General features: G+C 39.8%; 1 protein-coding gene across 1 annotated transcript; it reads left to right on the top strand.

Moving 5' to 3' along the window:
• The first annotated feature begins 36,532 nt into the window (after window positions 1-36,532).
• Window positions 36,533-69,050, top strand: brinp3b (bone morphogenetic protein/retinoic acid inducible neural-specific 3b). The gene is made up of 7 exons (XM_060873369.1): window positions 36,533-36,898; window positions 42,972-43,150; window positions 48,080-48,264; window positions 58,929-59,034; window positions 59,375-59,611; window positions 60,620-60,842; window positions 67,937-69,050. Exons 1-7 carry the CDS (start codon window positions 36,708-36,710, stop codon window positions 69,048-69,050), a joined length of 2,235 nt encoding a protein of 744 aa, XP_060729352.1. The 5' UTR covers window positions 36,533-36,707.
• Window positions 69,051-72,089: the final 3,039 nt, after the last annotated feature.

Raw genomic sequence — 72,089 nt, 5'->3', positions numbered from 1 at the left:
ACCATGGCGCCGAGGTGGTCTAATAACCGTGAAGCTGACCTTTCTGATCCCAATCTCCCACCTGACCTTTTCCTCACACTCGCATTCCTACAGCACAGCTCCCTCGGCGATAACATTGTCATGCATTTGTCCCATGGATCTGTTTCTCTGTCGCACACACGGTTCTCGCCGTTGCCGGTTCTCAGCATGGCGCTTTCCTCCCTGCTGACTCATTACTGTAATACAGTTCTTGCTCGGTGCGCTCGAGCAATCCCCTTTACCCTTATTCCCAATACTCATCATTTCTCTCAGAAGTTTCTTGCCCTGTTTTGACCTCTGCTCTTTCGGCTCCAAGTCACCAACACCAGAAAATACAGTGCATTTCTCTACATATTCATTTTATTCGATATAACTAACTTGTCCATGCTGATTTGGCCGATGTATACAGAAATGCACCTGAGATATACGTACTTGACCTTGAGGTGCAAAAGTTTATATCCCCTCCAAATTCAAATTCAATACAAAGAAATTATGAAGGAACTCTTCAACCCTGAGGTATTACTCTGTGCCCACCTACAGGAAACAACACGGTGTAAATCAAATGCCATGGCCTTCACGGTCACCAGACCCCAATGCAATTGGGCACCAGTGGGAACGTGTTCGACAGTGCTTTCCCCACAATCATTAAAAAAAAACCAAGGGAATCTTTTTTATCGAACAGTGTTCATGATTTCAGTTCAGCTCAAAAGAGGGGTAGAATTGATACTCAGCTGCATCAAAGCTGTTTTGGCGCACAATGGCTCGGAATTCTTTATAGCAACTCTGCGGACTGAAATGGTCAAGGCACGACTTAGATTTCAGTCCATTTTCTGTTGATATTTGACTTACATTTTGGATTCTTTTCCTGTTCCAGGAACACTCACATTCAAAAACAATAGGGATCCAGACTCCTGTCCTGGTTCGTCTTGGTATAGAAGTCATTATTACTTGGGTAAACCGAACAAGTTCTTTAAATTGCTGAATCGGCAGTTTCCTCCTTCGAGTTTATAAGTATTTCAAGCTGTATATCTTATATTCTGCCTATGAATAGTTTAATACTAAATGATGCTGAGAAAAGCAGGAGAGCGCATTAGCATATATCGATAAAATCCCGCTAGTTGAGGCTGCAGACCACTTCAACCTACAAAAGTATTTCAGTTTGATATCAAAGTGCTGTTTTGTGTGTTTTTCTATTATTCTCATTATGCTACTGATGAAATGTTAAAATGATTGATGAAATGATTGTCCACAGCCAGCATCCTTTCTGTGAATTAGCAACTTACGGATTTATTTATTTGTATCTATTATTGCCTGTGAGTGAGCCAGAGGTGAGATAGGGTGGGGGGGTTCGGGGGTGGGGGGTGGGGGTGGGGGGACAGAATCGAACATTTAGAACTGTTGGGTACCAACCTTACCTGCTCCACCAAAGTTCCACCAAATCTAGTTAGGGTCATAGAGGTTAAAACTTGAATGGTCCAATAAATTTGTATTTTCGTTGATAATTTTCTTTGTTTGCCAAGTCGAAGACCTGCTTTGTTAATTGACGGTTCTGTCTTCTTGGAAGAACCTTTTTAATGTTGATTCACTTGAAATTGGGTTTAGTATGACAATGAGTTCAAAGATAACAAATGAGGGACATTGTCCCATGCCTCAGTCACACTTGTTCCATTCTAAACAGTAAATTAAAAGGTATCAGTACGTTGTACCTTCACTAAGTTCATTTTTATTGTAAAATAATTCAGATCGGGGGGCACGATGGCTTAGTGGTTAGCACGTTCGCCTCACACCTCCAGGGTTGGGGGTTCGATTCCCGCCTCCACCTTGTGTGTGTGGAGTTTGCATGTTCTCCCGGTGCCTCGGGGTTTCCTCCGGGTACTCCGGTTTCCTCCCCCGGTCCAAAGACATGCATGGTAGGTTGATTGGCATCTCTGGAAAATTGTCCGTAGTGTGTGAGTGAATGAGAGTGTGTGTGTGTGCCCTGCGATGGGTTGGCACTCTCTCCAGGGTGTATCCTGCCTTGATGCCCGATGACGCCTGAGATAGGCACAGGCTCCCCGTGACCAGAGATCGTTCGGATAAGCGGTAGAAAATGAGTGAGTGAGAGAAATTCAGATCGCAGCTTGCCTCCGACCTCTGAAACAAGTCATATTTGATCTGAATATTCCCCAGCTAGCATTTGGTTGTGGCAGAATCGGGGACAGGTGAGTGACAGCTGAGGCTAAAGGCTCACCTCCCCATACACACTGAGCAGCTGCTGTGGCATTGTATACCCAGAAATCCTCTCCCTGAAGCCAGCCAAGAGGACTCACTCTAACACCTTCTCTTTTAGCCGTATTCCCACTTGATAGCTTTCTCTTGTTGTGACATCTCTCCAGGTGGCACAAGTCATAGCCACATGACCACAAAAACCCACGTAATCCCTGTTTGTCGACCTTTCTTCAGACTACAGTGCAGTAGCAAGGGTACTTGGACAGATTGGAGCTTAAGAGGATGGTGCCTATAGCAAGCGACCAGTGGCTGTCAAAGCCTTAGCTCACAGTGCCAGATGGAGTGCTAAAAGTCATGCACTTACTTATTTTGAATGAACAATGGATTCAAATCAATTTGGCACATTAAGTAAAATAGGTGGAGAGGAATATTTTCCCTGTGCTGTGTGCACTTGGCTCTTGAGATTCCACAGAGCACTATGAGAGAAAGTTCTCCATGGATTTGAAGAAAGTGATGGACCTAGTGGTTTTTAGTTTTGGAACCACCGTTAAACTTCATCTCTTTAGATCCATATAGTTTACATTTGTTTTGGATCTGTAATTATGTGTAACGGGCTCACATAAACACAAACATTTTTTAAAACGAACGTTGTGCAATAAGCATAAGGGAAAATTTAAAGAAGCGCTTTTCATAGAGGTAAAAATAGGCTGCAGTTTTGCTTGCATGGATTGTCAAAACTACTGTAGGACTCACATGTCTTAGATAAACAGAACTAACACGATTTGTAAGTCACTTTGGATTAAGGTGTCTGCCAGATGAATAATTCATAGCCATTCTTGAGGATTCATAGAAATAAAAGATATCTGGCATGCATTTTGATCCTAACAGCTGCTCATATAACACAAAAGCATGCTCTAGCCCTATAAGATCATTAATATGGAGCAGCATGGGGAGAGCGAGAAAAGTATCGGACAGTTGCTTGTAGTTTTTTTCATTTATTATTTTGGAGAGCCCATCTGGTGAGTAGGAGTGTTGAACAGACTCGACCTTGGTGTGCTGAGGGTTCACACAAACATATGCTGTGGTCTCGTTTCGTTTCAGTCGGTGTATAGTTTGTAGAGTTCACCCATGCATTTAATACTTTCTGTGATGTAAATTTGAAGCAAACAGCAGGGTAAGTCATAAAAATGTTCACTACTGTGATATTTGATTACAGTATATTTTGAATTATGGGAATGTAAATCATGGTTTTAATGTTTTTATTTTTTTGCTGTCCTGTTAGTACAGTAGTTTGTTCCCCGATAGTTATTTTTTGATTACAGATTCTTTAAAAACATACTGGGTTTACATATTGTGCCCTATCTGTACTCATCACTCAATAGATTGCATGGCGTCCATTAATTATTTGAGAAAGCAACATTCATTCATCTTCCACCGCTTATCCGAACTACCTCAGGTCACGGGGAGCCTGACACTGGCTGACTATCATGACTATCATGGCTATCATGGCTGACACTGCGCTCTGAACCCCACCTCTTCTGTTGGAATATGCGAGAAAAGAATTTAACTGTGCTGTAATATATACGTGACAAAATAAAGGCTTTTCTTCAATTAAAGGTGATTGAGAACTCAGTCAGAGGTATGCAGAAGAGGGCAGAATGTGTTTTTGTCTAAGGTAGACTTCACACACACCGGGCACATTTCCAGGTGTTCCTTCCTGTTCCAGGTGTTCAACCCCCAGAGCACTGGTCTGGTTCCGTACTCACTCTTCTGTCATGACCGAACTGCCGCGGGTCACGGGAACCTGTGCCTATCTCAGGCGTCATTGGGCATTAAGGCAGGATACACCCTGGACAGAGTGCCAACCCATCGCAGGGCACACACACACACTCTCATTCACTCACACACTACGGACAATTTTCCAGAGATGCCAATCAACCTACCATGCATGTCTTTGGACCGGGGGAGGAAACCAGAGTACCCAGAGGAAATATAATATAATATTCAATATAACAAAATATTCTGCAATGTGTTTGAGAGAAATCAGTGGCATAAAAACAAAATGTAAAAAAAAACATGAAAAAATATTTAAAAAATATTGATTATTTAAAAAAAAACAAAGCAAAATGGAATACACACAAACACACACACAAAAAAGACAGAAAATATAAAATGAAAAAAAATAAATAAACATACTTAAAATCTCAGGTTTTGGCCCAGATTCTGCATATCGTGACTTCCGTGATACCACCACTGGGTCAGCGCATTACCAGACCAAGAAAGCTGTAAGACATTTCCAAATCTATTTTTATTTATTGATTGATTTGCTTGCTTATTTACTTATTCAAGCAGTTTGCTAGATGCAAATGTTTATCTGTGTGTCTATTTAAATTAGGAAGAACACAGCCGACATCTCAGAATATTGATGTCTTATAATATTCAGTGGTAATAGGAAAAGAAAATAAGTGAGGAATAAAAGCTGAACTCAAATGTACTTAATCAAGCAAAGCACGTGAAACGGACAACTGAGAATTGTGTGTTTGAATCTTCCAGGAGTTTGAATAACTTTTTAAATTTTAAAGCCTCATTTAAAGGTGGGGTCTCCGTTGTTTGAAATTTGAAATCACCAAAACAAACACGCCCCTAACCCAAATGGGTCCCACCCCTGTATCGATAGCTCCGCCCACACATACATACGTAGCCCAGGCAACTAATGGAAAGAAATGTGTCTTTATCATAGCTGAAGGGAAGAACAATACGATTGCAGATAAACAAACAAGCAAAAATGACACACAAGCATAATCATGTACTGTAAAGGACAAAGGCATATATTAGTTCTGTGTAACAAAGCAAAACCAACGTTACTCACCTATCGAGAAGGAAAAAAGCGCCTCGGCGTCTTAAGTATAGTTGGTCACATATTCACAGATTGGAGTTTCCCGAGTCAATAACTCCTGAGCTAAACACTGTTACTACACAAAACACGGTTGTAGCTGCGTCTCTACATTACTACGATAGAAAAGAGGTGTTATTTGTGTAGTAACAGCGTTTAGCTCAGGAGTTATTGACTCAGGAAACTCCAATCTGTGAATATGTGACCAACTTCCTGCTCCTTCAGTTCTCTCCAGCGCTGGAAAGCTGATCCTATATTAACACGTCCTACTTTTTACCTTATCGTAAGCCTTTCTTCTCTTTCTTTCTTTGTTTTTATCCTCCATGTCAATGTTAAAACCGCTTTCTGCTAATGTCACACATGCGCACTGAACACTCTCTCCGCCCATATTGACAAGACACGCCCCTTTCTGCTCATTGGCTACACGTTTGTTTTGTTTTTGTTTAGTTTTTCGTTCCGACTCATTTTCTGAAGCATTTCCCAAACATCAGAGACCCCACCTTTAAATGGCTTCTTCATACCTTTTTTTATTTGGACCAGTGGTGGAGCTGTTGTGCAAGAACTAATCCACTAGATTACATTCATTGATAGCTAATATATACTACAAGCTAGGTTAGTACATTTTGTTCTAAAAAAAAAAAAAAAAAAAAAAAAATCTCATAGTTTATCTACTGCTTTAGGCAGACTTCATCATTTCTCCATGAATAAAACTTTCTTTTTTTTTTTTCTTCACTTTGCTCTGGACTTCCCATGTTGTTTTTGCAAGAACTTGTCAAAACCTATCAAAGTAAAAACGTCGCTGACGTTTCGGATGTGCCACTCGAGATAAAGAAGCTTCAAAAGCATGCAAATTCAAAAATCCCTTTTCGAAAACGCCACCGCTTCAAATCTCAGAGATTTTATGCAGGAAGCTTGGGCAGATGCGTGTCGCACTATTCCCCCCCCAAAAAAAAGTGACACTCGAAAAGCCCCCCACTTCACACTGCGAATCCTGTCCTCCATGACAGATGGCAGTTTTTATAGGATCATAAAAAGCAGCCTGTGCAAGCGGATTTTTATTGAGGAGTAACCGTCTTTTATTCGAGAGAGCTGTGATTTTCTGAATCGAGGCAGTTACTTCTGTTTTTTTTTTCCCTTGGTGCATATGCCATGCTTTCCCAAGCCACAATTTGGCTTTTCCTCTAAGAGGACAGTTCAGAGCACCGTTTAATCGATAGATTACACAAAAACCATCTTAAGACTGAAAACAGGGTCCAGTTTTTTTTCTTCAGTAAAATGCTGAATGTTTGCTTCATGGTAGAAGACAATCAGACTTACTGTAAAATGTGGTCATCTTCATAATTAAAAAAAAATATATATATTGCATTGTTGACTATTTTAATGTAGAAAATCTGACCATTAAAAGCCTCCCTGCACCACATGATACAGTACCAATTGTGTATTTTTTTTGACTTTGCCATTTTCCATCATCATGCGTTCTATTAAACTTCCATTAGAAGTCTAAAATAAGGTTGCAGAGACGCAGGATTGTACTCAGGCTACTGTAAACGTTGTTTTCCCGAAGGATGTGTCGCCTTTGATATGACCGATCGAATCCACAGCTAACACTGAGCCCGTGACAGATGAAGTGTGCGAAGGCTGAATGAAGGGCACAAGGGCCTAGTTGGAATGCAAGTATGACTGATGGACGCGTCAATCACCGAGACGCCCTTTTTCATTGGACGTCGTGGGGAAAAAAATTATTTGAAGAAGTAGGTCGAGGGCGGAAGCTGTGTAGTGTTTCTTATTCAATTTGTAAATCGAGAGGAATAAAATTTTTATTTAGGCTGTGTTTCGATCTGCTCCCAAGCCAGACACCATATTAAGGGACAGAGATGGGGGACTCGAGTCATATGACTTGACTCGATTCAGACTTAAGTTGCAAATTTGAGACTTGAGACTTGCTTGACAAATATTAAAAAAAGACTCGACTTGACTTTGACTTGACATTCATGACTTGAGACTTGACTCGGACTTGAGTTAAATGACTCAGAGATGAAGGACTCGACTTGACTCGAGTCAGACTTAAGTTGCCAATTTGAGACTCGAGACTTGCTTGACTTTGACTTGACATTCATGACTTGAGACTTGACTCGGACTTGAGTTAAATGACTCAGAGAGGGGGGACTCGACTTGACTCGAGTCAGACTTAAGTTGCAAATTTGAGACTTGAGACTTGCTTGACTTTGACTTGACATTCATGACTTGAGACTTGACTCGGACTTGAGTTAAATGACTCAGAGATGGGGGACTCGACTTGACTCGAGTCAGACTTAAGTCGCAAATTTGAGACTTGAGACTTGCTTGACAAGTATTAAAAAAAGCCTCGACTTGACTTTGACTTGACATTCATGACTTGAGACTTACTTGTGACTTGCACATGTGTGACTTACTCCCACCTCTGTTAAGGGATGTCTCGGCCAAATGGAAGGTTTACTCTATTAAAAAAAAATCCCACAATTACATCATATTTCTGAAGAAGAAAAAAAATGGTTGGCGAAATGAACAACAAGCGTTCGTGCCTAGTGGAACGTCCTAGAGTTTATAGTACACCATTTGGGAGAATCCACCACAGCTAATGAAGCTAATGAACCGCCTCGTTTCTCTGGAAGCTTTTTATTAGACCGCACACAGTATATAGTGGTACATCCGAATCTAAAGGACATCTTGCTGATCTACGTTATTTATCGATATTCCTTCATTCATGTTAAAGAATCTCAACTGCTGAAAAACAAGCAAAGGATAAAAAGCATCATCTTAGCATTCAGATCTTTTTTCCGAATCTTCAAGCTCGACTCGTTTCCCGCATTTGCACTTTAGACGTGCTAGCGAGCAACGGGTATCGTGTCAGCACTCTGCCAAGCCACATCTCATTTTAATTTGTGTTGTGAATGAGGAAATAACTCAGCATTATGATTAGGATTAGGCCAGTGAGAGCAGTGTTACTGTATACATGAGCAGATGGCAGTAAAGTGTGTACAGGTTTTGACATGACTGATGCTTGTTCTTGCTTGTTTTGTTTTTTTCTTTTCCAATGTGGCAAAGGCAAGAGGTCTGTGAAAGAATTGTGACTGAAAAACAGCAATGAAATGATTTTCAACTTCAAGCCCATTGCTGGCTTTTTAATGTTTTATGGAGAGAGAGGGAAAAAAGAGCTTCTTTTATTGGTCGCTGAACAGCACTATTCCTCAGGCTAAATGAAATTGATTTGTGATTCTATTAAAAAATAAATGATTCTCACGCCATAGTAAAGAACGCATACGCTTATTAGTAGTAGGAATTTTTATTTGGGAATGAAATTGTAAAAGCTACTTTTCTCTGTGTTTGTGGGGGAAAATTGAATCTTAATTATTTAATCTTATGTAGTCACAATTTTGCCTAGACAATTGTCATTTTGTTTCGTGCATCAAAATTATACTGGTGCCATTAATTTTGTTCAATGGTTTTTGCGAATTTTTTTTTATTGTAAATTTTTAGTCTTTTAGTTTAAAGTCTAAAAAAATTTGCGACCTTTACACGCTAATTGACTGTCGATTGTTCGCATGAAGGGTACAAATATTTCTAAAATTAACATGAATAAAATATCTTTACTTGAATAATCATTTTATTGTCTTATCTTACCTAAAAAATTATTTCATGCATTTTACTCCGACTTCATTTAAAAATGGATGGAGAAACTGCTAGCTTGCTCTCTCACTCACTCATTTTCTACTGCTTATCCGAACTACCTCGGGTCACGGGGAGCCTGTGCCTATCTCAGGCATCATCGGGCATCAAGGTAGGATACACCCTGGACGGATTGCCAACCCATCGCAGGGCACACACACACTCTCATTCACTCACGCAATCACACACTACGGACAATTTTCCAGAGATGCCAATCAACCTACCATCCATGTCTTTGGACCGGGGGGGGAAACTGGAGTACCCGGAGGAAACCCCCGAGGCACGGGGAGAACATGCAAACTCCACACACACAAGGTGGAGGTGGGAATCGAACCCCCAACCCTGGAGGTGTGAGGCAAACATGCTAACCACTAAGCCACCGTGCCCCCTGCTAGCTTGCTAGCTTGTGAAATAAATAAATAAGTAAATAAATAAAGTGTGCAATAGTAGGAAGTGCTGGATCAAGTGCTATTTTGTATGCTGCTGAATATTGAGGATTGACAGAGATTCATGTATTAATTCTCTTATATTTGACCGCAAAGAAAACCTTTTGTTTTGCAGTCCATATTTTCTATCCCTGTTTTATTTCCTGGATTAAAGGCAAGTGCTGATAAAGTTACTGAGAAACCCATATATTCTTTCTTAAGAAATATTTGGCAACCCAAGGAAATGAACTTAAGCAGAAGCATTACAACAGCCCAGATGTGATTAAAGGCAAACTTGATTGAAGTGTAGCCTCTTGTACCCTCAAAGAAGTTGGCAGATTATGCCAAGTGTAGATATGTGAGCACGCCATTATGCGGAAATATCTTGCACACTACAGCACTATGCCTCCGAGATGAAGCCTTGTCATGTTTCCGGCACTTTCTGACAGGCAGAGCGAGGTAGGAGCTATCCTCTGTGGAATATGTGGCAGGAGAGTGCTCCAGCCTGATCCACAAATCTGATCTTTTTCCAGCTTCTGCAAACGGTTTATTATCAGAGGAAATACAAACGCAGATCTCAAATCAGCCTTAAGAGAACATTCTCGACTCAAAGGAGTCGAGTTCATTACGAGATGCGATGTTGCATAATAGGATGCTAAATATGGAGTCATGGTAGATCAAGTTAGTAATGAGAACACACATAAGGGTAGAAGATGTAGGGGGTGGGGGTGGGGGAGGATAACAGCTCTTGGGCAATTTTTTGCTGTATGATGAGATTATTTAGGCTGGCGATAAAATGGAATCAGATTCATTTGAGCGAAAATGACTCGTATTCGAAATGTCTAGCTCTGATCAAATTCCAGCTGTGAAATTCACCAGGGTTTAATGTCAAGAACATTCGCAACATGAAAGAAAGAATGAAACACTTGTGCTCTTTTAGAAGAAGAATCAACGTTTAATCAACAGGCCAAGTATTTATTTATTTTTTTATTTTGTCATTTTAAAATTTATGATTTTTTTCCCCACAACTCCACATTGTACTTTTTTTAATCTGTTTAATCTGCTTAATGCTGCAACTTATGTAATATAAGTGATATCTGTTCATTAAAATAAATAAATAAATAAATAAAAATAAAGCTATGCTCAAAGCTTTTTTTCCCCCACATATAAGCTCAGGCTTTAGCTTTTTAATTTCAAGGACGGATAATAATAGGACCCGAATGTGACAAAGAAACAATTAAGTCTAATATTATGTGAAAATGCAAGTTAAGAGGCTTTTACCTTTAAAATGGTCAAATTTGTTTTAAAATATATATATATTCCCATAACAGATATTTATACTGAAGTCTCATTATCTTGTGGATTGTTTTTTTTTTTTTTTTGACAGCAAATAAGAAATTATGAGTCTATGAAGAGGTTTAATACAAATCAGACTGTCAGCTTTAAAACGTTCGGCTTGACAGCTCCATTAGAATAATAAACTTAAAGAGGATACTAAAATGCAGTCTCTTATTATTTATTTATCTTTATTTTTTTTAAATGCAGATTTGGCTCTGATAGATTGGGATCTGATTGCATAAAATATTAAGAGAACGCTGCACGATGGTGCGAGAGAATCTGGCGTAGGATCATACGGTATTGTGATTCCCGTGTGAGAGCAGCTCATTCACACATTCTAGCTCAAGATCGAAGCCAAGGTTCTTAACTCGCATTTGGTGTACTGTCATAAACAGCTGATAATGAAGTATTTAACAGAGTTGGTGGTGTGTGATGTGTGTGTGCTGCTGTTTTAAATCAGGTTACATTTTTGGCAATAAACGATCCACAAATAGTTCAGAAAGACCTGAGCTTAGTTTCTTAGACGACCACCAGGAGATGGCTTGACTTTTATGAAGCACATTTTAATCACATACTATCTGGTTGGGAGTGTGTTGCATACTCACTCACAGCGATACAATCCAGTTGTGGCTCAAGTGGTTAAGTCTCTGGGTTGTTGTTTGAAGGACTGGACTTCAAGCTCAAGCACTGCCAAGCTGCCACTGTTAGGCTCTTGAGCAAGGCCCTTAACCCTCACAGCTCCAGGGGCACTGTATCATGGCTGACACTGTGCTCTGATCCCAACCTCTTCTGTTGGGATATGCGAGAAAAGAATTTAACTGTGCTGTAATATATATGTGACAAAATAAAGGCTTTTCTTCAATTAAAGGTGATTGAGAACTCAGTCAGAGGTATGCAGAAGAGGGCAGAATGTGTTTTTGTCTAAGGTAGACTTCACACACACCGGGCACATTTCCAGGTGTTCCTTCCTGTTCCAGGTGTTCAACCCCCAGAGCACTGGTCTGGTTCCGTATTCACTCTTCTGTCATGACCGAACTACCTTGGGTCACGGGGAGCCTGTGCCTATCTCAGGCGTCATCGGGCATCGAGGCAGGATACACCCTGGACGGAGTGCCAACCCATCGCAGGGCACACACACACTCTCATTCACTCACACACTCACAAACTACGGACAATTTTCCAGAGATGCCAATCAACCTACCATGCATGTCTTTGAACCGGGGGAGGAAACCGGAGTACCCAGAGGAAACCCCCGAGGCACGGGGAAAAAATGCAAACTAAACACACACAAGGCGGAGGCGGGTAGTGCAATAACTGTATTTAAAAAAAATACTTGGCCAATTCTTGATCTTGGGACTTTCTATGATTTATACACATTTACTCATTGATCTCAAATCCTACCAGCCTCAGTTTTTACCTTGTCATGATGGTCTACCAGTCTTCCAAAAGTATTATTCAAGTCTGACCTTCCAAATTGGGCACATAGGGTCTAATCTGTAAGGTATTTCAACGGTATGAAGGGGAATAATACCGCATAGAGCTAGTCACTCATCGATTTTGATATCAAGGGTTATCCAGAGGGAAGTCATGATGGTGCAAAATCAGGTTCTGCTTTGCTCCCTAAAGGTTTATTTGGTACACCCAAGTTCAGAAGAGTTCATAAAGGTAGAACTAGTAGCCATTCAAAGGACCATTCAGAAGCCACTCAGCCATTCAGATAGGAAGTGTAGAAAGGAAAATGTGTATATAAATTACGCCATGGAAACAAGCTCCTACTGAAAAATTCACTAGGCTATAATTAAAATCCCCTAAACTGACCTGCCTACTACAAGTGTGTTGCAAATAAGTCAAAGAGGAGAAAGTTGACCAAGGAAGTGTTGACCAAGTGGTTTCTGTTTTTACCAAAAGTTTTCATGGAGGAATTAACCTGGAGGTTTGTGATCCACCAGGTGAAGCCTAGAGTGAGAGAAACAGATGATTCTTTTCAAGTAGCTCAGCAGGACGTGATACGTGCAATTTCATTTAGCCCAGAGCAGTCCCTGAATTGCCCAAATGAAAGGAAAATACTTTCAAAAGGAAAAAACTTACCTCAGCATGTACTGTAAGACAGAAAGTGGAAAGCTATGTCGTATTGATCATTTGAAATGTTCCATCAGCAGGCACTTGTAAAACTCTATGCGGCGTAGTGGCTTGATAGCTTTGTCTGTGTGAACAAAACAAAAAAAAAAAACCTTAAAAAAAGTACAAGTAAGCAAATTCTTAATTGCCTTCATTTAAAAGGAAATTCATTTCATGCAAGGCCAACTACAGTTAATCATACGTGTATTCAAAAGCCAGTTTGTAATAATTCAACAATGAATAACAGATCCTCCATCTTTTACAGTTCCGCAAGTTACAATTTGTATTCAAACCCCTAGATTTGTATTTAAGCCCCAAAAGCTACCCAAGAGACAGCTTTTCAGGAAGGACTGAACAGCAGCTTGAGTTTCCCAGGCCAAGCCATTTATCCAGCAGCTTCAGTTTGTCAGGCCATGATTGTTTCTGCATCTAATAACAGTCTGGGCTTAGAGATAAAGCTCTGCCAAATCACCCATAGTGCTGAGATAATAGGCCATGGTTGCTCGATGCTAAGGTTCTGTGTGGATGCCAGGAGGTTGCAAGGTGAAATCCCTGACTGCCAGAAAGCCAGTGTTCAGCTTTGATCTCAATGGCTCAGCTCTACCTCACTTGCTATGTTTGACCGATGAAAAAGGTAATTATATTTGAAATAATGGCTACATGCAGTGAATTAGGAAGTGTTCCTAATTTGCTAGTCATGTACACTTGCCAAGAAGGAGAGTTAAAGAGGCAAAATGGTTTTTATCAACGTTTCCGGCTTCAGAGTTAGAAACGATCTATACCGTAATTGTTGAGTTAGCTCAAAAAGTTATGTCAATATTTACACAGGAACTGTCTGTTTGTACTTGTTACATACACGCTTTAATAGATTGTCCAGGTTTCCCGTTCAGATTATGCATTTCATGGTTAGCAGATTTTCTCGAGTAGAAGTGTGAAAACATGGCTTTTCAAAAGCATTGAATCCATCACATTTAAACACAAGCTTTTGAACCAAAAGGGAAAAATATCTGGGATAGAAAATGCAGACTTAGGATACAATTTGCTGAGAGAGAGAGAGAGAGAGAGAGAGAGAGAGAGAGAGAGAGAAACTACTATTTATAGGTAGCGATAACGATAAATGGATTTTTGGAATAAAACACTTGGGAAACTTCTGCTGTAGGAAACTAATCACATTCAGGGTTATTACAGTAAGAGTGACTCCAATTTGCAGTCGTAGTCATGTTTTCCCACAACAGCATGTTCCCAAGCAAATGCTTGATTCCTTATTCCTTGAAAAGCTAAAGAATAGCTGTTTCTTTTTTTAAACATTCATTACTCTTGAATATCCAAAGCAACTACGGTACCATGGTTGGTAGTGAAAACTTTCATTTCCTGGCACTAAGATAATCTTTAATAAATAGAATTCTTTTGCCAAATTTAAGATTTCATAAAACAAGGAAATGACACGAGACATTGGCAAATATCATATCATATTATCACTCTATTACACTAGAAAAAAACTAACAAAAAAGATTAGCAGTTAGATTATAATAAAGCTTCTTTTTATTGACTTGGCAATGATAAAAATAAGTCAAAGAATAAGCGTAGAGGAATGATTTTTAATCTTAAAATAGATTAAAACAACAACCTCGCTTGCAGACTGTCATCTCGACCTTGCCTATTAATGCTGAAGGCTTCAAAGGGGTACCTGCTTGGATGACGGCTTGGTAATTATTCGGCACGGCCTTTAAAATGATTTTATTCATCTTTTGGAGAGGATGACAAGGAAGACAGTGCGGATGTCGACACGCCGACTTCTCATTAGCTTAAGTGAAGAACTTTGTACATCGAGGCTTTTAAGATGATCACAGCTCCACCTGAGCGACAGAGTCGGACTTGGAGTGAATATTTCACTCGAATGAATCACATCTTAATGGAGTTATTAGTTTTAGAGCAATAAAGCATGAACCATAGTAACCACCCGAACCCCCATCACCCCCTCAGCCCCCACCTAAAATATGTCTATTGCTTGTAAGATATGATTAGAAAAATAATGTTTAATGGACAAAACCATTTTTTCCATTTTTAAAGAAAAGCAGCACAGTACAAAAAAAAATGCTAGTAATAAATAATATTTTTCATTAATATTTGATTAATGAAGAAATGATAAAGTACCTGAGCACTTTCACAGCTTCACTTTAGACGCTCTGGGAAGCTAATGACATGTTAATGATTTCTGGTTTGTAACTCTCTCAGTGGGGCCTTACTGCAAGAGACGGAAAGTAGATACGCATCCCAGGATAAATTGTTCTCAGAACAGCATGTGTATATGGGACGACTAATTCCAGTGGCTGCAGCTCAATAAGACCTTCCTGGTAAGAGAAGATCAGGTAGCTTCAGAATCAATTGGATGGAAACCAGAGACTCTCGTGATTTAAAAATAATAAGCTGGATTTCCTGCTTTAAGTTGCAAACAATTTAGAGAAGGGATTCTTTAATGGTGTGTGTGTTTTATTTTTTTTTTCAGATCAAGTAATAAGCAATACCGGGACGGATAACAAAATAAGCGCTTATAATAAGTTAAGCAAACAAATGAATGCTTACCCTCAGCCTTACCCAACAAGCTACAAAGCATCTGATGGCTTTTGTTTTACTTTTGTAGCTACAAGCTTCGGAATCTGCAAGACGTCTCATATCTGTGTATATACTTTTAATTGTGCCAGGTTTAAATGGATAAGACAACCATAACAAAACAAGCTTTTTGTCAAAAGATGTTGTCAAGGTTCAAAATATTTGACAGGTTCCTTTTTGAAAAAATGTTAGTTGCAAGTAAACAAAATTATGCAAGCTAGTTTCATTAACGAAAAAAATGGCAAAAAATCTAGACCAGCATGGCTAACCTTAAGTGACTTAATGGTCTTGCATGCTAATCTTTTGAGGTTTGTTTCATCCAAAACAACTTGGTCAACCTCCATCGTGTACATTTTGGTGTAAATCAGTTCAGGAAACTGTACCACTTGTTCATGTCGAGTTGTAGGTGGAAGCAGTTATCTGCCTTGTAGCAGGTGTTTGCTCACTGGTTGCATCATTCACCAAAAAAAAAAAATAAAATTATACAGTGAAATGAATACACTTTACCATATGACAACATGCCTGCAGCTTTCTTTAAAAGTGCCTTAATCTTTATTGAAGTTTGGTTTGTTTTGTTGGATTGATGAATTTAAAACAGCTAATAGTTTTAAAGCTTATAGCTAATAGCATAGCCTAATAGTCTTGGTATAGCCTAACATTACATAAGCTATATCATATATATATATATATATATATATATATATATATATATATATATATATATATATATATATATATATATATATAATTTTTCATGTCTGCTGTAAATTTCAACAATTATTTAGAATTTAAACTTGATTTTTAGTCATATCCAATAATAAAAATCATCTTGACATCAAACTCAGAAGCTCTGGTAGTTTTTTTAGTAATTTCTATTTTACTTAATTTCATGAAAATAATTAAATAAATGAGTCCTCTGTAAAGCAATCAGTGAATTATTTGAAACGGCATAGTATAGAAAGCTAAAGCAAATTAAGCAAACATATGTCTTGCTAACAGTGGCTAGGCTACGGAAAATATCAGCGTATGTTTTATATAGTAGGTCTAGCATTATTGCAGTAATATAACTATTTTATATGTCCAGGTTATGACATATCATAGTACCAGTGTATTGCACCCTCTAAGGTATATGTTCAATATTTCAGGACTTAATTTCTATGTAGGCAGTTTTTTACTTTTGTCCGGTACTGACGGTACTCACTCCTGAGAGCTCTGGCGGCGATTAAGCTAACCTCTTCATAGCACTTTGAGCAGCGTATCATTAAAAATGCATTAGTCAAGAGAACAGTACTGGACCTTCCATCAAATGAGACCTTGGGGATGCCCAAGATACATCATGGACTATTACAAAAAGGATAAATAAATAAAAGCATTGGCCTTTCAGAGGGACAGTACTTGGGACAGAGCATGTGGAAATAATGCTTCTTGTCTGATTGTGGAGAAGAATGCTATTATGAAATGCTGTTAGTGTTACTAACAGGACATTATCCTGTCACATCAATATCTAAGTCATTAAGCACATTATAACAATGCAGAGCTACAGATATAAAATTGTAGATGTATGATTGGAATACAGATGTATGTCGTATAATGTAGGTGTATGATTGGAATACAGCCTTGTATTGGTGTAGTGTGCTGACCAATCAGAAACAAGAACCCCACAGGGCTGTGGTATAAATAAGAACAGAATATTTCTTATTACTTTCAGCTCATTAGTCTGATGAAAACTGCCACATTGGAATTCTGGGGGTTTCTGGAAAGACCCCAAAGGCAAAAGTTCTCAAAAGAAGCAAGAGAAGGACTCGTCCCGTACGTGCCCGAGTGTGTGAAACATCTGTGACTTTGAACCTCGGGTGATGTTTGGCATACGGCGCAGAGACAGCTGCTCTCAGTCATAAGAGATAGTGAGCGTGACCAAATTCGATCTTGGTGTAATATACAGTACAGCAGAGTCCACTAGTAAGTGTTTTCACTCAGTTAAGGTTTCACTTAGTTTTTCATTTAAAGAAGACCTTCATTAAAACCCCCCAAAAATTTGAATATTTCAGAACATACTTTGCGCATCATTCAAGTCACTTTAACCAGAGTAAAAAGTTTTGAAACATACTTGATCATTGTTGTCATCATGCTAACAGATAGATGATGCTGCATCAATTAGAATATTAGTTGTTATGGTTATATATGGTTATGGTTAATTCGGACAAAATTTTATTGGTTTAAAAAAAAACTGAGTCAGCAGATGGGATTGTTGACAGGTTCTGTAGGAGTAGGCAGATTCATCAGAACCCCTTTAGGAGCAAACCGGATGGGTGAGAAATGGTTTGAAGTGGTCAGAAATAGGCCTTCAGAAGTGGACATGGATTTTCAGACTTTCTTTTGGGAGTGGATGGGTTTAGTCAGAATCCCTTTGGGGATTGTACAGTCAGTTGGAGTGGTTAGAATTAATCAGAATTCCACTGGAAGAGGACAGGCAACAGTACTTTAGGAGTAGACAATATTTGTAAGGATTCCTCAGGAAGAAAACAGCAGTCTTTCAGGAGCAGATTGCTTAGAATTACTTTGGCTGCAGACAGGATTGGTCTAAATTGTTTTATGAGCAGGTGGGATTGTTCAAAGGTTCTTCAGGAATAGGTAGGATTTGTCAGGATACCTTCAACATGGATATTGTTGTTAGGAATTGTTAGGAAAAGTAAGTAGGACTGGTCTTAACACCTTTGGTCAGGATTGGTCAAAAAAATCCTGTGAGAATAGGCAGGATTAGTGAGAATTCCTTTAAAAGTGCATAGGATTGGTCAGAATTCTTTTGTTTTAGGGGATTGGCCAGGATTTCCATAAGACCAAACAAGATTTCTTAGAACTCCTTTAGAATTCAGCAGGACTGATCAGAATTCCTTTAGAGGAGGTCAGAATTGGTCAGAATTCCATATGAAGAGGACAGAACTGTTCAGAATTCCTTTGAAGTGGTCAGAATTCCTTTAGCAGAGGTCAGAATTGGTCAGAATTCCTTTGAAGTGGTCAGAATTCCTTTAGCAGAGGTCAGAATTGGTCAGAATGCCTTTGAAGTGGTCAGAATTCCTTTAGCAGAGGTCAGAATTCCTTTGAAGTGGTCAGAATTCCTTTAGCAGAGGTCAGAATTCCTTTGAAGTGGTCAGAATTCCTTTAGCAGAGGTCAGAATTGGTCAGAATTCCTTTGAAGTGGTCAGAATTCCTTTAGCAGAGGTCAGAATTCCTTTGAAGTGGTCAGAATTCCTTTAGCAGAGGTCAGAATTGGTCAGAATTCCTTTGAAGTGGTCAGAATTCCTTTAGCAGAGGTCAGAATTGGTCAGAATGCCTTTGAAGTGGTCAGAATTCCTTTAGCAGAGGTCAGAATTCCTTTGAAGTGGTCAGAATTCCTTTAGCAGAGGTCAGAATTCCTTTGAAGTGGTCAGAATTCCTTTAGCAGAGTTCAGAATTCCTTTGAAGTGGTCAGAATTCCTTTAGCAGAGGTCAGAATTGGACAGAATTTCTTTGAAGTGGTTGATTGGTCATAATTCCTTTGAAGTCTTCAGAATTGGTCAGAATTTCTTTAGAAGTGGGCAGAATGGGTCAGAATTTCTTTAGAAGTGGTCAGATTTAGAAGCTAGCAGGATTAACCTTAGTTCTTTTGAGAGCAGGTGGTTCAGCAATCCTAAAGATCCTTAAAGATATTTTATTTATCTCTTATTACAGATGAAATGACAAGCAAAGCAAAACAAAGACGCGGATAAAGCTGCCATCATTGTATTTTTACATTACATTTACAGCATTTAGCAGACACTCTTATCCAGAGTGACTTACATTTTTCTTATTTCAGTTTATACAGTACACCTGAGCAATTGAGGGTTAAGGGCCTTGCTCAGGGGCCCTGCAGGGGCAACTTGGTGGACCTGGGATTCGAACCAATGACCTTCCGATCAGTAGTCGAACGCCTTAACCACTGAGCTACCACATCCCACTTCATGGTACATGGCTACTCGCTAACGGTACACAAACGGCTCGGATGACTGCCAAAGCACAAAGTTCAACTCACAACTTGTATATTAATGCATTCTTCTCTTAGACAGGAACCAATTCATAATTGTTGGTGTAAACTAGACAAAAAAAAACCCATGTACAAGCAAGCAACATTTCTTTTTGGGATGGATTGTTAAAAAGCTCTGCAGGAACAGGTTGAACTCCTTTGAGCGAGAATTCCTTCGGGAACAAGGTGGATTACTTCAAATTCCTTCAGAGGTGGACGGGATTCTTCAGCTTTACTTTGGGAACAGGTGGGTCTCCTATATATATATAGTTGAGATAAGCAGTGGAAAATGAATGAATGAATGAATGAAATGTAAAAATAGACTCGAGCTACAACAAAGTCTACACAAACACTGATGTAGTGAGAACAATGAAAACAGCCACAACGTAATTTTCGCTCAATGGGTCCCTCTGAAATCACATCTGCCCTAGAGAGTTTTTTTTTCATGTAATTACTATAAAAATTTGTTTGCCTGCAGAACTCAATGTTTCCTCATGTGACACGTTATCTGTAAATCATTCTGTGTAATTCTAGGCGGGACCCAACGCAAATCTCGTGGGAGCGGGCAGTTTCATCTTTGCCCCGGGCGGGAGTGGGCGGTCAGAAAATGTATATATATATATGTATATGTATATATATATATATATATATATATATATATATATATATATATATATATATATATATATATATATTGTAGCGCACTTAGAGGGATTGGGACACAAAGGAACAAGCATAGAGACGGGATTAAGGCAAGCAAGGTCGTGATTTTATTATTCCTCCCAGGTTGGTGCAATCTTAATGCAGCAAAAGGTAAATGAGAAAGAATATAATAATCAGTTCCTTCCTTTGCGGTGCTTGGGAAGAGATCCCGGCTCCAATTCCAGACAGCAGAAGGGGGGGGCGCTGTGACCAGGGGAAACAGTCCTTCTCCAGGAGTATACCATGGGCTGGATCGGCGATCTGAAGCTCTGGATCCGCGGGAGGTCCTTGAAAAGAATGCCAAAGGGATAACGTCTATTCGTTCCATTAGGCACGCCCCCCTTACCTCCCTGTAGCCGCTGAGCCTGGCTCTCCCGTGTGTTGCCCAGCCAGAGGGTGAGTGCTACAGCGGCGCTCCCGATTGGCTCTCAGCTTCTCGGCGGGAATTCTGCCGCCCCGCCTTGCACGCTGAATCCTTTTTAGCGCTTTCTCAGCGGTGCTGTCCACGGTGCTGAATCGCCGCCTTTTTAGCGCTTTTTGGGGGCGAGGAGCGGTATCTTGGCTGTGTGGGACGGCGGTGCATGCTCCGTCGTCGCAATATATATATATATATATATATATATATATATATATATATATATATGTATACGTTTAACCGAAAGAAATCATCATTTAATATGAGTTCCCAATGTTCAAATAAATGGAATAACCCCACTAAAACCTCTATTATTTATCTAGTTTTAAGATGGGTATAAAATGTTAAAGATAGTCTTCCTCTTGAACAGGAGCCCACAGTGGACCGTCTATGACCTGAAAATCAATCAGTGGGTCAATTATCCGATGCAGACTGCCCTCATTTAGTTAATAGACATCGAAGATGAGTTCTCAAGATACACCGTGTCCAACCTCATTTGTCTGATTAGTCAGATACAGTTGAGGCCAAAATTATTAGCCCCCCAGGAATTTTGGAACATTTTCCTAAAGATCTTTCCAATGTTTGCAGCATTGATAAAACTTGATATAATCAAACATTCGCCAGTGCTATTTAGTAGCTTTTGGTACATTTTGGAATATAAAATACATTTTTAGGCTTGCTTTATAATCAAATATAGTGAAAATGGGGTGGTCAAAAATATTAGCCCCTTGTGAATATTTGCTTTCAAAACACACCCAATTAATCAATCAGCTTTCAAAACACACCTAATTAATCAATCAGCTTTCAAACCACACCTGTGCAGTCAATTGGCTTCCTAACAACACCTGGGCATTCAATCAGCATTAAAGGACTCCAAGGAACAGGGCACTTGAACACATTATTGGGAGAGACTACTTTTACTCACCATGCCAAAGACAAAGGAAATCAGTCTTGAGCTCAGAAAGAAGATAGTGGAGGCTCATGATAAGGGGGAAGGCTATACTGCCATTTCCAAGCTTTTCACAGTGTCTAGAACCGCCGTACGTTGCATCATTGCCAAGTACAAGGAGACAAATTCTGTAAGAAACAAACCTGGGCGTGGTCGTAAGCGCAAGATTTCAAGAACCCTGGAGAGGAAAATAGTCAGAGATATCAGCAAGATGCCCCAGACATCTGCCAAGATGATTGTTGCTGACCTGGCCTCTTCTGGAGTTGATGTTTCAAGGAACACAGTTGTGAGGGCTCTTCATCGTGGTGGGCTTCAGGGCCATCGTCCCAGAAGAACCCCTTTACTCAAACAGCGGTACATCACAGCTAGACTGAGGTTTGCCCGTGAACATTTGAAAGGTAAAGATGAGTTTTGGGAGTCTGTGCTTTGGTCTGATGAGACTAAACTGGAACTGTTTGGGCACATGGATGTTGCTTATGTTTGGCGAAGAAAGGGTGAGGCCTTCAACCCTAAGAACACAGTTCCCACAGTTAAACATGGTGGTGGGAGCATCATGCTGTGGGGCTGTTTTGCAGCTTCAGGCACAGGGAGCCTTGTTCGGGTGCATGGCATCATGAAAAAAGAAAATTATGTTGACATTTTGAGGGATAATATGCAGAAATCTGCTCGTAGTCTAGCCTTAGGTCGTCGCTGGGTCTTCCAACAAGACAATGACCCAAAGCATACATCGAAATTGGTCCAACAGTTCCTGAAGGATACCAAAACAAAGGTCCTGGAGTGGCCCGCACAGAGCCCAGACCTCAATCCTATTGAGAATCTGTGGCGAGTGCTCAAAGTGAATGTCCATGCTCGGAAACCACGTAATTTGGACCAGCTGGAGCAATTTGCAATGGAAGAATGGGCTAAAATCCCTCAGGAAACCTGTGCCAACCTAGTAAAGAACTACTCTAAGAGGTTGTTGTCAGTTGTGGCTCAGAAAGGGTTCACTATTGACTATTAATGACCGGGGGCTAATAATTTTGGACGTTTCATTTTTGCCCTTTCTTGTTTCAACTCACTATTTCAATTAAATATCCTAATCAAACTTAGTGGAGATTTTGTCTTTGTTATTTTGGAAACAAACACACTATAAAACACTTGTTGTTAATGGTCATTTCCATGGAGAAATCAAGAGTTTTGTCTAATTTCATAAGGGGGCTAATAATTTTGGCCTCAACTGTAGGATTAGTGTGAGTGCAGACTGTCAAAAAACACCCACCAATGTATCCAATTTTTCACTTAAGACTGGCTATATATATATATATATATATATATATATATATATATATATATATATATATATATATATATATATATAGCATCAATCAATTAATCAATCAAACAGTATTCACTTTTCTAGAATGCCAAAGGCAAAATCCAAAAGCTATAGTATTCTGTCTAAAATAAATAAATAAATAACCTAATTTATTTATACATAATTTAGATAATTACACAGAATAGATTAAAAACTTCTCTATTATGTTATTTATTTTTTAATTCTATATTTTCTTTAATATTTATGTAAAACCAAACATAGCTGGGTTTTTTTTTGCCCTTCACCCCTTGCAGAATCATGACATTTTCAGAGCGCGGAACACAGCTGCATCTCTAATCCTTTATTATTACTTGCCGCTATCCATGTCGTAAAAGCAGATGGTACAACATATGGTACAAACAACGTACCACAAACATGTCCATAATAAGCAAAGTACAAGATCCTTATCTTAAATTTCCCCAGATTTCTGCTTTGGTTTTTCATTCAACGACTCAGTATAAAAGTACACTAACTCTCAACGTTGTCTTTTTTTTCACTAACTAATCACCGTACTACGACTTTAAACAGTATGACGCAAAGCCAGTGTTTGACAACAAGATGAAACCCATCCTTAGTTCCCATTAGTACCAATAAGCTTCATATATTTCGGAATGTTCTGAAAGTACAATCCAATCCTCCTGAATCAGTTTACAGTGTAATATTGCACATACTACCAGCTACCAGTTTAGCATAACGCAAACCACATGCCTAAATCTTAGCATAACGCAAATCACATGCCAATCACCTGAAATAAGCGCGATGCCGCTTGAAAATGGCCGAATTCAAATGTTTCCCATGTGTGTTAGCTACTGTATATGCTAAAACAATAGAATCAAGACAATAAATAAGTATGACTGAAGAGATCTAGCAAATGTTGAAATTACAGATGAAATGACAAGCAAAGCAAAGCAAAGACGCGGATAAAGCTGACATCATGGTATACGGCTACTCGCTAACGGTACGGATGACTGCCAAAGAACAAAGTTCAACTCACAACTTGTATATTAATGCATTCTTCTCTTAGACAGGAACCAATTCATAATTATTGGTGTAAACTAGACAAAAAAAAAAAACCATGTACATATTACATACAGAGTGAAGCTGGCATCATCCATTGGATGTAGCAGATCATTTTTATAGGTCAAAGATAATTATTACCAACTGAGGAAAATTATACGAGAGGCTTTTTTTTTTTTTGCCTAGAATTACACAGAATGATTTACAGATAACGTGTCACATGAGGAAACATTGAGTTCTGCAGGCAAACAAATTTTTACAGTAATTACATGAAAAAAACTCTCTGGGGCAGATGTGATTTCAGAGGGACCCATTGAGCGAAAATTGCGTTGTGGCTGTTTTCATTGTTCTCACTACATCGGTGTTTGTGTAGACTTTGTTGTAGCTCGAGTCTATTTTTACATTTCATTCATTCATTCATTCATTTTCTACCGCTTATCTCAGACGTCATCGGGCATCAAGGCAGGATACACCCTGGACAGAGTGCCAACCCATCGCAGGGTACACACACACTCTCATTCATTCATGCAATCACACACTACGGTCAATTTTCCAGAGATGCCAATCAACCTACCATGCATGTCTTTGGACCGGGGGAGGAAACCGGAGTACCCGGAGGAAACCCCCGAGGCACGGGGAGAACATGCAAATAGAGGGCTGCATTGGGATTGGGCTCCCGCGGAACCCAACGCAAATCTCGCAGGAGCGGGCAGTTTCATCTTTGCCCCGGGTGCGGGAGTGGGCGGTCAGAAAATTTACCGGGAAATCCACGGGACCCGGTGGGATTTGGCGCGTAGCCTAATAATAAGAATGGAGTCAACACATGACGCTGAGAAGAAGATTAAAGCGGCTGTCTACTTGACAAAAGCAAAGCAAGACAAGTCAGACATCTGGACACAATTCTCAATTGTCACTGAAAAAAATGGGAAAGAGTTAAACTTCGTAAGTTGCAACAAATGTGCAAAAGTCTTCATTTACAACGGACATAAATCTGGCATGTCTGGCCTGAGGCGTTCAAACCTGCACAGTTCTCAGTGGTCAAAGCAAGCTCTCATTCTTCAATAAAGCACTTCCTGCTCACGTTAAGCAAGATACTATGGAAAAATGTGGCACACTTTGCTGTAAAGATATTAGATCGTATGACATTGTTGCCGGGAATGGCTTTGTTGACATAGTTCAGCACTTTGTTAATGTAGCCGCTAAATTTGGTACATTTGATGTGAGATATGCGCTGTCACATCCAACCACTGTGTCTCGACATATTGAGGAAAAAGCACAGTTGTTAACAGTTAATCATTTGGTGCGTGTCTGTGTATCATGCAGTACGTTTAAAAAATGAGGTGCCGCTAGTTGTGGTTTTGTTAAAACGGTTAATGTTTTATAATAAAAAACAAATGTTTTTGTCAGGTGTGTTGCTTTGGTTTAGTATTAATTTATCTTATTTAAATGCAACCATGTTTAATTCTGTTATTCTGGACATTAGCCTGAACTAATAATTAGTCTGATCATTTGTATACAATCAAAATTTTCACAAGCTCTCAAGAAAAAATCCGCGGGAGCGGGCGGGAGTGGACACAAACATTGCGGGTGCGGGCGGGAATGGAACACGCAGCTTGCGGGCGCGGGCGGTCCTGGTCAGAAATTCAGCGGGAGCGGGCGGGTGCGGGTTTATAAAAACAGTCTCGCGCAGGGCTCTACATGCAAACTCCACACACACAAGGCGGAGGCAGGACTCGAACCCCCAACCCTGGAGGTGTGAGGTGATCGTGCTAACCACTAAGCCACCGTGCCCCCCTATTTTTATATTTTTAGAATGTATATGCAAAAAAAGCGCAGCTTTCGTTAATGTGATTTTTTTTATTTATTTATGCCATTGTTGCCCAAATTTCTGCAGAGATTTCTTTCAGCTTGAGATCCTTTTTTTGCTCCAGCATTCTCTTTAAAAAAAACGTGTTCTAGTTCTATTGACTTTAAATCGTTCAGTTTTTTTTTTTATTTTTATTTTTTTTTTTGAGTCATTTCAGCAGTGTACTTTGGATCGTTATCGTTCTGAACTGTTCATCGTTTGCGAAGCTTCTGGAGATTGGGAATCATCTTGTCAGTCAGCATTTTGGTATATTCACAGGCAATTCATGGTGGTTCGAAGGTTTTACAGTATAAACCTCAACTCCACAACACCCCTTGCACTCGTGCAGCACGGTTTCGTCACGCTCCCACCACCATGCTTCATTGTCATGACTATGCTTTCACTGTGGTACTCCTGGCCATGTTCACACCAAACACTCTGGACCCCCTCTGTGCCTAAGAAATTTGTTTTAGTCTGAATGAAGAATGTGCTCAGAATATTCATCAGGGTTCTTTTCATGTTATATACCAAGGTTTAATCTTAGAGTTTTTGAAAGCTGGAGAGAAAAAAAGGTGTTTTTTTTCCTTACAAACTTCTCATATAAGTTAACAAATTGTCTTGTCCATTACACTCTTTGAGCTGTCACAGAAACTCTAATTTCCATTAATGACCCTTCAGAAAAACAGCAGTCTGAAGGTCTTGGGTGTCTGTTTTTTAGAGCTACACCATGCATCCCTTTTTTGGCGGAAGGCCACCAAGGCCCTGATTAGCATCACTATGGCTTGTTCTATACCTCCTAAAAGTCTCTTGATCAGATTTTTTAATTCTTCTGGCAATGTGGAGCCATGATGCAGACCTGCAGATAGATACATCCCATTGGTCCAAAATAGAAAGCTATTTCAAATAACCATGTTCATGCAATTTGGCTAATTGCGATCAAAGTATCAGCTCATTTGCAGCACGGAGGCTCCATTAAATACAATAAGAATAAAATACTGTTGAATATAATCACTGATATGGTGAAGGTCAGATATGGTGATACTGGGATCTAATTCTTTTGACGAATGTTCCAGAAAATCCTTTCATTCATTCATTCATCTTCTACCGCTTATCCGAACTACCTCGGGTCACGGGGAGCCTGTGCCTATCTCAGGCGTCATCGGGCATCAAGGCAGGACACACCCTGGACGGAGTGCCAACCCATCGCAGGGCACACACACACTCTCATTCACTCAAACAATCTACGGACAATTTTCCAGAGATGCTAATCAACCTACCATTCATGTCTTTGGACCGGGGGAGGAAACCGGAGTACCCGGAGGAAACCCCCGAGGCACGGGGAGAACATGCAAACTCCACACACACAAGGTGGAGGCGGGAATCGAACCCCCAACCCTGGAGGTGTGAGGCGAACGTGCTAACCACTAAGCCCAGAAAATCCTTTAGTATGAGATAATATTTCTAAACAACAACAAAGTTTATTGTTTTATCACAAAATAAAACAGACAACAATAAATGTGCTTATTAATACATTTTAAAGTGCTTTTAACCGCTACTGCTTGTGGTTAACTGTAGCTTATTGGTGTGCATACTGTAAGAAGCTCGCATAGCTACAGGGCAAAATTAACACCAAAGCCAACTCCGATCTAGAGACCTGTAGGGAAAAGAAATCCCTCTCAGCGTTAGAAGCATGCATCACAAGCACTTAGTGTCATTTAACCCAGCATGTCATAAAATAGTGGATAAAAGATTCATAACATGATTATTAATGGTGCTTGCAAAGCAACATTATTACTATTGCTTATATGACTTTTATAAGCGATCTGAGTACCGGTACCTCCGGTACCGGGTCTCAAAGTGGCCTTATTTTCCCATAGACTCCCATTATAAATTTTGGAGGTTTATAACTCTCCAAGCTTTTGAACTATCTACACCAAACTCGGCCAGCTCCTTTAGGGTGATACTCTGAACAAAGGTTTAAATTGGTGTACCGACTGGCCTTCCGTTTGTGCCGCAGCCCCGGCCCCAAAATATGCAAAATCAAAAAACTTTTTACAACATTGTCATGTGACATATCAAAACACTCAACAATGAGGAGAACTTCCTCGCGTGTATTTTGCTGACGTCACATGATGTCACGCGATGTCACGCGAAAATAAAAAATTAGCACAACATGGACATGTGACATATCAAAACACTCAGAACAATGAGAAAAACTTCCTCGAGAGTATTCAGATGACGTCACATACCTTGTCTCGACTAGCCTCCGGGATTTGCATCTTGCAAGCACCATTCACATTTTCTTCAGGAAATGTACGTTCTAGTTATTATTATTATTATTATTATTATTATTATTATTATTATTATTATTATATAATAAAGTCATGAAGGTGAGATAATTGATCTTTTTATAGCTAAAATGATGGAGGGTTTATTATGGATTTTTCTGGAAGTTTAAAGTATTATGGAAGTTTTCCTGCACTGAATTTTGAGTATTATGACTGATTTTGAGCATTAATTCTGAAGGAGAAGTGAGTTGCACACAATGCAAAACATTTCAACATTTTTTGACAACATTCTCACCTATCACTGAGGGTTTTTTCCAAAGTTGGGAACTTGGCCTGGTCATTTACAGTCATGGGGCCAACATATATCTTCTGGGTGAAGTTTTTTTTTTTTTACTGTAAATCAGTAGCCTGCTTTAAAGTATTCATACTGTGTACCATTGCCTAAGGCTGTAAGACTCACATACGGTCTCAAGATGTTTCTTTTGTTTTGTGTTGCCATTTTCTTTGGACGTCATGGTTTTGTGTTGTGTTGCCATTTTCTTTTCTCAGTCATGGGCACTGGTCTTGTTTTCATTTGCGCTTTATTTTCCTATGCACAAACTTTTGCTAGTGATTCCTTGGCCTAGAAAGCAGTTTAATGATTGACGCAATGCATGAATGAAGCGAAGTTTTATTAAAAACTAAAACAATTCAGTGGTTTTCTGTATTTAACTACAGCCTTGCACCCCTGGGGTTGGGGGTACGATTCTCGCCTCTGCCCTGTGTGAGGAGTTTATATGGCCTGTGTTTTGATGGTTTCCTCCAGGTTCTCCTGTTTCCTCCCTGAGTCCAAAGACACGGAGGCTGATGCCCCTTTTCCACCGAGGCAGTTTGAGTGCTGGTTCGGAGCCTAAATTTAGAACCAGTTCTTTCTTTTTCGACAGCCAAAGCACCGGCTCTGATCCAGGAAAAGTGGTTCTTACAGTAAGTAGCACCAAAACGTTGCTGGTCTAGATTTAAGAACCGCTTGTGTCAGGGGCTGTGGGTGGGGCTACTGTTAGCGCATTTGATAATGTACCTTAAGTATACTAATGTTTAATACACTTTTACTTTACCGCGAAATGTAGGTTCGCAATGCCATGAGCATTAACAGTAAAGCAACATCCGCCATTGTTGATGTTGTGTTTGTGTTTGTGTTTGTCGCTGCTGCACTAACGTTGCTGTGTAACGTGACACGTATACAGTGACGTCAGACTCGGCTGTGTGATGCTCTCTAGCCAATGGAAAGGCAAACCGGTTCTTAGAAGGTTCGCCAGTGGAACCAACTTTGAACTAGCACCAGTGCTAGCTTTGAACTAGCACTCAGTTCTTTTTGGTGGAAAAGGGGTATGACTGTCCTGTCCATAGTTTGTGGAAAAATGTATTGGGTTATTGAGTTGATGATTAGATGGCAACTCATCCAGGGTGTCCCCTGATTGTACCCCAAGTCCCAGGTTCCCCAGAACTCTGTAGGATAAGCACTATAGAAAATGTATGTATGGATGGAAAATGACTAAAATCATTCTTATGAAGGATGGAGGTTGGTTGTTCAACCTTGTGGTCAACCTAAATCTGGTTGTTCAACCTGGTTGTGTGGTTAGCGGTAGTTACCATATTAAGCACCAAATGATCAATCCCAGGGCCACCAGGCTGCCACTCCTGGGCTCCCAAGCAAAGGAGATAAATGTAAGTAGCTTTGGATAAAGGCATCTGCTAAATACCGTAAATGTAATCAGCTTAATTTTTTTTATCCGAAACCCTTAAGTTGTTTTCTGGAATTGAAAATAAGGTTTTTATCTGAATCAAAATATCTTTGCAAAATCTTTTCTTTTCACTTTATTCTTTTTTATCTGTTCACAGACTCTTGATTACTAATCACGCACACGTGTTCCCAATCACACAAATCCCTGTAAATAACCGTCACCCGCTAGGTCTTCTACCGTTTCAGAGGTGTTTAGAGCTTATTTGTATAATTACCACTAGTTCTGTCTCATTTCTGAATAATATTCTAATCACTCTATCATACAGTAGTAAGTAAAGTTACAGACACACTGCAAGCAGGGTGAGATACTGTAGAAACTCCTCTTTTTTTTTTGCTTTTTTTTTTTTTTTTTGCTTTCCTTTCATTCTAAAGGTTAGGAGTGTGTGCTGTGTTACATAAGGAACAGCGAAGCCATTTGTTTATTAAAGCACAACATCATTTTTATCCATTTAGACCTAGATTTCGTGCAGAACATCCACTTCTATCGCAGCGTTTTAGATTTTCTCTCACATTTAGTAAGACGGTACATTTTTCTGCCTTTCCTGTGGGGAAAAAAAAAAACAAAAAAACTGAAAAGCTGATACTGGAGACTCCATAAATCTCCTTGCAGGGAACTTTGCCACGTCAACTATAATTTATTTTACTTTTCGTTAAAATTTAATCAGTCATACTGTTTTGCCACAAATCCATATTTTCTATATATTTTTCTCTTCTTGTTCATTCTATTCCATTTTTTTATTCTACCTTTTTTTTATGACCGACAGCTGCTAAAGCATTTCACTAAGGATTTGAATTATGTTTAAATAACACTTTTATTTTTAAAAATTGCTTATTTTTAGACTTGGATTACATCCATCATCCGAGTCCCGATGGATTCGATGTTACAATAAAAATAATAGCTTAATAAGAGATTTGAACTACAGCCAAGACAATTGCTGATAGAGAACATTGTTTTTTACGCTACATGTCCAATCGTATTCAAGGATTCCGTTATTTTTTGATCGGAAACGGGAGAAAGGATATATTTGTTCCGTGCGCATGCAACACCGCAGTGCATCTATCCATTTAAAGGCATTAAGACGAGAAATGAAAGAGTGCACTGTCACAGTAATGCATTTATTGATAACGGGTTCTTTAGAAACGATTCCAGGCTGGATTGCTTCTCCAAAAATGTTCTCTATAAAAGGAGAGAAAAAAAACGAACGGACGAAAAAAAAAAAAGGAAAACGAAAATGGACCTTTCTTTTGTGTACCACAGGAGAACATTATGGGTCGGTCCTTTCCTGTTTGAACGTAATGTTCAACCTTGAAAGAATACTACCCAGGAAGCACCCACTTACCTTTAGCTCACCATACTTCACTTCCTTTTCGTTTTTTTTTTTTTCTACGTACTTTTCTTTCTTTCTCTTCTATTTGTGTTTATTTTTCTCTTTGGTTCAGATTACACTAAAACAAAACAAAAACTCTACTGTTTAGTACTAACTGTGATTAGCGTGCGTGATCGTCTTAAGAGCCAACTTAGCATTATGCTAGCTGCAAATGTTAATGTTAAATCTTACATCGTTTTTTTTTTTTGTTTTTTTTTCAAGAACATTTAAACATTGTTTTGATCAAATACCGGAGTGATTGTAGAAATCTCCCAAGAATAAATAATTAAATGCTCAGACTATTGCTAGAGCCTTGCAACATGCTAATGTCGTTTTTATTTCAGGCAAACTGTAGCTTGTTAGATATTATTTTTACTGTTATTATCATTGTTATTATTATTATTATTATAAATTGTTGCCTTTGCATCAGAAATGATGCCTACAGGCTTTTCTGCTACTCTGATTTGTGCTCACACACACACACACACACACACACACACACTCGCTTGTGTTACACGCTCTGTTGCCCTGAAGCAAACCTCGATTCTCTCGCTTTTTGTCAGGTGAAATCTACATGAGTGATCCCTCTGCTGATTTTCAGGAGCTGCTTTAGCACACTGAGAGCCAGCGTAAGAGAAAGGAGAGGCAAATAAGAGACTAACGCGAGGAACAGAGCGTGAAAAAAGACGAGCGGGAACAAGTGAAACGAGCAAGAGTGTGAGAGAGGAAGTGCAGAGGTATAGGCGTTTCAATTACTGTGTACACACACACACACACATACACACACATACACACACCTCCCCGGACTATAACAAGCTTCAGCCTTAGGGGACTGATTTACCGTCTCTCTCTCTCTCATGCTTCCTGAATCCTGTCTCGCTCTACCGTCTCACCTCTCTTTCTTCTTCTGCCTTTCTTTAATCCGTGTCTTTCGGCATCTGTATTTTTTTTTCCTATCTCTCTTTCTCATTCCCCTTGTCTTCATTTCTTTCTTACACACGAAAGCCTCCCAAGCAGGGCTATCTGAAAACTCCTCTTAGGATGATAGATGATATTTAAGACGGTACCTCTGTGTGTGTGTGTGTGTTTTTTTCTTTTTCTTCTTTCATTCCCCTCTTCATTCTGCAACTTACTACATTTTTCATTTTTTACTTTTCATCCCTTCGGCTATGTTCTCTTCTCTCACTTGCCTTAAAAAAGAAAGAAAGAAATAAAAAGGAGGCACCATGAAGTGTACTTCATTTGTCCCGTAAAGCTTCTATGTGAAACCCTATGAGGCAGTTTTTTTTTTCCTTTCAGAAACCGTTCCAAAAAAGTAATACAACTTTAAACCCTTCTAGAATTGTTAAACCAGACAAATAAACCTTAAAGTAAGTCTTTTTATTTTTTGTCCCTTCTCACTGTAACTGCTGTATCTTTTTTCCCTTCTCTTTACAAATAAAATGCAGCATCTTACAATAACACTATAGTAAATGTGAAGACCAAGAGCATTCTTTACGTGAGTTGTAGGGCCTTTTAACACCCGGTCACTTTGTGTGTTTTCACTGATCCGATATCTATCTGATTTGTTAAAACTGTTCCATTTACATTAGGCCACATAAATGCGTCTCGGCGAATCGGATATCGAGCCGATCTTTCTACTCCCGCCCAAAATGCTAATATATTTGACCTCATTTCCGGGGTAATTGAAATGCAACACGCTTTGGTGTATGCGGTTTTCAGAACGCGATCAAAAAGAAGACGAAAAAATTGTTACGACGGTTATGTTACAAAAAAACAGCGTTTACATTTATTTGTTTCTGGTGCAATGCACGACTCGCGAGTCACCTGCGAGTGACGTACTTCCATTTGGGAGGAGTATAGCGCTGACGTATGTAGCTTGAACAACCACATTCATTCACACCTGTCCAGTTTCATCTGAAACGCGTCCCAGACCACCTCCTGAAGTGGTTTGTACCATCGGATTTATATCCGTCTCCAAAACGTTTTGGAGGGCATTTAGACCTGGTCTTTTTACCATCGGATAGATATCAGATCACAGAAAACACATGAAGTGACCAGGTGTAAATATCCCCCATAGTTGAGCTACAGCTGAGACATATTCTGCTTAGGCTCCAACACAATATTTTCTCCAACTTCCTACTTTTTCTGTATTTCATTTAGTTTTCTTTTCATCCTTTAGTATATGTAGGTTTCTCCCTTTTTTCTACAGTATAACAAAAAAAAAATTCATTCAAGCTGTGAAACACGGTGGTCGAAGCATGATGGTGTTTGGAAGCATGGCATCGTCGGGTGAACTTCTCGTGTGAGTTTTTCTCGATATATTTCGCTTATAAAGGAAGCATTTACTTTCCCTTTAGCTCACCATATTTCACTTCCTTTTTGTCTTTTTGTCTACGTACTTTTCTGTGTCACTATTTGTGTTTATTTTTCACTTTGGTTCAGATTACACTAAAACAAAACAAACAAAATAAAAACTCTACTGTTTAGTACTTACTGTGAAGCATGGTGATGGTAGCATGATCGTCTTAAGAGCCAACTCATTAATCATTATGCTAGCTGCAGATGTTAATGTTAAATCAACAAAAAAAATTTCATTCAACTGTGAAACACGGAGGTGGAAGCATGATGGTGTTTGGAAGCGTCCAGGGTGTATCTTGCCTTGATGCCCGATGACACCTGAGATAGGCACAGGGTCTCCGTGACCCGAGGTAGTAAGCGGTAGAAAATGAATGAACTTATAGACTTTGAACAGTAAAAAAGTATTTGCCCTTCACCAGGTTTCCACTATTACTGCATGATTTCAGAGACAAAAAGATAATTTTGAATACGAATTACATTTTTTAATTACTTCTCACATTATTTAAGACACAAATTTATTAAACTCGCAGCATTACCAATATCGCTCAGCAGTCGACCCTCAAATTAACCAAATCTGATCGAGAATTAGATTCGGCTGGGTGAACACAGCCAGACCTGTCTGCAGCTAGAACTCACTCGTTTGAAACGTTGCTCTCAGTGTGAACCAAGTGCTGTGAAGCCTCTACAAGCTTATTATGGCACAATCAAAGGAGATTTTAAAAGAGGTAAGGAAAAAAGGCACCACAAAGTCATTATAGAGGCATTTGAACTCCAGTGAACCAGCGTATAAGCCATTATTACTGAACGACGAAGACCTGGAAAAATGAATTCAAGTGAATTTTCTCACGTGTAACATTTCTTAAAGGGCACACTGACAAGTCCCCCCAAAAAAGTGAGAAGATAGGCAAGAAGTACATTTTAAACAGTGTAGACCTTTCTAGATCAGTGATGATAATACTACACAATAAGAAAAAAAAAAACAGAAAATGTCAAATTCATAGGAAAGATGGGATTTGCCTAACAAAAATAATAACTTTTATTAGATAACGTTTGCTGAATTTTGGGCAGCTGAGTTCCTATTATTCATTCATTTTCTACCACTTATCCGAACTACCTCGGGTCACGGGGATCTCAGGTGTCATCGGGCATCAAGGCAGGATACCCCTGGACGGAGTGCCAACCCATCACAGGGCACACACACACTCTCATTCACTCACGCAATCACACACTACGGACAATTTTCCAGAGATGCCAATCAACCTACCATGCATGTCTTTGGACCAGGGGAGGAAACCGGAGTACCCGGAGGAAACCCCCGAGGCACGGGGAGAACATGCAAACTCCACACAGACAAGGTGGAGGCGGGAATCGAACCCCCAACCCTGGAGGTGTGAGGCGAACATGCTAACCAGTAAGCCACCGTGCCCCCCTAGTTCCTGTTATGTCTGGTATAAAGTAAATAAACCATCTTCAGATGTGAAGCATGGTGGTGGTAGTGTAATGGTTATAGTGATGGATTACTGCTTTGGGACCTGGATGATATGCTGTTATTAAAAGAGCCTTGAATTTACTCTGGGTTATGCAACGTTTCAATAATCTGAAAAGAAACAAGGATTGGGAATTAGAAGAAGTGCTGAATTTGTTTCTACCCAAGAGAGACCTGAAACAAACGAGGAAACCTGCCAACATATTTGAATTCAAGGTACATTAAAAAATCCACACATATCTCCACAGCGACCTTATATCACAGAATACGGAGTGTCGGATTGCTTGCAAAAAATGATTTTTTACATCTTTAATAAATCAAACAAAAGCTTCCCTTTGTTTTGTCTTAAGAAATAAATGAATGCAGCGTAACTGATAAGTTATAACACAGCCTTACGAAATAAAACTCGAAATCCCAACAGCACAATAATTATTCCGTCTCCTTTTCTCTTTCCCAGTTTCTCTCTTTGTCCTTGTCACTTTTCTATCTCACCCTTATTTGTGTCTGTCTATTCCCCTCCACACCTCCTTCCCTCCCTCCTTCCCACCATCTCTCCCCTATCCCTCTCTTGCTCTTTCATTATCTTATTCTCTTCTCCTGCCTCTCCTCATCTTTCTCTCTGTGCCTCTTAATAGATGTGCCGCTTCAGACGGCGGAATTTAATTTCCACCTAAAAAGGCAAACAGTGATTCTGAACTGAGTGACTTCATTACCCAAGGCGTGCTCAGGTCCCGGCGTGTTAATGGAGTGCAACGTCATGGCCAACCGGTGCAATTTTCATAATGTTAATGATATATGACACTATGATGTACTAATATAGATTCAATCAAAGAGTATAAATAGAATTAGACAGTTACAGGCTCATTTATTGCATAAACACTAAACATGATTTCTTTTAAGTCTTACCCTTAAAAGTATAAGGACACAGGGCCACAGTGCCAAAGGTCAGAAGGCTATAAGCAGTGATTTAAAATTTAATAAATAAATAATTAAATACAATTAAAAAAACATGCCTGTGCTCAGAGGATCAATTAAAAAGCTTTCTGTAAAATGTGTTCCAGAAATGCATTACACGTGCATACGCGTGGATGAAAGGAGGATAACAGTGTGAGATTTGAAAACGCATGTGCACAGAGAGAGAGAGAGAGAGAGAGAGAGAGAGAGAGAGAGAGAGAGAGAGAGAGAGAGAGAGAGAGAGAGAGAGAGAGAGATTGTCCTTTAAAATGCAGAGCGTTTCCAAAGTGCACTAGGCGCGCGTGCACTTCTCTCACCCTGCAGATAAGGGAAATGGGAGATGCATCATTTTTTTCCTCCTCCACGCGCGCGGTCACACTGAACTTCACTGTGTTTCCCAATCGGAATTGTTTTGGAGGACCACGAAGATTAGACGGATCCGATTTTACTCTGATTTGACACTTTTCTAAGCTGTCAGTAGACACCGTGTGTGGATCTCGCGCGTACTCTGCAGATATCCAGTCGTGTTCGCCGCGTACTTTACGCGCATTGGACTTATCTAACTGGGGTCGCATCGAATCGGGGACGTTTCTTTAATAAACCTGCATTTAGGTGGGAAAAAAGTTAGTTTGCATTGAGCTGAGAAAAAAAAGAAAGGACTACAAAATAAGGTAAGCTGTATGGATGATGTAAATGCGACCACCTGTACCGGCTCTGTTATTGACTTAACGTGCATCAGTGAACTGACACGGACTTGACACGCGAGGTACGTTCACGTAACCTTGCTGTTGCAATTCTGGGAAAGCGCGACGGGGATGCGGCACGCGCGGATGCATGGCCAGGCACGGTGCTCTCCGCGCGCTGCTCCTGCTGCTGCTGCTCGTGGCCGCGGGGGCGTGCGCAGGGGCCGCGGAACGCCTCGCGTGGCTGCTGGCGGACAAGGGGCCGTTCCGCCGTGCGCACGAGTTCACCGACTTCTCCGAGCGACACCAACACGGCTTCACCACCCGCTACAAGATTTACAGGTACAGTACAGACACGCGACTGTATTTAACCCAAACAATTTAAATACCCTGCTTCCACTTTTACTAGTTGTTTTATTTCATTTTTAACTATTTCAACTATTTTTTTATTTTGCTGTTATAAAGACAAACAGCTAGAAAGTTCGACTTGAAAACGAATCTACTTGATTTGATGTATTTGCACTGGTCAGGGTTGCCAAGTAGGTGTTATAAAAGCAATTCAATGACCAATGAACTCAAACAACCATCAAAAACAGCCCAATAATCAATAAATTCAGCCCCAGAATCACCGAATCGTTTTAAAGCCATCCCAACTGCCAATTTGTCACATGTGCCTGGGGCATTTAAGAGCACCGTCCCCAGTGGTTTAGAGACTCTTCCTCGTTCTATAGACCATACAATGCACATGGGTACAAGTCTTGCATTTTTTCGATTTTGATTACAGTGTTAGAATCTACACTGCCAGGAAACAGCCGAACGACCAAGCAAAGCAAGACGTATCTAAAAACACACAATAATTTTGTGTAAAACATAACAACAAACCCAGTGTCCAATCAAACCCAGTCCCAAAAGCATCCAAATGGGCAAGAGCCTCAAACAACAGCTCAGTGGCAAGAAAATAATCCCTAAAATCAGCCAAAAGCAGTCATTATAGTCAATTATAACTAACCCCCAAAAATTGTAATTTAATTCAGCTCAAAATAGATCCAATTGTTTGATTAAAAACTTGCCCCAAAACTATCCCAATGGTTAATGAAGACCAGTCCCATTAGACAATTAAAACCAGCCCCAAAACATTCTAATGTCCAATCAAAACTAGTCTGCAAAACTGATCAATGGCTAATAAAATCACACTGGCAAACACCCACTGAACATTTTAAAACCTCCCACAAGCAAACCAATGGGCAGGAAACAAACTGGAAAAATCCCTTTCCCAAACTCTTATTAGAAGTGTTTGGTAAGCCAACAGTATTAAAGGCGTACGTTTCTCTCACCATTGCTTTAAAATGGCCTTGCAATTTTACATACAGTATATTGTCAGAATAGCTCTTAGACCGAGCAGACCAAATACCTGACATATGACATAATACATTTATGCAGCAACTGACCGAGTGAACAAAAGTTATCTTACATAATTAATATAGATGGTAATTGTGGCAAGAAATTCGGGTGTTGGATGAATGGTTACGCTTTACTGATGAGCTCATCTGAATTTTGATCAACTAAACCTTTAGAAATTATAGCTCAGAAATTACTATAATATCGTGTTGGCAAAAAAAAAAAAATAAATTACCGTTAGAGTCAGTGTAGAGTGGTGTAGGAGGTGGTGTTGGTGGCTCACAGCTTCAGGGTCCACGGTTCGATCCTGAACTCTCTGTGTAGAGTTTTGCATTATTCCTGCATTTTAATGAACTTGGTCTTTGTTTGTCCCCCAACAATGAAGTTAAAACCTCCCACTCATGTAACTTTTTTCTTGTACATTTGCCAATGTAATAAAGGCTATTGAATGCCAAAGGATGTCTTTAGCTATGACTTTTACCTCCTTATCCATTTCCATAGCTACCGTTCATCAAACCGCTACACATCCTGAGGACCTCTCAGTAAGGGGCTGATGGGTAGCAGTGACAGATTTTCTTAAAGCTAATAATTGATCCTTGCCAGGATTTGCTCAGTTATAAAAGTGGACTATTGGTGTCCTTGAGTAGAACCGTGTTGAGTCGAGTGAGATAACTCAAACAGTAGCATCAAAAATTAATTACTCACTCTCTCTCATTCATTTTCTACCGCTTATCCGAACTACCTCGGGTCACGGGGAGCCTGTGCCTATCTCAGGCGTCATCGGGCATCAAGGCAGGATACACCCTGGACGGAGTGCCAACCCATCGCAGGGCACACACACTCTCATTCACTCACGCAATCATATACTACGGACAATTTTCCAGAGATGCCAATCAACCTACCATGCATGTCTTTGGACCGGGAATCGAACCCCCAACCCTGGAGGTGTGAGGAGAACGTGCTAACCACTAAGCCACCGTGCCCCCAAAAATTAATTAATGAATAATAATTAATTTAGGCATTGTACAGCGAGACATATTGTCTCACCGGTAACAGGCATGCATGCTGAGTGTAAGGAACATCTTGCTGATTATGAACAATATGTTAAACACCTTCCTCCCAAGCCATCCACTCTATTCATGCCTTTCAGGTCAGAACACCAGAGGGGGAAAATAGGTATAGAAAGATCTGAGCAGATTACATTTCAGAGAAAAAAAGAACTGTACAGTGTGTTTAGCACCTGGCTCCCTGTTGAGCGTCTTTTAGTCCCAGCACAATCAAATCCCACCTACTGTTCTTGTCTGTGTCGGCCAAGTGTACAGGGGAAGTGTGGAACAGAAGTGGTATAAACAGGAGGAGGTGGAAAGGAGAGCCAGATTGTGTGCTGATTGCTTTTGTGGCCTTTTCTTGTCACATGCTGCTTTTTCATTTCTAACGGCCCACTATCTTACACTATAGTTGCACTTTGTCACTTCCTGGAGTCTACCGTTCATACGCTAATATGCTTTCTATACAGTATAGGTGTGATTGTGAGTCATATGTTTCAGAGTTGTTTCAGAAAACTTTCACCCTGGCTGATGTTGCTGGTTTGAGCATCTCAGAAAATGCTTCCTGGGATTTTTTTTACACACAATAGTTCACAGTAGAATGGTGCGAAACACAAAAAACGTCAGTCAGGGGTAGGGTTGGGTATCAAAAGAAATTGTTCAGATTCCGATTCCCGGTTCTGATTCCGATTCCATAATAAAATAAATGTGTAAAATAATGCACAATACTTAAACAATTCCATTTGTGTTTATTAATCACTCTTTAAATATTTTAAACAGAGCATTTCAATTCATATCAATTTAAATTTAAATAAATCCAACATCAAATTTAACATCCAGAATTACAACTTAGCAAAACAGTTAGCAAAACATTTTTCTGAAGAAACATGAACACGTCTGCTTTCTCTGGGAGAAGATGAGACCTTTCCTGGCTTATTGTATCTCCAGCTGTGGAGAAAACCCTCTCAGATGGGGGGAGATTTGCTTCATTGTTGTAGCTTTGGAAATGAATCCACACTTTAGACTTTTTTTTAGACATGTTTAACACAAAGCGTACCTCAGCACAGCAGCGCGTGTGACTGATTTCTGTGGTAAGCTGCGTTAATTTGGTTGCGTGACTGTAAACAGTGTAAACAATTAATATTCATGAGGTAAGTGTCACAGACAGAAGACCACGGAGACAGAGGTAACGTAAAAACAACAGCGTTTATTGATAAACGGTGGAGGAATAAAGCTAGCGATGGCAAAACAGTGCAGACGAGGCTCCACCACACACACGGGATGACTGGAAGAAAGCACACTCGGATTAGCTTCTTGGGAGGACGAAGAACTTGGATCCTACAGGATAAAGAGAGATAAAGAGTCGAGTTAGTAGACACAGCATGCAAGAGCAGCTAGCGTGTACGGGACTGGACAAGGTGTGTGTGTGTATGAGCGTCTTTTAAGCGTTGCGGTAATGACGGGTGGCAGGTGACGGTGATTAGAACTCAGGTGATGAGGATCTGGTTTGTTGTGTGAGGGAAGAACCTGACGGTTCCGTGACAATAAGACATGGCTATTTAAAGTGACCGCTCCCAGTGCTTTGCCCGTCATCGCATCGGAAGCGCGTTTGGAACCGAAACTTGAAAAAACAGAACCGGTTCTGAATAAGAACCGGTTCTCAGTTCCCAACCCTAGTCAGGGGCAGATCCAGGGGTGGAAATGTCTTGACGAGGGAGGTCAGAAGAGAGTAACCAGCCTGGTTCAAGCTGAGGGGAAGGTTATAGTAACACTCTTCACAACAACCAGGTTGAGTTGAAACGCATCTCAGAAAGCACACCACCTTAGAACAAAAGCAGAAGACCACATCAGGTTCTACTACCTGTAAGTCAAGGATGGGAATCTGATTCACAGATTCACCCAAACAGCTCACATAAAGATTGGACAAACTTGGCATGTTCTGTTGAATGTCAGTTTCTGCTGCAGCGTGCAGAACGTATGGAGTACCGTGTGTTAGCAGTTCAGACTGGTGGTGGTAGTGTAATGGTGTGGGGAAAGTTTTTTTTGCTTAATAACAGTCAAGAATCATTTGAACGCCATAAACCAAGAAGGGGGTCTAGTCTTATGTGCCAGAAAAATGGCCAGTATGGGTTCAGGTTTTGAATTATAACCCAGTAGAAGCCACACCTGAGTCTATTTAATGCCAAGATCAACTGATAAAACAGGTGGAATCCGGTGTGGCTCCTGCATCCACACCAGTCCGTCAATGAGAAGTTTGGATATCCCTTCCATAGATATTTTGAGTTTTGTTGACCACTTGCATCCCTGTATGGCTACAATTTACCCCTCTTTAAATGGTGATTTCTAACATGATAATGCACCATACTTCAAAGCAGGGGCGTCGATTACGCGGGGGACGCGGAGGACATGTCCCCCACACTTTTTATAAAAACTAAATTCGTCCCCCTAACTTTTTTATTGGAGAGTTGTGTTCACCACATGTTGAGGTTTTAATGGAGCAATGTATATAAATGCAGAGTGATTTAAAATTCAAAGAGACAAGAAAGTTTAAGATAGTCTGTACTGTACATGACGTTCACGGCAATCATTAGTATTGAGTAATTAGCAAGTTTTAATTTAAAGGATTATAAGGAAAAATAGCTGCTTTGACAAACGTTATATAAACTCTTTTATAACGTCTTTTGTTTTAACAAGTGTGTTATCAAAACCCTTCAAATAAGAATAAAGATAATGTTGAACTGAGATTTTACAGCATGTTTAACTCTGCCAATTCTACATAATATCAAGTATGTGTCACTGTATGTACACGACAGAGACGAGGACGACGAATAGTGACATTAAAGATGTGATTTTAATAATAAGGAGCAGGTAAATCACACATACATACAGTACAACGTAGTAAAGACGATAACCGACAATGAGTGAAGACAGTGGTGATGAGTATAAATAGAGTCCGTGTGAACAGACAGGTGAAGACGGGAAACAAACATGGTGGATGATGGGGTGCAAAGGATGATTTCTTTCTGTTTTATAATCATATATAATCATAACGCATATAAAGCATGATTAAAAAAATCATGATTAAAAATAAAACCTGTCATTTACACAAGGGTTAACTGAAAAAAAAAAACAGATAACACTAGACATTTCGTCCCCCCCACTTTTTAAATGATGGCTACGCCCCTGCTTCAAAGCATGAACCAAGGACAAGCTGGTTCCATAAAGATGACAGTGAATTTAGTGTGGTTCAGTGGCCTCCCATGTCACCACTATGGAGAATCCAATGAAACCCCTTCGGGATGTGGCAGAGGGGGACATGACAGCTTAGTAGCCTTGCACTCCTAAGAGTTGGGGTTTGATTACCACCCTGTGCATTCAGAGTTTGGATGTTCTCCCTGTTCTGTCGGGGGTTTCTTCCAGGTACTCTGGATTCCTCTTCCAGACTAAAGACATACGTTAGGCTGATTAGCATCTCTAAATCATCCAAAATGTGTGAGTGTGTGTGCAATTGTGACGTATGATGGGTTAACACCTTGTCCCCGAGTCCGATGGGATAGGCTCCAGGTTCTCCATGGCCCTGTGTTTGAAAAATGGATGAATGGATGTACAGTATAGATGTATATGGTAGAAGTATAGATATGTTTTATTAATAGGCTACAAACAAACGTAACGTTGTCAACAAGAACCAGAACTCGGTAAGCATGCGCCAAAAATGAGAGGTGACACATTTGTGAAATTAAAAACGAAACATTTAATTATAAGAAAAATACAAAACAATTGAAAATAGAAAAATATCTTTTTCAGTGGAGGCATAATATATTTTTTTTTTACAGCCAGGTGATATAATTGCTGGGTCTGTTATGCTCTGTGGGGAATTTATTCATGTTATTAATTCTCACTGGTGTGTCAAGCCAATTCTAATAGACCCTGTATATTAAGTGAATTATACGGTATATTCTGGTGTTCCGCAGGGAGTTCGGTCGATGGAAGGTAAACAACTTAGCTGTGGAGAGGCAGGAAGCAGTACCCTTTGACCCTGAGTTTGTGCGCAACATCAGGCAGTTGGGGCGGCGGCCGAACCTGCAGACGATCGCGGACAATATCATCAAGAAGTATGGCACACACTTCCTGGTCTCAGCCACTCTTGGAGGTACGTAAGAAGTTTCGAAGAAATCTTTCGGCTATATTAAGTTCATCTCTCGGATCGTTCAATTGTGTTATTGTAAAACTCACAGACCTCATGGATGTTCCGCATAAACAGACCATAAATGTGGCCTTTTTGAGCAGACCATAAATGAGGAGCTAGCTATCGTTAAACATTATAAGTCTCCAGAACGAGTGCCTTACGTAGCAGTCAGCCATAAAGCTGGCCCTCGACTCTACAGGACTCGACCATAACGTCCTTCAGGGACAGAACTGTTGTTTCACAATAACGTGACAAGCTACAGGTTTCTCCTCGAAAGAAAAAAAACTAGCCTAGTTAAGGAACAGCTGTTTTTAGCTTCTACAAACAAAACAAAAAAAAAAACTTGTGCTATAAGAGGAATACGTGCATTATCGTTTACTTTTGTATAACTGCAGTCCGGCGTCATTATTCGAAGAGATGGGAATTCGTAATAAAAAGTTACTTAGCAAGGAAGCGGAGCTTCAGGCATCATCGTTCTCCTGATCTCCATTAAGCATCAATTACATTCTTCCCCAATGGCTTGTTTTTAAATATTAAAATATTATTATAAAGAGTGTACTATAGAAATCATTCAGCAAGAACGCAGTCTAGGTAATAGAAAACTATTCGTCGTGAATCTACGACGGTTCATGAATAAATTCATAATAGTAATAATTATGTATTAAAATGCACCATTTTATAGCAATGTTGTATAGCAATCATTCATATATCAGTGCATAGTTACAAAAAATATAAATATTTGACTAGTAATTGTTATAGATACACAGAAGGGTTTTTAATAACGTACACTGACTGTAAATAAAGTCACAGCTTCTACTTTTTATTATATTTTTGATGAATTCTTACATTTCTATGTAAAATACACATATTGTAACCTATTTATAAAAACTACCATTATGAAAAACTTTATAATTTTTCAAATAAACAATCATTTGAAAGCTGCTAGCATTTTATTATTATTATTTTTCTTTCACTTTACAGATGGGTTTCTGGTCCAGTTTTATCCCATTTTTGCATCTGAGTGCAATAAAGCATTAATTTTGTTCAAATCCAGAACGCGATAGTTTGATAGATTCAGATCTCATCCCGGCGAAAAACGGAGAAAATAAAATGCAACTGCTAGTTTTTTAAAGATTAGCCCATGCTGCTTTGACAGGTTATTTTCTGCATAAAAAGGAAGGAGGTAAATTGTAAATTCAGGTAATGTTTTTTTTTAAAAATTTTTTTGTTATTTGGATGTCAGGAAGCGATAACCACCACTGATTAACCCGCGATAGGGATCTGACACATGAACATATGAACTTATGAACGAACAAACTCGCAGAAATGATGTGATTTCTATTTACTGAATTAATTAAGAACACAGTTTATGTAGCCTATGGCGCATAATTTTGAGATATGCCAGTAGGGCGGTTTTATATATCGTCGCTGTCAGGCGGAATCCTCGTATCTCCAAAACCGTTATTTTTCAGGAAATTAAAAAAACGCCGTACCTTATCTGCAGTACACAGGGTTTAGTCCGCGTTGCAGTGGATTGTCTTGCGCTAAATTCCTGTCCTCAGACGAGCACCAGAACTAGCGGGGGTCAAGATTTTTTTTTTATTTGAGCCCAGTGTTTTGAAGACATTTACCTCAGAAGACGTGTTGATTCGTTGCGACTCTTCTTGAGGAGAAATATGCCGCGAAGCTCTCCCGCGGAGTGAGGAAGAGGTGGACAGTTGAAGTGTCCAATGGAGTTATGAGATTTGCGCTCAAGCTATTTTCAAGACTTTAGATTGGTTAATAACTTGTAAAAATAACAGACCCACGTGGGGACTGACCAATAGCATCGATATGTGAAAAAATATGAAATTGACCAAATTTAGACATACGAGGTTTCCGCCTGACAGCAACGATATTCAGAGTTGGTTTTCTAAATTGATTTGTTCTTTTACAGACATAATAATTCAAATTATTGAGCCTTTCACAGTGTTGTATAAAGTAATACTTGAGTAAATGTACAAGTATCGTACTAGAAAAAGACTTTGGTAGAAGTGAAAGTTACCTTTTAGAATATTACTCAAGTAAAAGTCTTAAAGTATCTGATATTTACTGTACTTAAGTATCAAAAGTCATTTTCTGATATTTAATGTACTTAAGTATTTGATGTAAAAGTCAAAAGTAAAATTTCAGTGATTTTCGGTAGGCATAAGATCAGGGGCGGTTCTAGGGTCTCATCTTTAGGGGGTTTTAGCCCTCAGTGAGAATTTAAAACAAGAAGAGTTTTATATTATATATTATATGACTACATATTAAGCCAAAAGTTATGGTGTTATTTAAAATGGCAAAAGTGGACACCAAAATTTTATGCATGATGTAATGATGCCGGTCTTGAATCAGATCAGTTCATGTATGTGTGCATTCTCTACAAACAGTGTGTCCAATGAATGCAGTCATTAATAAACAAATATTCACAAGACAAAGAACAAATCAATAAATGTTATTTTTATTTAGTATTGAATGGATTTTTTGCATTAATATTTTGTTTGTGCTACAACTCTGGTAATAAGAATAGTGACATTTCACTGCTTTTGGTTGCCGTCTTTGCGGCTTTCCGCCGATTAACGTTATAGATAAACGCCTCCAGCTCTTGTGTGTAATGCAATCTAGGAGCAGTGATTCACCAAACCTCCCTTATTCCGGTCGCACACATTTCTTCTGATTTTATTTTGTAGTAACGAAGACGCTTAGTGGAAATATAGTGGAGTAAAAGTGTACATTTTATCTAGGAAATGTAGTGGAGTAAAAGTGAAAGTTGACAAATTTAAATAGCGAAGTAAAGTACAGATACGTGACATTTCTACTTAAGTACAGTAACGAAGTATTTGTACTCCGTTACATTACAACACTGACTTTTCAAATGTATCACAAGCAATACAAGGAAAATATAAAAGAACCAACAAGAAAAAAAAAAGAAAAAACACCTATAGCTCAGAATGATACAGTACAAATATTACAGACAGGAAGTCTTATTAATAAATAATATTGGGAAAAACAAAAGTAACTTCCATCTTGAAATCGATCCTTAAACCAGAAGAACCAGTGTTTCAGTTTTATTCTGAACATACAGATGAATAATCAGATTATATTCGACCAAACAAATTAAATACAAATCAACTAACAAATCGATATCAACATGCTAATATTTTCGTCCTGAATTAATGAATATGACTATAAAAAAAAAATTCGAATGAGTGCGAAAGATCGCACACCCTCGTACAACTTTATAGAATTGTTACATCATAATTTTATTCAGGAAAAAAAAAAACATCGATCTCCTAAAATGTTCATGTGAAGAAAATAACAAAGACAGTTTGCGTGGATTTAAGTGGACGATACTAACACTTTAATTCACAATAACCATTTAAAAATATTGTAACATGATACACTTGGACTAACTTGGACATTTATTGCAGTTTTTAGGCTAAAATCGCACTGAAGCTTGAAATTTGAACTTGATGGCTGTTAACTGCAGTGTGAATCGATGCATTCTTTGTAGTAACCTAGCGATAACAGAGATCTCCTGAGGCAGATTTTATAGTCGCGCAACCCTTATTTTCCCTCAAACAGTTTGGCTGTTAGTCCTACATCTGGTCTATTTATGCAGAATGGAGCTTGAGCTACTGTAAACCGACAGCTTCTGTAGATTGTATAGCGCTAAGTCATTAACAAAAGTTTATTTCGCTAAACAACTATTTCTCCTTAGATTATTTTTTAGTACAAGTATGCAAGGTCTGCATTCACATGGAAAATATACCAGAGGTTAGGTGATATCACACAACATCAGTGACGCTATCTGCCATCGCTGGTGTGTGACGACGGCCTTATGACTCTTATTGTACTCTAATTGTCGGAAGCGTCACTAGCCAGCGACTGCGTCTCCCTCGGAGAATAATTACAGTACTCACCACCGTAATCCTGCAATCGATATCTCAGCTGCTAAGTGCACCTCCGGTGCCCTCATTTGGGCTCCATTTAGATCTCCAGACAATTCAGCACCTGACTGGAGCCATTTTTCCTCCAAATCGCATTCTTCCCGAACAAAACCCCTCTGGCGGTCGATCTGCCTCCTGTTCTCCCTCATCCTTTCACAGACCAGTGATAAAAATGAGAGCGGTGTATCAGGGGTAGTTCTCTTCAATGGTGGAAGAGAAGATAAAAAAGAAAACGTAACAAAGGGTGAACGTTTGTTAGTTTGAAAAATTGATCAAATCCTGCAGCGATGATCTGGAGATCACATATTTTTTCGATTTTAACACATGCTCAGATTGTTCCATTGTCTACACAAGGTTAATTGTATCGTTTTTTTTATTTCGAATCGTAGACAGTGTGTCCAGTCTGTGTGGCTGAGTGTCAGCTACCTTGTGCCTTGAGTCTCTTGGGATAGCTTCCAGGCTCCCTGCAGCCCAGTAGGATAAGCGGTGTAGAGAATGGGATTTGGATGGATGGATAGATGGATGGATGGATTGATGGCTGGCCAATTGCTTTGATTTAAGACGCATGAAAACGTGTTTGTTGGAAATCTATCAACTTCTTGGTGCTAACTGTAATTCTCTCACACCAAAGCATCATTGTTTTTTTTTTTCCTATTACAGCAAGCAACTAATTCTGTATACAGTATAACACACAATTACGGATATCAACCAGCGTGTTAAAGTCAGGACTCCGGCTATCACGGTTCTGTACTGATTACTTCCTCTTGCTGCTTCTCTGTAGGCTATCTGCCAAACGCTGGCTGATAGAGACACAGAAAGACATGGTGGTGAGGCGAGAATAGAGAGAGAGTGAGAGAAAGAGGGTGATCAGCTGCTCAGTGGTGTGTGAACTAACAGTTCTTACTTCTCTCTCATCCAGGCGAGGAATCCTTGACTATTTTCGTGGATAAGAGGAAGCTGAGCGAAGCTCCTTCAAGCAGAGACGCCGCTAACAGCACGCTGACACTCGAGGCCCTCCATCACCTTGCCGCCTCCTACTTCATCGACCGAGACAGCACGCTGAGGAAACTGCACCACCTTCAGATCGCCTCGGCGGCCATCAAGGTACAGGCCTCGACTTCCTCAAACGCTGGGGGTCAGAGATCAAAGTAAATACAGCTGGATTCGAGCCTTCGGTTACAAACGAATCAATGAATAATCAGCTCATGTCAAAGGAATCGATTCATATTACAAATAAATCAAACAATCGAAAAATCAACGAATAGTTTAAAATGTTTTGTTTTTTTTTTATCTTAAATAAATATGACTCCAGCTCTCAGCGAATATTTTTAAAAAACATTCCTTTGTGCAAAAGTTTGTGCCACCACAGGCCACACACACCATTTAATTTAATGTCATCAGTGAACATTTTTCTTTAAAAATGTTAAAAAAAAGCAATTATTATAAAAAAATAAATAAATAAATAAATAAAAAAAAAATAAAACTTCTTATTGTTATTTTAAAATAAAGGTGGAGATATAACATCCTACCTGATAAAGATGTAAATATTATCTGGAAATATGTTCTAGATCCAGCCTTTTATTATTATTATTATTATTATTATTATTATATATATATATAAATAATATATAAAAAAATAATATATTATATAATAAATATAATAATAATATACAAAAAATAATATATAAATCTTTTTTTTTTTTTAATAGATTAATCTTTAGTCTTTCATTTTTACCCCCACAAACATACAGTATGTGTCATGTTGCATATTTAAAAGAAACGGAGAGAGTTAAAGAGTGAGTGGTGCAGAAAGTCCGTTGCTAAGCGGACACAGCTGCAAGAGGATGGTGCTTTGCATCCTTTTTTTTAATATATATAATTGATGATATTTTGAGGTGAGTGCAAAATGTACGCATAATTGCAAACACCGAAACCTCTGGGAGTTCATATTTGTTTGGATAAACACATGAGGCAGAGATTCATATCTCTCTCTCTCTCTCTCTCTCTCTCTCTCTCTTTTTCTCTCTCCCTCCGACCCTGTGTTTCAGCTGAATACCGCTCTGTTTATTTGTAATCTTAGAGCATTATCTATTTTCCTTCATCGCATAACTACTTTGATTACAGTAATCTAACTCGGGTGAGAAGCACGTGCGTCCGTTTCACGTCTGAAGAAGATTGATATGAACGTGTTGAGCGTCGCTCCGGGTCACAGCAGACGACTTGTCTTCCTGCCAGTCACGTTAAGTCGTGTTTTGAGTCGTTTTCTGTCATGACGGATTTGCGGTGAAGGAGAAGATGGGAAAATGGAGCAGGAATGTACTCTTTAAAATAAGAGTGTCCAAGTGAAGAGATTCTACGTGTCGAGTTTAAATTTTTGACATTTACTTTGTGATGTTTTTATTCGAAGTTAAAGATGAAGCAGGACATAGTGTGTTGTGTAACATATGCGGAAGAGGGCGGCTAGCGAGATCGTCTGTGGATGTTACGATGCAGCATTTAATGTGATGCTGTGATGCAGCATTTAATAAATAACTCTGCAAACCCTAAAATCTATAAAACTATATAAAATGAGTAAGTCAGCATGTTCTTTTTTTTTTTTTGAACAAATAAATAAATAAACAAATAAATAGAAAATGCTTGCTTTTTATTTCTCCACATCTTTATTTATTGAAATATTTATTTATTTATTTATTGAAACATTTCTCTATTTACTTACTTACTTACTTACCTATTTGGTTATTTATTGAAACATTTCTCTATTTATTTATTTATTTATTTATTTATTTATTTATTTATTTACCTATTTGTTTATTTATTTAAACAGTTCTCTATTTCTTTCTTTCTTTATTTTATTTCTTTATATATTTATTTACCTATTCATTTATTTTTTTAAACAATTCTCTATATATTTACTTCCCTATTTGTTTGTTTATTCAGACATTTACCTATTTGTTTATTTATTTGAACAGTTTTCCATTTATTTATTTATTTATTTATTTATTTATTTATTTACCTATTCATTTATTTTTGAAACATTTCTCTATATATTTACTTCCCTATTTGTTTGTTTATTCAAACATTTACCTATTTGTTTATTTATTTAAACAGTTTTCCATTTATTTATTTATTTATTTACCTATTCATTTATTTTTTTGAAACACTTCTCTGTTTATTTATTTACTTGCCTATTTGTTTGTTTATTCAGCCATTTTCCATTTATTTATTTACCTATTTGTTTGTTTGTCCAAACAGTTCTCTGTTTATTCATTTCTTCCCTTGCAATATTAGAGCCTACAACTTGCTGTAGTGTAGGTGAGGTGTTGAGGATTAAAGAATCTCTCTCCATGTTCCAACACATGGGCAAATCCTGGAATTCGACTTATCAGGTCTGCAAGAACCTGAGTGAGCGAGCTTGTCCTATCCCTTTAAGTCGTGATTATTAGTTAAGCAAATGTTTTCCCTCGGTCATCGCCAAGGCCATTTTTCAAGGTGTTTGGACCCAGAGCGATTTAAAAGCAAAGTAGATTTGACTCAAGTAAAGACTTTCCCAATATTTTCATGTTAATGAGGACAAAAGAGCAGCAGCACCTTCAGCCAAACCATCTATCATAATGACGGATGATCTAGGCTCACTTATCCGTGCGATGAGTAATTCCGCTCAAGATCATCCGCTACCTACGCTGTCTGAGTCCCGAAAAACAAGTCTGTGGATGTTAAATGCTTCTCTTTTCGAAGTTTGGAACTCAGGTGAAGAGATTTCTCATTGCACACTAATACATTCTGAATGCTGTAGCCGGGTCTTCATTAGAGCCACAGATGGTACCACTAAGACCGAGCAGGTCTGCTGTTATAAATGTCTCGGGCACGAGCAGTCGCTTGTCAGTGTAGAAAAATGGGCCTCATATGTTTTATGTCAGATGGATTGAGATATGATCATTTTCATCGCAGCCTGGAGATAAAAGAAATGTCACCAGAGGAATCGTGGGAAGAACGAGAATATCTATAACTCCTAGAACGTAATATGAGAATATTAAACAAACCAAGCAACGCTTTAAACACCTGAGGACGCTCGGGTTAGCGTGATTAGCTCCGGAAAAACTTTCTTAAGACCGTTTCATGGGAAGAGAGTTCTGGAGGAGTTCCAACCCCGCGGCCTCGGACGTGCTATTAACAGCATCGGATAGCTGAGATGAGCAGATGTTTACACCTGAGCCCTCGTCGATCATTTATTAAAAACTCAGCATGGTGTGCTCTTATAGGAAAATAAACAACTTGGGAAGGAATATGAGAAAGTTTTTGTAGGAATTTCATGCCTCTGAATCTGAAGCTTGACCACTAATCAAACCCTGTGTACGGTCGAGTGTGCGGGATATAAATATTTTTTAAATTAACAGCCAATACTCAAGATATATCTGTGTTGGTTTAAAAGGTAACAAATATTTACTGTATCTGTGCTGTGAAATGAACTCACGTGGGTTTTGGATTGCTTCGAAGAAGGTCACGTGACTGAATGCATCTCTGTACTACATCCACAATGGATGGCTCGTAATTTTTACCATTTAAAAAGATCGCTCATCTGATTGCGTGGCTTTAACAGCAGTACGTTTTCTAGGCTTCATCCAGATGCTGAGTTTAAAAAGTGTTTTTTTTTTTTTTTTTAAGAAACAGCTGGAGAAATTTTCGGAGAATATTTCGAGAGTTTAAGATTTGAATATTTCATGATTTAAAGAATAATTTGGATTAAATTTTAATTTTAAGGTTTTGACATTGTAATGTTAAGAGATTTTGAGAGTTTAAGATTTAAAGATTTGGGGATTTTTACAGATTTTATGATAGTATTATTTTAAGGTTTTAAAACATGGCGAAAATTTATTATCTTTATTATCTTTAAAATTTATTATAAGATTTTAGGATTTTTAAGAGCATCGGGAGCTACTTTTTTGTGCTATAAAGATATAGCACAAATATCATTTTATTACTTTCTAAAAACACCTCTTATTTAGCAAGTTTCCCTTTTTTTCACACAAACCGGTCAATTTCAGCGATTACTACGATAGAAAAGAGGTGTTATTTGTGTAGTAACAGCGTTTAGCTCAGGAGTTATTGACTCAGGAAACTCCAATCTGTGAATATGTGACCAACTTCCTGATCCTTCAGTTCTCTCCAGCGCTGGAAAGCTGATCCTATATTAACACGGGTCCTACTCCTTGTTTTTATCCTCCATGTCAATGTTAAAACCGCTTTCTGCTAATGTCACACATGCGCACTGAACACTCTCTCTGCACATATTGACAAGACACGCCCCTTTCTACTCATTGGCTACACGTTTGTTTGGATTTTTATTTAGTTTTCAGCCCGACTCAGTTTTCTGAAGCATTTCTCAAACATCGGAGACCCCACCTTTAACATTAACCTTGAGCTTTTTGTACTATATTTCTTATGTTCTGTAAACTATGTCCATTGTTAAAATCGCTATACAAATAAAATTGAATTGAACTGAATTGAAGACCTGCTAAACACAGTGTAGATTAGTGGTAGATTAGAGCATTTGGATCTTTTCCTAGTGAAAGAACACGGTATGAATTTCAATATCAAGCATGGGCCAAAATGAACCAAAAAGCCTCTCTAAGCACTGAAATCCTTGAGTGTTTTCATTTTCTTTCTCTTCCAGCAATAAATCCCCCTCTACCTCCTCAGCTACACCGGGGATGTATTCCACAGACTAATGACTAATGTCGTTCATTAATTTCCACTTAATTCCAGTACGTTTGATCAATGTTTCGTCGACAATTCGCACCTCACACTCACCGCTACACACCGTTTCATTCGGTCTTCCCGACGTCTGCACTTCATATTCTCAAGGTTTGATTTGTATTTTTCTGCTTCATTTATTCTCAGAGATCTGTATTATGTGCAAAGCCGTATGTCAAACACTTGACCTGCCGAAACATAAGTGCTTTTTAACAACATGTGCGGTGCGATCGGAATTCGGAAATTGAAACGAAAAGATATATACTTACGTAGATATATCTTCATCCTCATCATCATAATCATCTCTGCATTCGGTTCATTTCACACACTAGAATAGAGTGAAAAGTGGCATGCTGATTCAAGAGCTCAAAAGTTTGTACCCCCAACTTTGCAAAACATATCTATTTTACAATTTAATGACAAAAAATTGAAACAATATCAAGAAAACAGCTTGAAAATAAAAGCCCCTCACTGGCTAAGAACAATGTCAGAGATGTCAGGAGGAAAAAAATATATATATTTAAATTCAGAGCATTCGAGAACTGTTGAGAGAATATGAAAGAGACTTTTTTTTTTGAAAGGAGATGGCAGACAGAGAATACTTTCTGAAAGAAAAATGCATACTGCTTTTTTTTTTTTTTTTGCCAATATGTTATTAATATTTTAACATACTCTAGCCATGTAGCTAGATTTATGTGTCTTGAAGGCAGCATGATTTTTGATATTTTTAAAAAAAAAGTGACAATTCCAGATTAGTAGCAGACTTAACAGTACATAACATTTCCAGCGAATTTTTTGGATCTTTCCGGGAAAAATGCAAAGTAAAGCTGGTTAAATATTAAAATTTCCATCGCCACCATCTCAAAAACTGCACAAAAGGAAAATAAAAAACAATCCCATAATTTCAAGCACAAGGGAGGATTTTTATAAAAGTTTACTGCTTTGAATGTTTGAGTTCTGCTCCCTTTGTTTGTCTACGGTGGCCGGGAAGTGCAAAACAAATTAACAAATTCGAAAACAAATTAACAAATCCGAAAACACATTAACAAATCCGAAAACACATTAACAAATCCCAAAACAAATTAACAAATCCCAAAACAAATTAACAAATCCCAAAACACATTAACAAATCCCAAAACACATTAACGTGTTTTGGGATTTGTTAATGTGTTTTCGGATTTGTTAATTTGTTTTCGGATTTGTTAATGTGTTTTGCACTTCTCGGCCACCGTATTTGTCATAGCATAGGTTCATTCGATGTAAAACAAGATCTGATGAGGAGGCTGTTGACTATTTTCTAATGTAGGTCAAAAGAATTGCTTAGTGCTACTAGTGCAACATCTGGCCACAAATCTGGTTCCTACGGGGAAAAAAAGACCAGAAATTTAAATGAATTAAAATGGTTTTATAAATTGCAATATTGCACTTTGTTATATTTTGTGGGGAACAAATACACAATGTTAAAAATGTTTTGTTTTCTTCTTTCCTTAACTTAAACTAAATCAAACAATCTACAGTATCTAATGCGACTGATTAAGCTAGAGAACTATTTACAGGTGGTTCTACATGCCAATAGCTATCCAAAAATATTTGAATATTTCAATTTTATGTTATTTTTTCGGGTTTGTTACGTTCTAGAAATTCCAAAAACATTCAGAGTATACTTTGAATCAGAGACGCAGAGTCCGAATAAGCGACATTTAATGATGTCATAATTTTCCAGGAAGATTTTTTGCTTGTTTCACAAAAGTGGAAAGCATGCATACTGTTAATTGTCATAAACTGAAATTTAGAATTAAATATTTTAAATTATATTCTGAAATTTTTTTTTTTAGTCCCCGAATTGGGGGGCACGGTGGCTTAGTGGTTAGCACGTTCGCCTCACACCTCCAGGGTTGTGTGTGTGGAGTTTGCATGTTCTCCCCGTGCCTCGGGGGTTTCCTCCGGGTACTGCGGTTTCCTCCCCCGGTCCAAAGACATGCATGGTAGGTTGATTCTCATCTCTGGAAAATTGTCCGTAGTGTGTGATTGCGTGCGTGAGTGAATGAGAGTGTGTGTGTGCCCTGCGATGGGTTGGCACTCCGTCCAGGGTGTATCCTGCCTTGATGCCCGATGACGCCTGAGATAGGCACAGGCTCCCTGTGACCCGAGGTAGTTCGGATAAGCGGTAGAAAATGAGTGAGAGTGAGTGAGTGAGTGAGTGAGTGAGTGAGTGAGTGAGTGAGAGAGTCCCCGAATGGTATAGAATACTTTTTTCAGGTATTCTGTAACCTGACCTGAAGGTTAGGTAGTTATGAACCTGGTTTTGTTGACACCAAGCCAATAAAATGGCTTTAAATGGGTTTTGAATTATAGCAGATATACAGTATAAGCCAACAAAGTTTATGATTCTTCCACATTTTGTTCATGAGCTGCTGAAAACATTTTAGAACTAGATTTTGGGCATGTTTGGTAGAATATGCTTCTATACGTCTGCTCTAAACCTGCTAAAATAAAAGAACCTGATTTAAACCTGCTCAACTATCCCTGATTTATTCCAAGTACACAGACGTGCGAGGCATTTTGAAAATCCCGAGCTTCAACTCACATTTTTGTTACAACAGAAATGCAAATGAGCAGGTGTTGAAAACTTTTGAACAAGTTTGAGGTATCATTAATCAGTGCAGGGAAATCCAATTTACACCCTCGTTTCCTCTATTACCCTGCAAATCTGTATATGAGCTTTGATGAAGTTGAGGTTAATGGGAAATTAAAGCTGCGGTATGTATCATTTGTTAAATGTTATCACAATATTATTGGCCTTTGGGATACCGATAGCCAAGAAGGCTGTGATATGTAATGAAGTAGGTAATGAAGTCTTTTATTACATGTGCTGATCAACTTGATCAACTTCATGGTGGGATCTCGGTTTCTGGAAAAATTTGAGGATTAAGAACCAAGGAACTGGTGGCTGTTAGCTGAGATTGGGGGTCTTATTATCACCACCCTGACATTGCAGTCTGTCATCGTGACTAAAGTCATTAATAAAAAAGAAACTGAACGGTGATAAAGGGATTGATGGTTTTGGGATTGATTTTTCCGAAAAAACTCTCACACTCCATCAGTCAGTGGGACGCGATACATTGTTAACCTCAACAAAGCTTATTCTAATACTAAAGTCTGTTGTAATTGTGTATGTAATAAATACCTATCAAATTCTATCGTAATTTATTTAATAAAAAAATTAAATTCGAATGAACTGAATCCCAGAAGTAATGCTAAATAAAGCTGAATTATGAAATGCAAACATTCCCAACTCTTAAACCCCAAGGACATCAGAAGATATCAAGTTCCAGATGAGATAACGTTGGAAAATCAGCTGTAAGAACAAATTGTATTAGACCAAGAGCACTTATTTACATTTGATTTTACTAACAGCTAGAAAATACAGAACTACTGTCCTAAGTGACCTAGCTGAAACACCAAGCTAGCTACTGATCAACAGGGAATGCTAGCTAGTTAGCAATTAGCATTCACTAGGTAAAGCGGTCATCAACTTTCTCTCACGAACAAATATTCCTCTGTTGTTAAGATGTTAACATGAAAACCTGTATATAATATGCTAGAAAAAAAGAACTTAATTTTTAGCCAGATAAAGCTTCCAAGACTTGGAGGTAAAAGCATGTTTTGGATAATATTTAAGAGGGTAAAGAGTTACTAAATATCGTTTCTGTCCTACTACATTTCTCTTTAGCATCAGGTTTTTAGCTGGAAGCGAGAGTGAGAATAAGACTTAATACCTTTCTCTGTAATCTGCTGTCTCATGCACTTTTGTGTTTTGACAGCTAATTGTTAGCATAGTTATTAGCATAGCATGCTAACCAATGGTTAATCATAACAGATGTAAGCGTGAGAATGAGACATCGGTTTAATCTGTGTGGCACTACGTATGCTTCGTTTTTACAATAGCAGTTTGCGCTGTGACAGCTAGTGATTAGCATTCAGCTAGTTTTAAGAATTAGAGACTGTACTTAGCTAACATTTGGCTGTTAGCGGTAGCTAATGTTTTTTCTACACTGCTTTGTTCCTTTTGTGAGACTTTCTTCCACTATTGCATTTATACTTGTAGTAAATATGAATTTATCTTTTCTATTTGAATGTGAAGAGCGAAAAATTTAAAGCTACTTCACGTTGTAGTAGGAGCTTGATAACCAGCTAGCTACCCTTTGTCTGTTAGACTTGGCTAAAGTTTTCCTACATTTCTTGGTTCCTTTTGTGAGACCTTCTTTAACTTTTGCTTTCATAATTGTAGTAAATGTTAGCTATTTGCACTCAACTAGTTTCTGTAGTTTGAGAATGCTAGCTAGCTAGCTAGCTGGCTGCTGTAGTTTGGCTGTTGTTATTCAGCCTTAGCTAATGTTTTCCTACACCTCTGTGAATAGTGAAGAGTATGAATCTGTACTGTACAATTCAGCAAAAAATTGACTTTGACCTGAGGAAAAAAATATGTTGGGTAGATTTAGCACGTCACAGAGTGTTAAAGTCTGTGAAACTTTGAGATTTAATCCTCCATATTAAAGTTTGCCAAATCCACAGAACACTTTTTTTTGTGTGGAATGATGTTTGGAATTTTAATGTGGAATTTTAATGCATTTGCAAGTCCTTTGTGTGCATGTGCCAAAGACTGTAGTGTACGTACAGTATTGGTGTGTGTGTGTGTGTGTGTGTTCTATGTATTAAAGCATCACTTTACAGCACCAATACAAGACCCTGAGAGTGCAGTGGGTGTGTTGTGGCTGTGAGACAGAGTATATATCCTGTCTCCACTTAACCTTCTTAACTGTTTGTGGAAGACAGCCCCTCCTCCCCCAAAAATATATATATTAATTGATATCTTTATTCTCTCTGTTTTGTTTTTTTTTGGCCTTGTCAAGATTTTCTCTCCTTTGTCATTTCTTGTCTTTGATTTCTTTCTTTTTTTTTCTTTTTTTGGAAATTTTGGTTCAAATTGTCACGTTTAATGAATTTATTTCTTTACGTCGTCACAGTGTCTTGTCGTTAAATCAGTGGATAACTGAAGTCAGAATGATAAAATCTCATAAAGCTGTAGTTCTCTTTGTAATGCCATCAGTTCGAAGAAGAAAGAAAGCAAGACTCTCTCACACGCTCGTCTGCAGTGCCACTTTTGTTCATTAGAACAGCAACAATAGAGTTAGCGATGTAATCATCCCCTGCATCTAACAAGCAATGATTGCTGTTTGTGATATTAAATATCTAATATCGATGGCTTGTCAAAAGAACAGCGTATGAATTCTGTTAGTGGAAGAAGAAGTGGTAGAAGAAAAAGAATATTATAGTCAACAAATCTATATACTTATTATTTCCCCATGTCTCACACTGCCGCTGCAGTGATACGTGATTTTTGCGAGAGCTGTGATGTCATCCCTGTTGTGGAAGTTAAAGAAGTTGAAAAAAGAACACATTTGACTTTTATCTTTTCAACCTTATAACCAATAAGATTTGTGAATTCTGGTAGAATTTGCATATCATAATGCTCCGACCACCATGCTTCACTCCGGGTTCTTTTGGGAACATGGAGGATTGCAGCGCAGTCGATTGCTTAGGAGTCATTCTTGGTGCTTTCAGGTCGTCCTGCAACTCCTTTGGAGCTATTGCTGCCTTCTCTCTTAACTTTGTTATCAGTTTTCTGAGAAACACAGTATGTTGTGGAATCTTCCAGACACAGGTAGTCTCGGATTCATGCATTTTCCACCTGCGAATTTTCAATTTTATTATTTTCAGCTAAATAAAACTAATTAAACCAGCTATGGCTCTAGATCTGTTTCTATTCAAGTTGAAATAGGTTTCTTTTAAACAGTCCTATTCATTCTTTGATGTAGAAATGTATGTAAAATTGATATGGATGGATATATACAGAAGTCTACAGTATATATTTATTTCCCTTTACTGCACAATAACAATAAAGCATAAAAAGTAGTTTGAATTTTTTAAGTCTGGAATTATTATTTGCCTTTCAGGTAACTGAGACGAGGACCGGCCCACTCGGCTGTAGCAACTACGACAACCTCGACTCCGTCAGCTCCGTTTTGGTCCACAGCCCCGAGAACAGAATTCATCTCCAAGGTAAAGTACCTGAAAGCTATCAGCACTAAACATTACTGCAGCATCGCGTGGCATGAATCAAGGTTGCTAATGTTGCCTGTTTATGAATTCCACGCCGTGGTAACTCTGTCCACCTTGTGAACTTTGTGAGCCTTCGTGTTCCGTTCACTTCTCGTCTCTCTGACTTTATAGAATATAAGTAGCATAATGATGTCAGGCTGAAACTCATTAAAAGTTTTTAACAGCGGTGTAGGATGGATCCACCAGTGTCTTATAGCCAGCATTAGTGTCACAAATGCTGTTATATGAAATCAGTTTCTGACCAATCAGAATTAAGAATTCACAACGTTCCTTATTTCAGGCCTCCAGGTACTTTTGCCGGAGTACCTCAGGAGCCGGTTCGTGCAAGTGGCTCTGAGTTACATCGGATGCAACGGCGAAGGCCAGTTCATGTGCCGGGACAACGACTGCTGGTGTCAGTGTAGTGAAGGACATCCGCAGTGCAACTGCCCCCAAGCCAGCCTCCGAGCACAATACAGCAACCTGGAGCACATCAACCAAGCCTGGAATCAAACCAACCAGGGGTTTGAGCAATCAGGTGGATGCAAAAGTTGTAAACCCTTAAAAACTAAACAAAGACTTATTTTGGACCTGAGATTGGAAACAAGAAGATTTAGCAGAAGTAAATGAACTGAATTTCGATATTGAATAACACCTGTTAGTAAAATCAGGGGAAAAAATAAACAGATGTTGATGGTGTTGTGTTTGTATATTCTGCACCTGCAGACGTTTGTGTTCCATTTGTCAAAAAAAAAAAAAAAAAAAAAATTTAACTTTTGGCACCTTTCCAACAAAATGCATACAAACAAATATAAAGCCTACAAACAAATTTATAGGAACTTTTTTGGCACCAAGTTTCAGATATTCATTAGACTTTCCCAGAAAGTGCCCCCAAATTCTTTTACTTTTAAAGTTGCTGTAAGCATATGAGTATATTTGTAAACAAGCTGCAAATTGTCATACAGCGAAACAGAATAGAAGCAAAAACCAGACGCACTTCGATCGATGCATTATAGCAATATGTCTGCGAGGCAAAATATGCCGATGACACCAACACATCTTAAAATCAATTTATAATAGGTGTTTCTATTCTGACTGCAGAAAACAAAATTACATAGAGCTTGGGAACTAATCTAGAAAAAAAATGAGCTCCAGCTCCAAAGTGAGCAGTAATTAAATCTAGAGTCCAGTCTGGCCTCGCCCTTCTATTTCATTAGGGTGAAAAATGACCTTAATTAAATGTGTACCAAAAGTAGTACAAAACGACAGATTATTCTTCTGAGATTTTGATGCTTTATAATTAACACGGTTGTTTTACCGTAATATGTTAATAAAAATTTATTTTGGACCTAGCAGTGTGTTTGAAAAAGTGTTTGAAATTGATTGAAACCAAAAAGTAATTTCCTTAATCATTGATTTTCACCTTCATCTGCTCTCACACCTACACACACCAGCTTCATTCTGTGCATCTACTTCTATCAAAATGGAAATGAAATAAGGATAACGCTTGTTATCAACCATTTGACATTTACATTATTGTGTGCAGATGAGTTCCAGGCTTTCATGGTCCAATTGTCGACACATGCAGCCCTGAATTTGTCATCGGTGTGGCGCGCATGGAGGAGCGATGCGTTGCTGCTAAAGCGCTACAGGAAGTTGGAGAGCGAAACCGTTTCCCTCCTCAAGAAGGCACAAGAATGCGCCGCTAAGCTCTTCAGCCTCAGCCGGAGGTGTCGCTCGCAACCCAAAATAATCCTGCCGAGGGAAAGGTAAAAAATTCTGTTACTTATACAGTATTAACACACCTTTGTTTACTTACTTTTCGAAACAGTTTAATAAAATGATAGAAATTAAAACTTGACAATAACACACTTGGAATTGAAATTTCATTTGTTAGGATCAAAATGAGATTCTCACTACAGCACACTAGCTAAGAAGGAAATAAGAACAGTTCATTCAGATGGGTCAGATAATCAGATGTCATGTACCTTATCAACAACTCGACAACTGAATGTACACAAATCCGTTTTTAATCTTATTTATTATAGCAGTAAGCGAATTGACTCGAGCAGCCGGAACCCTGTTCAAATAGGCGTTTTTTCGGCGTAATGTCACTAACATCGAGAAAACTAGTATAAACGGTCAGGATATAGAGATTGTTACAGAGTATAAGTACTTAGCATCCATCATTGATGATAAGCTGCGTTTTGATTCAAATACCAGTTTGCTTTGCAAAGAAAGGCCAGAAATGCCTGTATTGCTTGAGGAAGCTGGCAAAGTTTGATGTGGATAAGACCCTGTTGACTCTTTTCTACAGGTCTTTTGTTGAGTCAGTTGTTACCTTCTCCTTAATCTGCTGGTATGGGTCCATCACTGTAAAACAAAAAAACTCCCTTTCGAGGTTAATTAAGGTGAGCAGCAGCTTCACAGGTTCTAGGCAGAAAGGTCTGGAGGAACACTATCAGAAGCAGATGTTAAGGAGGGTTGAGTCTATTTTGTCAGATCCCTTACGGGCTGAATTTCAGATGTTGCCATCGGGATTACGTTTTAAAATCCCCAAATCCAGAAGCAACAGATATAAACACTCTTTTGTCCCTGCAGCCATTCTGCTTCTCAATTCTGCAAAGAACTATAGATAACTTTATTATTATTTGCTGTTTGTTTATTGCTTTTATTATCTTATTATTTTATTATTTTAACTATGTCTGCATAGTAGGCAATTTTTTGTACTGTTGTTGTGTGTGATTGTGTGTGTTTGTTCACTACCTGTTGCAAAATGAATTGCCCCATTTGGGGACAAAATAAAGATTTGAACATGAACTTGAGTAAAAGTGCTATTTTACCAATAATGATGAATTTTGAATAAAAGTAATCACTCAAACTGCGTAATCACTCAAACTGCGTAATCACTCAAAAAGTAATCACTCAAACTTAAACAGAGTAAACGTCAGCGTAAACAGTATAATCGTCGCTATATAATAATCGGGCGGAAACCTCGTATGTCCAAATTTGGTCAATTTCATATTTTTTCATATATCGATGCTATTGGTCAGTCCCCACGTGGGTCTGTTATTTTTACAAATTATTAACCAATCTAAAGTCTTGAAAATAGCTTGAGCGCAAATCTCATAACTCCATTGGACACTTCAACTGTCCACCTCTTCCTCACTCCGCGGGAGAGCTTCGCGGCATATTTCTCCTCAAGAATCAACACGTCTTCTGAGGTAAATGTTTTCAAAACACTGGGCTCAAAGAAAAAAAAATCTTGACCCCCGCTAGTTCTGGTGCTCGTCCGAGGACAGGAATTAAGCGCAAGACAATCCACTGCAACGCGGACTAAACCCTGTGCACTGCAGATAAGGTACGGCGTTTTTTAATTTCCTGAAAAATAACGGTTTTGGAGATACGAGGATTCTGCCCGACAGCGACGTAATGTTTTATCTGCTATCTCTGTTTTCATGCTGAAAGATTTTAAATTCAAACTTAAATGTCCAGTTCACTATTTTCTCACTAATTAGTGGACTTAAGGGAATACTAAAGGGAATTTAGTTTTTTGTTTTGTTTTGGTGTTTGTTTTTGAAGCACAGAATTGAGGGATATCCATCCATCCATCCATCTTCTACCGCTTATCCGGGGCCGGGTCACGGGGGCAGCAGTCTAAGCAAGGACACCCAGACTTCCCTCTCCCCAGACACTTCCTCCAGCTCCTCCGGGGGAATACCGAGGCATTCCCAGGCCAGCCGAGAGACATAGTCCCTCCAGCGTGTCCTAGGTCTTCCCGGGGGCCTCCTCCTGGTTGGACATGCCCGGAACACCTCCCCCGGGAGGCGTCCAGGAGGCATCCGGAACAGATGCCCGAGCCACCTCAGCTGACTCCTCTCGATGTGGAGGAGCAGCGGCTCTACTCTGAGCTCCTCCCGAGTGACCGAGCTCCTCACCCTATCTCTAAGGGAGCGCCCAGCCACCCTGCGGAGGAAACTCATTTCGGCCACTTGTATCCGGGATCTTGTCCTTTCGGTCATGACCCAAAGCTCATGACCATAGGTGAGGGTAGGAACGTAGATCGACTGGTAAATAGAGAGCTTCGCCTTGCGGCTCAGCTCTGTCTTTACCACAACAGACCGGTATATCGACCGCATCACTGCAGAAGATACACCGATCCGCCTGTCGATCTCCCGCTCCATCCTTCCCTCACTCGTGAACAAGACCCCAAGATACTTAAACTCCTCCACTTGAGGCAGGAGCTTTCCACCAACCTGAAGGGGACAAGCCACCCTTTTCCGGCTGAGAACCATGGCCTCGGACTTGGAGGTGCTGATTCTCATCCCCGCCGCTTCACACTCGGCTGCAAACCATCCCAGTGCACGCTGGAGGTCCTGATTTGAAGAAGCCAACAGGACAACATCATCTGCAAAAAGCAGAGACGAAATCCTGTGGTCCCCAAACCGGACACCCTCCGGCCCCCGACTGCGCCTAGAAATCCTGTCCATATAAATAATGAACAGGACCGGTGACAAAGGGCAGCCCTGCCGGAGTCCAACATGCACCGGGAACAAGTCTGACTTACTGCCGGCAATGCGAACCAAACTCCTGCTCCGATCATATAGGGACCGGACAGCCCTTAGCAGAGGGCCCCGGACCCCATACTCCCAGAGCACCCCCCACAGATCACCACGAGGGACACAGTCGAATGCCTTCTCCAGATCCACAAAGCACATGTGGACTGGTTGGGCAAACTCCCATGAACCCTCCAGCAATCTGGTGAGGGTGTAGAGATGGTCCAGTGTTCCACGACCGGGACAAAACCCGCATTGTTCCTCCTGAATCCGAGGTTCAACTATCGGCCGAATTCTCCTCTCCAGTACCCTGGCATAGACTTTTCCGGGGAGGCTGAGGAGTGTGATCCCCCTGTAGTTGGAACACACCCTCCGGTCCCCCTTCTTAAACAGAGGGACCACCACCCCAGTCTGACCACCACCCCAGTCCAGAGGCACTGTCCCCAGCCGCCACGCGATGCTGCAGAGGCGTGTCAACCAAGACAGCCCCACAACATCCAGAGACTTGAGGTACTCAGGGCGGATCTCATCCACCCCCGGTGCCTTGCCACTGAGGAGCTTCTCAACCACCTCAGTGACCTCAGCTTGGGAGATTGATGAGTCCTCAACTGAGCCCTCTGCCTCTGCTTCCTCAGTGGAAGACATGTCGGTGGGATTGAGGAGATCCTCGAAGTACTCCTTCCACCGTCCGAGAATGTCCCCAGTCGAAGTCAGCAGATTCAGAACTCCCACTGTAAACAGTGTGAGCAGGGCACTGCTTCCCCCTCCTGAGGCGCCGTACGGTTTGCCAGAATTTCTTCGAGGCCAACCGATAGTCCTTCTCCATGGCCTCACCGAACTCCTCCCAGACCCGAGTTTTTGCCTCTGCAACCACCCGGGCTGAAGCTCGCTTGGCCCTCCGGTACCTATCAGCTGCCTCCGGAGTCCCCCGAGCCAACCAGGCTCGATAGGACTCCTTCTTCAGCTTGACGGAATCCCTTACTTCCGGTGTCCACCACCGGGTTCGGGGATTGCCGCCACGACAGGCACCGGAGACCTTATGTCTCCAACCTCCCTCGGGATCTGGTTGAAGCTCTGCCGGAGGTGGGAGTTGAAGATCTCTCTGACCGGAGACTCTGCCAAACGTTCCCAGCGGACCCTCACAGTACGTTTGGGTCTGCCAAGTCTGTCTAACTTCCTCCCCGGCCATCGGATCCAACTCACCACCAGGTGATGATCAGTTGACAGCTCCGCCCCTCTCTTTACCCGAGTGTCCAAGACATACGGCCGGAGGTCAGATGAAACAACCACAAAGTCGATCATCGACCTCCGACCTAGGGTGTCCTGATGCCATGTGTACTGATGGACACCCTTATGCTTGAACATGGTGTTTGTTATGGACAAACTGTGACTAGCACAGAAGTCCAATAACAGAACACCACTCAGGTTCAGGTTGGGGGGGCCATTCCTCCCAATCACGCCCCTCCAGGTGTCACTGTCGCTGCCCACATGAGCGTTGAAATCCCCCAATAGAACGACGGAGTCCCCAGTCGGAGCACTTTCCAGAACCCCTCCCAGAGACGCCAAGAAGGTCGGGTACTCTACACTGCCATTTGGCCCGTAAGCACAAATAACAGTGAGAGACCTCTCCCCGCAGGGAAACGACCCTCTCGTTCACCGGGGTGAACTCCAACACATGGCTGCTGAGCTGGGGGGCTCATGAGGTACACCTCATGAGGTAAGCCCCGGCCACCAGGCGCTCTAACCCTAACCCTAACCCTAACCCACCAGGCGCTCGCATGCGAGCCCCAACCCCGGGCCTGGCTCCAGGGTGGGGCCCCAGTTGCGCCATACCTGGCGACGTCACGGACCTTGCTATATTTCTCTTCATAAAGGGGTTTTGAACCGCTCTTTGTCTGGCCCGTCACCCAGGACCTGTTTGCCTTGGGAGACCCTACCAGGGGCAAAAAGCCCCAGACAACATAGCTCCTAGGATCATTCAGGCACGCAAACCCCTCCACCACAATAAGGTGGCGGTTCAAGGAGGGGTTGAGGGATATTCTGTTCTAAAAAAAAAATAAAAAATAAAAAAATAAAAAATAAATAAATTTTAAAAAAAATAAAACGTAACCTTGTAACCAATCAGATTTAAGAATTTGACAAATTTTGTTTTCTCACTTTTTCTATTCAAATATTAACATTTTGCAACAATTTCTTGAAAGGAAGTAAAATAATCAGCTGTGGTCATGTTGATCTTTAGATTTTTAGCCTTTTTATGAAAGAATAAAAATTATATTCTTCTGAAAAATGTCAAGTCTCCTTTCCAGCCTCTTTTACCTCCTGCACTCTTTTGAGTGCTGAGCGCAAGCGTTTAAAGCCATGTGCGAACGGGGGGTCAGTGTTTATGGACTTCTGGTTTGACGTAAGCATCCATAATTGCGATTGTTTAGTTGTTGTCAGTGTAATTATGCAAAAACAGACTTGAAAGTTTTTAACATCAGGACCCACATCCAAACAATCTCCTCCAGTCAGGGCATTAACCTCAACACCAATTAACAGTGTTGCGAAGCGTAATGGATGTGACAGAAAATTTGGTTAGCATGCAGTTACGAAAAGGAGCCATTATAATCATTAGTACAAAGTATGTGGGGATTTTAAAGTGCCGAGCTGCTTTTGCTCTCCTGTGTGAAAAATGGCTTCACTCAAAAAACCTTCTGAAATGAATGCAGCATTTGCAGTATTTTAAAAACAGCCATGTTGTTTCGTTTCCGATTAAATCTTTCTAAATACAATACAAGTCTGTAGTGACTCAGGCAGCAGTGGCAAGGAAAAACTTCCTTAGATGGTAAAGGAAGAAACCTTGAGAGGATCCAGACACAAAGAGGAACCTCATCCTCATCTGGGTGACACTGGAAGGTGTGATTATAAATATACAGTCTGATAAATGTTGTATTGATGTAAAATACCACATAGAGTTCACATCTCCTCTATAGTATCGCAGAGTTCAACAGGAGCTGGTAGATATCTAGATGCCTCAGGATTCTCACAGAGTCTGCCTCGTCTCAGGAGGTCCAAAATCTTAAGACTAAGACTAATTGTAAACAAATGCAAGGATGTTATTTATCAATTAAGAGGAAAAAAAAACATATTCATGTTGTTTTGGTGAAGTTGTCTGTCAGGAAAAGAACAATTATGGTGTGGAAGAAGTCTCCAGTGTCAGGTTTTTGTAACGGGGAAAAATCTCATTGTTGATTGCATCATTTCCACTCACTCACTCACTCACTCACTCATTTTCTACCGCTTATCCAAACTACCTCGGGTCACGGGGAGCCTGTGCCTATCTCAGGCGTCATCGGGCATCAAGGCAGGATACACCCTGGATGGAGTGCCAACCCATCACAGGGCACATACACACACACTCTCATTCACTCACACACTACGGACAATTTTCCAGAGATGCCAATCAACCTACCATGCATGTCTTTGGACCAGGGGAGGAAACCGGAGTACCCGGGGGAAACCCCCGAGGCACAGGGAGAACATGCAAACTCCACACACACAAGGCGGAGGCGGGAATTGAACCCCCAACCCTGGAGTTGTGAGGCGAATGTGCTAACCACTAAGCCACCGTGCCCCCCCCCGCATCATTTCCAAAAAAAAAGCAAATCACTAAGGGTTCAAGAGTAATGCTGGAAAGAAATTTTTTTTTTTTTCGTAAAAATGCTTGGGATTTTGGGCTACATTTATTAACAAGCAGGAGACTAGAAGTAAGAGCTAGCAGTCCATACCTAGATGTGGACATGACGTCAAATCCAACATCCTGCCTCCAATCAAGGATTATAAAGGATTAAAATCTAAACTTATTTAGTACTCCTCAGTAGATACTGTAGGTGGATTTTTTTTTCCTTCGCTAAATTTCTAATTTGCAAACCGAAGTTCTTAGACAAATGTGCTCTTTTCTTTGTATATGAAATTAAACCAGGGTAGTAAACTCAGGCCTTTGGACCCCACTGTGCATTTTTGCACTAATGACCATAATGTGTTATTCCACTTCTCCTGCAACCTTTAAAGCTATTAGTAGGGACTAGTGGGCTTTTTCAAAATTGTGCTTTTAAAGGCAGATATTTTTTTCTGCCTTTAATGCAAAACTATTATCGCCGACCTTCAAGGCAAATAGTTCACTTGCCATCTATTAGAATTGAGTCATTTGTTACTGCATTGTGTTTCAGGCTGCAATTTGCTTGCATGCAATTATATAGTTGCTTATTCCTTGTTTATTTTTGTACTCCCTGCTCTGTCCTTGTTTTGTTCATTTGTTTTGTCTCTAGGCGTCTCGGTTACTGGCTACAACGCGCCCTTTCCCTTCTGTACTGCGCTGAAGCTGACAGTCCGGGAATCTACTCGGAGGTGATGCGTAGCTGCGTGTGCCCGGGTGGACACCTGACCTGCCAGGGTTTGATCCCTTGTTCATTGGGTACAGGAAGTCGTTGTGCATCGTGCTCTCTGGAAAATAGAACGCGCTGCTCAAGCTGCAACAGCGGCTTTGCGTTAAGCCATGGATTGTGCCGTCCTGCAGCTCCAAGCCCCACCAAGCAGTATCTCGGCACTGAGATGGAAATGCCCGACTTGGAGTTGCGCGATCTACTAGAGCAGCGTGACAGCCAACTAGCCTTATCTGCTGTCTTCATCAGCAGCGATGTCAAACTCAACACCTGGTTTGAACCTTCATGGAGAAAAAGGATGCTCCTGACTCTAAAGAGCAATAAATCCAAGTCAAGTCGCGTGCACATGCTGCTAGGAATTTCGGCGCAGATTTGTATGACTAAGAACTCGACCCTGGAGCCAACGCTCTCCGTTTCGGTGAACCCGTTCGGCGGGAGTCACTCAGAGAGCTGGACAATGCCAATGAACCAAAACGGGTACCCTGATTGGGAGAAAGTGAGGTTAGATACCCCGACAGACTGCTACAACTGGACTTTGTCATTGGGAAACCGTTGGAAGAGCTTCTTTGAAACGATCCATTTCTACCTGAGGAGCCGAATCCAGAGTGACGGTGCTCAAGGGAACGAGACAGCCGAACCTGAGGCGGCGAACAGAAACGGCTCACACCATTCCGGCTACATGAAAATGAACAGAATTCAGCTGTTCGGATATAGCGTGCACTTTGACCCAGAAGCCATTCGAGATTTGATCTTGCAACTGGACTATCCGTACACACAGGGATCTCAGGACTCAGCGCTGCAGGAGTTGATGGAGATCCGATACCGAGTCAATCGTTTATCTCCTGCCGGAGCGACACCTCTGGACCTTTTTTCGTGTCTTCTCCGACACCGACTCAAACTCTTGACTTCAGAGGTGTCGCGAATACTCGTGGCTCTGCAGGCTTTTGGCGCCAAACACAGATACTACACAGAGTACGAAGCAGTCAAACTTTGTAGCTAACAAGAAATATTCAGATCGATTTATTACGACGGAATGTTGACAGTCTGATGTTTTGTTTTTATTATTATTATTATTATTATTATTATTATTATTATTGTTATTATTATAACAGAACTGCTGGTTTTCGGTGTTTGATATAGACGTTTTACTCTACATAGACATATTTGTATTCAATGTCTGACATAGATCAAAATGAAACACAAACATTTCACCTGAAATACAAATGTCTGTTTTTTCAAAAAAAAAAAACAAAAAAAAAAAAAAATCTCATCAATGATTGATGTTATTAAATAAAATGGGTAAAATCCTATTTTACAAGTGCCTTAAATGGTGTATAGCGACTTTATGGTGCTCCACAACGCCGTGCTCATTGGTATGCATGGCTGCTTTTTCTTTTCCACTGTTCTCTATAATCAAGAATGCAGTCTTATTCGTGGTTCGAAATAATTTGTTTAATTATTGCATTTCCACTGCACAGCAGGCCACAGCTGGAGAAATGTACACACTAAGATTAAGATTACTCTTTGAACAATCTCATAGTGCTCTTAACGTACTTTGGAGATCATTTTTGCAGCATTTTTAAGAAGCTACGTAATACTCTGCGTTCAATAATAGCTGTCAATGATTGTTGAATGTCGACTGTGAATCTGTCGTTTTCTTTTTCGAATAGCTTCGCTTCGGTTACATGCGGTTCTTTTCTCTTTCTTTTTTCTTTTTATATTCGTTCTCCTTGAATGAGAATGAGAAATGTCTCTCGGGTGATTTGAGGGTAAGCGCAACTGTTGAGCACTTAATACAGAAATTGTACACTTTTGTATTCAGGGGTGGAGAAATAAAGTCCATTTATTCATGTGAAGGATCATTGTGTGACACTTTAATCTATAAAATACACTGAAGAACAAAGTTAACAAGAAGGAAGGAAGGAGTATCCAGTGTCAGCTCTTGTGTCAGCACTTTGTAACAGTGAGGTTTTTACCCCCCCACATGAAAGTCTACGTGTTTTTTGTTTGTTTGTTTGTTTGTTTCAAGCATTTTTAACTTTCTCACATCGCCAGAGAGCCTAATAAAAGAGCAACGTATGGCTGCTAGATTGTAAACAATCCCTAACCTGTTTAGCTGAAGTTCATTCATTCATTTTCTACCACTTATCTGAACTACCTCGGGTCACGGGGAGCCTGTGCCTATCTCAGGCGTCATCGGGCATCATGGCAGGATACACCCTGGACGGAGTGCCAACCCATCGCAGGGCACACACACACTCTCATTCACTCACGCAATCACACACTACGGACAATTTTCCAGAGATGCCAATCAACCTACCATGCATGTCTTTGGACCGGGGGAGGAAACCGGAGTACCCGGAGGAAACCCCTGAGGCACGGGGAGAACATGCAAACTCCACACACACAAGGCGGAGGCGGGAATCGAACCCCCAACCCTGGAGGTGTGAGGCGAACATGATAAACACTAAGCCACCGTGCTCCCCTTTAGCAGAAGTTCCGTTACTTTAAATGTAACTGTAAACAGTTTAAAATTGTGATGTTTGGTTTGTTCGTAAATTAAAATTTTTAATCATGGGCAAATCACTGTTTTCTTAGCGATTCCTACAGCAGTCATGCTCCGTAAATCTGTATTTCCATTCACGCACCAACACAAAAAAATATCTAATCATTTAAATCTAAAGACAAGGACATTTTAAAAGGTAGATTTTCAGCCGGACATGTCGTGTATGATTTAATTCAAATACCTTTGCAGTCAAATATTCTTAATAAAACCTCAGTAGATTTAAAGGTGATTTGTTTGTTATATTAACAATATATGAAAAAGAAAAAAAATCTGTCTGGGTCAGAAATGCTTTCAAGAAAATTCCGGAAAGCCATTTCGTTTCACAAAGAGGACAACAAAGGAGACGACCAGCTTCGTAATCGAAGCCATGGTTTATTGCGAGGACTGAATAAACTGCTCATAATCCAAGATAAATCCAAGTTTGTGACAGTAACCGGGTTTAGTCTTTAAGCAGAATGAGAGCAATCTTGTCGAGCGAATGTGGTCCATTTCCAAATACTGATCTATTTTCTTCTCACTCTCTCACTCTCTCCACACACACACACACCGTTCTTACTCAGTATTCACTCTATACCGGTACCGCTGGCGCTGTTGTGTTTACAGCCGCTGCTTTCTGTCACTTTTTAGGAACACTTAATCAATCAGCAAGCCCTGTGCTTAATCTGGCGACGTCTCTGAGCACTGCAGTATGCAGAATCACTTCTTTCCTCCTGTTCAAATATTTGTGCTGTTGTGCTTACAGTTGCTGCGTGTTCATCCAAATGCTAATTGAACTCAGCACAGCCTTCAGATATCAACTGGCTTAGTAAACTAACTAACAGTGCTTTTCAGCAGAGGTGCCAAAATTTATGGTTAGGGCTTAAAATTTATGATAGAGGAGGAAAAGCAGATCCACCAAAGAGGAAAGGACATGGAACATGAGTCCAGTAGCGGTTACTTTTGACTTGTAAACATGTGGGTGGGTCTTTGGTCATTAAAATAAATAAATAAAAAAATGGGCGTGGCTTTGGCCATATCGTCTACGGACACACGCTAGATTGTTTTTTCTTCAAACATTTTGTTTTGTATGATCTTGACCATACAGTAACTCATTTCCTGTCAAAAACAGTATATTATTTATGGCCTGAGTCGGCAGAGGTGGGAATCGAACCCCCGACCCTGGAGGTGTGAGGCGAACATGCTAACCACTAAGCCACTAAGTCACCGTGCCCCCTGTTCTACAAACATATCAATCAGAATTTGGTTACTAAATGATAAATATAGTAAATAAAAAAAGTCAAAATAAATCTGAAAAAAAAGCAATGCGTCAGTTCAAAGTGGGCATATACTGTATGTCATTAGTGAGTTAATAAGATTCGTCTCTTCCATTTTCTCCTGCCTGAGTGTCCTCCCTAACTGGTCAGTGGATTTATATAGTGTGTATATATATATATATATATATATATGTATATATATATATATAAAAATATATAT

This window comes from Tachysurus vachellii, chromosome 7 (assembly GCF_030014155.1).
Source record: "Tachysurus vachellii isolate PV-2020 chromosome 7, HZAU_Pvac_v1, whole genome shotgun sequence".
Lineage (NCBI taxonomy): Eukaryota > Metazoa > Chordata > Actinopteri > Siluriformes > Bagridae > Tachysurus > Tachysurus vachellii.
This window is presented reverse-complemented; position numbering and strand designations above follow the sequence as displayed.

Coding starts and splice junctions, on each gene's coding strand:
- brinp3b (XM_060873369.1), top strand. CDS start 36,708: ATGGCCAGGCACGGTGCTCTCCGCGCGCTGCTCCTGCTGCTGCTGCTC. Junction 48,265..58,928: donor TCGCCTCGGCGGCCATCAAG/GTACAGGCCTCG, acceptor TTTGCCTTTCAG/GTAACTGAGACGAGGACCGG. Junction 59,612..60,619: donor CCAGGGGTTTGAGCAATCAG/GTGGATGCAAAA, acceptor TATTGTGTGCAG/ATGAGTTCCAGGCTTTCATG.